The sequence below is a fragment of the Notothenia rossii genome, assembly GCF_949606895.1.
Source record: "Notothenia rossii genome assembly, chromosome: 3".
NCBI lineage: Eukaryota > Metazoa > Chordata > Actinopteri > Perciformes > Nototheniidae > Notothenia > Notothenia rossii.
The window spans coordinates 83456980-83529068 of NC_136901.1; the positions used below are offsets into that span (position 1 = coordinate 83456980).

The following is a 72089-nucleotide window of genomic DNA, read 5'->3' on the forward strand; positions in this document are numbered from 1 at the left end:
AGGAACACCCATCAAGATAATGCAGTCCAGTAAAACTCCCCACACATAATTTTTACAAAAAATAAAGATTTAGGATTTCTTGACAACTCAAAAGGAATATAGAATAAGAAATATAAATAGCTTTCTATCTATATGGCCAACATTTCCAGAACATTTGTCAGAGCTGCAGGTTGTGGTTTGTGGCTTTCTTCAGGGTCAACAGTTGTTGACATTGACAACAAGCCATAACATGCCTTGTACTTTCACACAAACAGTCAGATATAAATGCATTAACACTGACAATCAGATGACGCATGGAAACTTCAGCGCTGCTGTGGTTGGGCTTCACTCTGAGGTGTGAATACAAAGGGGCGTTTCTACCTTTATCATTCTATAAACTTCAGGAAGCTGGGCTTGCACTGCTGATGTACTTTTGTTTGTTTCAAATGGCAAGTGGAATACGACTAGTCACTCTATGTGCTGATCCTTTTTGACCTTACTGCAAGTTATTGCCTTTTATCCGTAGTTGCAGTTAGTCAGGGGAGGTGCCCATCATTTCCTGGTCCAACCCCCGTCTTTCAGTCAAAACAGGAACTATAACCGTGATCTCACATGCTGATAGAATGGCTGCCTGTCTATTTGAATGTTTAATTAATCAATACAGTTAGATTGTAAATTAGATAGACATGTTTTTACTTTAAACGAGCATGTGTAAAACTAAAACAATGATGAAGCCTGCTGAAGTTTCATGTAGCTCTCACTTTACTTCACATCCTTTTGAAGCCCATAGTTCTGAGTAACAGCCTTGATGCTTGGTCAAAGGGTGGAGAGATGGCCCACCACAACGCATTACTCTCAGTGTAGCTGCTGCATGTGGCTTTGCTTCTTGTTCTCAAGCAGAAAGTCTTTACAAAGGGATGTCAGATCTGAAAGGTTGAGTGCTCGATTTTAATAAGTAGTTGACTTCTGACTTTCTATTTTGTATTTTGAACAACAAACATTGTCTTTTGCAAATAAATATCAATTGTGTGTGAATCACAAAATGTTCCCCATGTGTTTTTTCAGCCATGCTTCGGTCTCTCCCTCTTAAAAGCACTTTGCAAAAATGAAACATAACATGTATGCTGTGTAAAATATTATACACCACTTCTTTCTCAGTGGAAATTGTTCACATATTTAACGATAACATGGTCATTTGCAATAAGAAAGGGCATGGCCTAGTCCCTTATGTCACTGATTTTACTTTATAATGCTATAATGGATTGAAATGTCTCTTGTTTAAAAGTAATTGTTAGGTTTAAATCCTGATACATTTGGTAATGTTAGATAATCACAAATGGTCAAGACTGGTTGTAGGATTATAACGTTTACAGAAATACAGGATGCACAAAATCATATACTGTAAAAAAAAAAAGGACAAATGTTGGGTACTCTAAAATACATGAAGGCATGCTTTGGAGTTAACTGCCAATAAAGCAAGGGAGTTTTTGGTGTTTCAAAACAAAGAAATCAGTGATACTCTACAATATTGTTCAACTTGAGAAAATGACAATGCTCTACCTTACAGAGAGCACTATCTCAACACATACTTTAACCTGTAAGTTCTTCACATCTCTTGGTTTTGGTGATATTTCCTCTCACCTCTCCCCTACAGCTTTCTACCACCTACACTGTGGCTATTGTAATGTTATGGAACAAAACAGCTAGCCTACATAGAGGGAAATATACATCATTGAGCAACTCCAACAATGTCTTTGGTGTGTGGAGCCATCCAACTCACTGCTGTTGCTCAGTAAGTATATCCAGTATGTAAACCAAACATCTTATTAAGCTACAGAATTAGTTTTATGTGACCATATGGAATCTGCAATTTACTTGATAAAAACAGATGTGTTTGCTAGCTAGCAGTCGTCATGTTCCCACATTGCTTTCCTGGTGTGTTGCACGATTAACCACAGCCATCGGTCTGTTGAATAGAGTGACACTGAAATAATGTCTCTGTGTGTGTCTTTTTTGTTCTCATGCTGGTATGATTAAAACCACATTCATAAAATGTGTCAATATGGTTTTGCTGTTTAAATAGGTCCTGTACTTCTTAGCTAAGCACCAAAAACTGAAAACATATTTTATTGTCTAATTAAAGGGGCTTCTTTGAAAAAATAAAATCTCAGTAGATAGAGATTTCAAAAGAAAATGGTCCACAGGTTTTAAATGTAGGGGGGAGGTCATGTTATACATTTCAGCCAATCACTACAATTGCTACTTTGTAGACGTTGATCTTCTTGTGAGCAAACCTTCATTTGGGTGGAAAGACATCAGTCGTGAGAGACGACAGAGCTGCACCACAATGATCGGTCAACTGGCTGCTTTGATTCTTCTTTGTACGATGTGTAAGTGCTATTCTTTACTCCTGTATGAAAGACAATACCATTTGATGATCTTAAAGATGATCTCCTCCATTAAACATTTTCTTTGTCTTTTTTCTTTAGCTCTGATTGAATCGGCAGAGGATCCTCACCTGATCTCTTTGGATGTGGTAGAAGTTGGTGGAAATGTTACTTATCAATGTCCAGTTTTGGAGATCGAAGGCAAAATACTTTCTCTGTTCAAACAGTCTCTTGGACAAATGGCCCAGCCAGTCTTTAATGTGATTTTTGGCAAACTAACAGTGACTGAACCTTTTTTAGACGAACGGTTCAAAGCAACAAAAGATGATACTCATTATCTTTTCACAATCAGAAATGTCAGTAAAGAAGATGAAGCAACATATTTCTGTCTCACTGGATCGACGTATTCACTGAGTTTTGGAACTGGCATCTTCTTGGCTGTGAAAGGTAAATATCTATTACTTTCAGTTATTGTGTCAAGCCTCATTTCATACAAATAATTTATATAAAATGTTATGTTTTCTTTGACTGAATCACGCAGATCAGCGGAGATCTTTCTTCGTGAGGCAAAGTCCGGAGACCAAGTCAGTCCAACCCGGCGACTCAGTGACTCTGGAGTGTTCACTTATCTCTAACAACAACGAAAGCGCAGATCAGTGTCCAGGTGAACACAATGTTTCCTGGTTCAGATCTGGATCAGGAGAATCCCATCCAAGCATCCTTTACACTCACAGTGAGGAACAAAAGGAACGCAGTTGTGTCTTCAGTCTGTCCAAAACTATACACAGCTCCTCTGATACCGGAACGTATTACTGTGCTGTGGCTACATGTGGACAGATCCTGTTTGGAGAAGGAACTACAGTGGAGACAAGTACGTTTTAAAGTCTATTTAAATTATATTTGGATTTTGTATTTATATGTATATAAATATTAAGTGGATAAGTTAGAGTGGATCAATTCATTAACTACAACTACACTTAGCAATTATTTTATTGAGACATTAATTATATCTGATGAACGAATCTCCTTTGAAACTCATCCCTTCCTAAGAATGACTTTTCTCAGATTTCAAATTACTGATATTTTGTTGCGGTGTACGTCTAAAAAGTAAGACTTCCTTTGTTTCCTTATTTAGGAGTTTCAGAAACAGAACTGAACCCAGTTGTCCTTGTGCTTGGAGTGCTGTTGGCCTGCTGTGTGACTGTGATTGCCTTTCTTATTTTCTATGGATACCGAAGGAAATGTTGTGAAAATTGCAAAGGTAGGCTCAGAATATTATACTTTAGTTTCAGTTATGTTTTTTTAGGTGGAAACATAACGATCTTATAATCTGGAAAAAAATCTTGGCTGTGAAAACAGACAATGATTGTAAGGATGGGAGTTTTCTCTAATAAATGATGAAACTATGGAAAATCCACCAATATAACATTGTTGGCTCAACATAGTGTACATTTGTGTTTCTATTCAATAAATGAGATGACGGTTCTAATAGTCAAATACCTTTACTTGTGTAAAACCACCATGGCCGCTACTACTGAGTCAATAATATAAACTCCAGAGATATTTGTTGGTTTTTTGTGTCATATTGTTACATAATTGTAAACCTGAGGTCACTTAATCTATTGTTTTGAATGCAAAAGGATACATTATTATATTTGATTGCGTGTAATACAGAATATCATATTGCAAAAGGAATTATATAACATCTGAGCCCAGAAGTACACAATATCAAGGTACCCTTGAGAAAATAACATTATCCCTTACTGCTTAAAGCTCTAAAGGAGTTCATCAGATTAATCACAACAACACTGACGGTGAATTTAGCAGATTACAAAAAGTCAATGTGTCTAACCAAATAGAAAACAACTGAAAATGTGAAGTTGTTGGATCCTCTGTTTCCTCCAATGTGAGGGTGACAATAATCATGTGTGTATACTCTGAAACCCTGTTTTACATTCAAACAGGAGCATTGAGTGCTTCCCATCATCGTGGACCCGACATGTCAACTGGGGGTCAATCAAATGACATGGTAAATACGTGGTGGTGTGCTTTTTATTTGTTCAAGACACAGATTATAATCAAATTATAAAACAACAGTATAATAAACCAACTGATAAGTAGCTAAACTTAATGTATGTTATGTATTCCTGATAAAGAGTGACAAGGTATAAATATAATTACTGATGGCTGAACATTTGACAAAAGAAAGTGAGTAAAGATCACTGCAAAGCAGTCTATACTATATGTAACAGGGACAGTTATGTCTCATTTGTATATAATATATTATGTAAATATGTCTATATAATTACACAAAATCTGTGTTTATTCTTGTTTCATCTTGTGTTAATACCTGACGCAGTAGGACTCACATCAGTATGTGGAACTATAATTTTAGCGTGTACCCCTACGTTCCTTATGTATGTGACACTGTTCCCCTTTTTTTCGCGGGGTTCATGCATCGTTCTCCCCTTTTGATACTGATCTCTGTGGGAGAGGTAGGCGGCTCTTCAGCCAGAAGCAATTTCCGTGTTTTAGTGTTGACTTTATGCACTTTAAGTTACTTTTTATTACTTATTTTTGCTGTAGTGTCTCACGGGTGTTCACAATGTATTTCTGTGTTGTTTAATTTGTATAGGGGCACGTTAAAGAGAGTACTGACTGGAGAAATGTTTTCTTTCTGTCGCTGTTTCGTCAGGTATGTTGTGTTACTTTTTACGTTATGCCCTTTTGATACTGATCTCTGTGGGAGAGGGGCACGTTAAAGAGAGTACTGACTGGAGAAATGTTTTCTTTCTGTCGCTGTTTCGTCAGTTTCGTCAGGAGTGAAAATAAATGTACATCCTGAATGAAGCTACACGTCTGGGTCGTCGTCTTTCTACACAACACAACGCAGAGTCAGACACAGCCGGTTACACTTGGTGCCGTGACGACCCGTTGTATCCGCGACCAGCGCCGTCTGGTCCCCGGGGTAAAGCTGCTGCCCACCGGCGGGAAGACGGAAAGACTGGAGTGTGTGTTTTTTTTCCTCTTTTTTTTTTTTTTCCCCCTCTCTTGCTGCGACGGCAGGTGCGTTAAAGGGACAGTGTACATATTCAAATTGAGAGATGCACTGAGTCTGAGAGGACACTTACCACTGAGTATATCTGTCTATCTGTGTTTTATCATTTTATTTTATTTTAGTGTTTTATCTCTTGTGGGTGGCTTTAAACTGTGTTTTGATTGCTTTGTGGGATTTTTTTGTTGTTGTCATTAACAATATGGATGTTAGTGGGCATGATGTCACATTTGGGTTGGGGAGGGGCCAGCGACTTAAAGGTAGTGAAAGATTTGGGTTCGCTAGTGATTTCAACCCGACATTAACACCTGCTGCAAGCTCCACACCTATTATGCAGCCAGACCGTAAACTTACACAAGTAGTATCTGTTGAAGCTTTTGGGGAAATGATAACAAGTTTGGCTAAACAGATAGGTGAGAACATATCAAGCACCATGCACCAGCCCAGTGCTGCCCAGCCTCAGTCTCCCACCAATCCACACCCGTCCCACCAGGCTGATTTGTCTCAATTGAAGGTTGTGGTGCAGTCAGACACCAAGGCTCCGCCTTACTTCAGGGGTGATCGTGCTGATGTATTTTCTATTCATGAATGGGAGGACATGATGAGATGTTACCTGAATAGAGTGAAATGTGACACTCACGTAGAAAGGTTTGATCTGATTATGTCAAGACTAACAGGTAAAGCCAGGGATGTGGTGAAAGTGTCAATCCGCAGCCGACCTGACTTGAGTGCGACCGACCTGCCCACAGCTGTGTTTGACATATTAAAGGGTAACTTTAGTGAGCTGTCATACTCTAACTTGCCCATGAAAGATTTTTACGGCACTGTTCCACGTGCTGGTGAAAGTGCTATGGACTATTGGATACGCCTTAACAAGTCAATAGATGCTGCGGACGAGTGCCTCCGGAGGCGAGGTAAATGTGTAGATGACCCCAGTGCAGAAGTGGTTTTGATGTTCATTAATCACTGTCCTGACCCCAGTCTCGCCATATCATTCCAACTGAAGGCACCTGAGCGGTGGACCACGGCTGAGGTTCAGGAGCGTCTGGACGCCCATATGAGAAATGTGAGAAAAACAGCAGCGCAGTCTCATAATGTGGTGGGTCTGTCAGTTTATAGTCAGAGCCCTGTGACTGATTCTTTTCGCCCTGTCAATCTGGGGATGTCTCAGGCCTCATTAGCGCACCAACCAGACCCCCCTCCCAACTCTCTACCGGCCACTGCCCTTGCTTACAGTCAGCCTCAGCCAGACCATGCTAGGGTGAGTCCCCAAGTGTCCCCCTTATCCCTGCCTCTCTCTGCTGTCTCTGACCCAGCCCCTACCACCGTCAACCCACCTACTACCGACGCTGGTGTTCAACAGGTAGTTGCAATGTTTGACAGAGTTCTGGCTATGTGCAACGCTTCCCTTACAACCAGTCAAAGGCCAGACTACCATCAGCCAGGTAACCACCAACAAGCCCACCGTCAGAATGGTCAGCCAGGCAACCACCAACAAGTCCACCGTCAGAATGGTCGACCCCGTTACCAGCAGGCATCTGAGTCCTTTCCATGCAAGGTTTGTGGCTCCAGGGACCATTCAACCCATGCACACTGCAGGCTTTACAGATTATGCCTTAACTGCTTCAGTCCTGGTCACATAAGAAATCAGTGCCCACAGGCCTCTCCTTCCTCAGCCATGCCACCTTCTCCCTCCAATGCTGGTTTAAACTAGCCCGCCCGTGCAGTGAGAGGGATAGCATGGGCGGCACTAGTGACACCCTCAGTGAGGAAAATGACTTAAGATCAACATATGTGAACTGCTGTAGTAATCTTCCTGATGACAAAACTGTGATTGCTGTGGGTTCACATAGAGTTGAAGGAGCCAATGACTTGTTTTATACCCCAGTGTTAGTAGGGGGTCAGTCAACTTTAAGGGGGATGCTTGATTCAGGGAGCATGTCATGCACACTCAGCGAAGAGGCAGAGTCCAATCTTAGAGCTGCTGGTGTCCTCCCTTGTCCTCAGCCTGTGCCAGAGAAGGTGGTCCTAGTTGGCTGTGGTGGCCTTATGACACAACCCAGATGTATCTATGACCTGGAGATTGAGGTTTACGGTTCTAAATTCATTGTGCCAACTTTCCTTGTCCCAGGGCAGAGAGACGAACTCATTATTGGTAGCAACGTCATCAGGCCCATATTACAGAGGATGAAGTCTGATGAGAAGTACTGGGAGCTCATCCAGTCCAACACCTCAGACCCCGACTGTGAGCAGTTTCTTCAGTTGCTCAGCTGCATCACTCGTTGGTCTGGTCCTGAACTGCCTGACAAGGTTGGCACGGTCAAGCTACGGCAAGCTATCACTCTAGCACCACAGAAGGAGTATCTGGTGTGGGGAAAGCTACCTGGCAGTGTTCCTGTGTCCCCTGGGAGCACTGTCATTGTGGAGCCCACCTCCTCCCGTTCAGCCCCCAAAGACATTATTGTGGGACGGGTTGTGGCACCCATGTGGGGAGATCGTTGGGTCCCTATGAAGGTCCTTAACCCAACCAAGAGTCCCGTGACACTACGCCGCAATGCTAAAGTGGCCGATGTGTTTACTTGTGTCGCGATGGAAGACCTTCCCCTCTCTCAGGGTGTGAATAGGCCACAGACCAGTCAGGCAGCTGACCCTCCTCCCAACTCAGATGCCAGCTCTACCCACACTCAGCAGCTTAAAGACTGTGGATTGGCAGACATCGACCTCGAAGGCTGTGCGGTGTCAGATGAATGGAAAAAGAGACTCTCTGAACTGTTGCTCACTTACCAGGATGTCTTCTCCAAAGACAAGCTGGACTGTGGGGAAGCGAAAGAGTTCGTCCACCGGATTCATCTCACTGATGATCACCCCTTCAGGCTACCCTATCGCCGTGTCCCTCCAGCACACTATCACAAACTGAGAGAGGTGCTGTCTGAGATGGAGTTGAAAGGCATCATCAGTAAATCAGTCAGTGAGTATGCATCGCCGCTGGTCCTTGTCTGGAAGAAGTCAGGAGAGTTAAGGATCTGCACTGACTTTCGCTGGCTTAATGCCAAGACCGTCAAGGACGCCCACCCGCTGCCTCACCAGGCCGACTGTCTTGCTGCTCTTGGTGGAAACGCCTTTTTCAGCACCATGGATCTCACATCGGGGTTCTACAACATCCCCCTCCATGAGTCTGACAGGAAGTACTCGGCATTCACAACACCCTTAGGCCTGTATGAGTACAACAGACTTCCCCAAGGTCTTTGCAACAGTCCCGCGTCCTTTATGCGGATGATGATGAGTGTGTTTGGTGATTTGAACTTCTCCAGCCTCCTCTGTTATTTGGACGACCTGCTTGTCTTTGCTCCATCCGAGGAGGAAGCCCTGAAACGGCTGGAGACTGTCTTCTCGCGGCTCAGAGCCAACAACCTGAAGCTGTCTCAGAAGAAGTGCTACTTCCTTCGCAGGACTGTGGGGTTTCTGGGTCACGTGATAGACAGCAGTGGCGTCTCAGTCGACCAAGAGAAGGTGAGGGTCATCTCAGCTTTCGGGAAGGAGGATCTCATGAACGACGACGGTTGCACCCCATCTCAGCGGAAGGTCAGGTCTTTCCTCGGGATGGTGCTGTATTATCAACACTTCATTCCTGGCTGTTCTTCCATCGCAAAGCCACTCTACGCCTTAACTGCAGGGCAGAAGAGGAAAGCCAAGGGCTCTTTCGGTCGGAGAAGAGCTGGCACCTTTCGAGAACTGACTCCTCAGGATTGGACCCCTGCCTGTGAGAAGGCATTTGATGATCTGAGACACGCACTCCTCAACAGCGTGGTGCTGGCACACCCAGACTTTGATAGGCCTTTCATCCTCTCCACCGATGCTTCCCTTGATGGTCTGGGTGCTGTACTGTCCCAAATTTCTGCTGGTGAGGAGAAGGCAAGACCCATCGCCTTTGCAAGCAAAACTCTCAGTCGCAGCCAGCTCAATTATCCTGCACACAGACTGGAGTTCTTGGCTCTAAAGTGGGCGGTTTGTGAGAAGTTTAGCCACTGGCTCAAGGGTCACAGATTCACCGTCTGGTCAGATAACAATCCTCTCACATATATCATGACCAAGCCGAAACTTGACGCCTGTGAGCAGCGGTGGGTTGCTAAGCTGGCTCCGTATTCCTTCGAAATCAAACATATTCCCGGCAGGTTGAACGTGGTGGCGGATGCCCTAAGCAGAGACCCTTTCGTGAAACCTTTGAGGGAACGGTTGCTGCGTGAACCCTACTTGGAGCTACTGGACCAGGTCTGTGACGTCAGTGATGGGTCTGTGCAAGATGCCTTCCGCCTCACCTGCCAACCACAGTCACTGGAGGGTCCATCTCACTCTGACGCCATTGAAGGTTCAATGTCTGAGGATGAGGTCTCTTCTCTTCTTTCCTCCTTGGACGAGTGGGACTCTGCTCCTAGGCAGCGTGCAGCCTCCCTGGTTGATCACCTCACCAACTTTGAACCACCTGGCCAGGACACGTTGCATTCCCTATCTCTTTCTGAGCTGCAGTCACACCAGCAACAGGACCCAGTAATTTCCAGGGTCGCTCTCTATGTCGACAGGAAGCGCAGGCCTTCCAGACGGGAACGCTACAATGAGAGTCAGCCGACTCTGAGAGTCTTGAAGCAGTGGGAAAAACTGACTCTTCTGAATGGCGTCCTCTACAGGGTCACGAAAGATCCCTTGACTAGACAGAAGAGGTCCCAGTTCGTGGTGCCGGAGTCGCTAAAGGCAGATGCATTATCTGGTGTTCACGACCATGCTGGCCATCAAGGTCAGCCCCGCACACTGTCTCTGGCCCGCCAGCGTTTCTTCTGGTACGACATGGAGAAGGATGTCCGCAATCATGTGAAGCACTGCCACAGATGTGTTCTCAGCAAGACTCCTGAACCTTCCGCAAGAGCCCCACTGGAGAGCATTAAGACCTCTGCCCCTCTGGAGCTTGTGTGCATCGACTTCTGGTCAGCTGAAGACCGTCACAACAAGTCTGTGGATGTTCTTGTGATCACCGATCACTATACAAAGTTGGCACATGCTTTCCCCTGCCAGGATCAGACAGCTAAGAGAGTAGCCAAGAAGCTGTGGGACAACTTTTTCTGTGTTTATGGCTTCCCTCAGCGCCTTCATTCTGACCAGGGAGCAAACTTTGAAAGTGAGCTGATTGCTGAGCTCTTGCAGTTGTCAGGGGTTGACAAGTCCCACACCACACCTTACCACCCTATGGGGAACGGCGGCACAGAGAGGTTCAACCGCACCCTGGGCAACATGTTGAGGTCTCTACCACTTCGCTCCAAACAGAAGTGGCCGCAGATAATACAGACAATGACTTTCGTGTACAATTGCACTGTCCATGAGACCACTGGGTTCGCGCCCTTCTATTTGATGTTCGGGAGAATCCCAAGGCTGCCAGTGGACCTTCTGTTCAGGAATGTACTTCATGATGTGACTGTGTGTGACTACAATGCCTACGTGAAATCCCTCTTGGAAGACCTGCACTGTGCCATGGCACTGGCCCAGAAAAACTGCACAGCGGAGCAGAGACATCAGAGTGACCAGTATAACAAACGGGTCAGGGGCCAACCTCTGTCTGTCGGTGACCAGGTGCTGCTGGCGAACAAAGGCGCCAAGGGAAAATGCAAGCTTTCTGACAAGTGGATGCCTGTTGTGCACACTGTGGTGGCCTCAAAACCAGCCCTCCATATCTACCGGATCAGGGATCCAGAGGGACATGAGCGTGTTGTTCACCGAAACCTGCTGCTGCAAGTCAACTTCCTTCCGCTGGAGGAGGCCTCGGATGGTGAAGATGATGCTCCTGTGCCCGCACCTACCCCTAGCATGACCGATACCGCTCCGGCATCTGATTGGCATGGGACAGAGGTGTCCGAGTTAGACACAGCAGCTGCAACAGCTGGGCCATCCCTAGCTGGTTCCCTCTCGGATGTTGACGGGGAGGATGGCCGCACCGCCTCATGGGTCCTTGAGCAGTCCCCTTTTGATGACTCTGTTCATCCAGACCACCCACCACCTCCTTCTGTGTTGGTCACCCCCGTTTCTAGTGACCCTGCAACTGCTGTAGAGACCCCAATGGCTTTCCCAGCTCCTCTGCCACAACGGCCCCCTGCCAATAAGCGTCAAGCATCACATGTAGATGGCCAGGTTACCTCACGATTCGGCAGAGTCATTAGACCTGTGCGCCGCTTCATTGAGTCCATGGCACAACTTGAGTCCCTTCTTGAGGGTTGAGATAAGGCCGCGTGCTGTTATTAATGTGTGAAATGTGGCGTGTTAGCCATTATTTGTGCTCTGGTGATATACTGCTGTATTGAGCCTTTTTTTATTTTATTTTTCGCTCATCCACATCGTTTGGCCAGGGTGTGGGGTGTAAACTGCACCTCACCTTGTCTGTAGAGTACTGTGGGTTCTTGCTGGGCCCAAGCGAGTCCCTCATTCTCTTATCCTTTAGGTAGGAAGCTCTTATTGCTGTTTCATATGGTTTTGTTGCTTGTTGTAATGGCCAGTGTGTTTATATGTGGATTGTTTTGCGACCCAGAATTTTGCATAATTCTAGCGGGGTGAGTGTAACAGGGACAGTTATGTCTCATTTGTATATAATATATTATGTAAATATGTCTATATAATTACACAAAATCTGTGTTTATTCTTGTTTCATCTTGTGTTAATACCTGACGCAGTAGGACTCACATCAGTATGTGGAACTATAATTTTAGCGTGTACCCCTACGTTCCTTATGTATGTGACACTGTTCCCCTTTTTTTCGCGGGGTTCATGCATCGTTCTCCCCTTTTGATACTGATCTCTGTGGGAGAGGTAGGCGGCTCTTCAGCCAGAAGCAATTTCCGTGTTTTAGTGTTGACTTTATGCACTTTAAGTTACTTTTTATTACTTATTTTTGCTGTAGTGTCTCACGGGTGTTCACAATGTATTTCTGTGTTGTTTAATTTGTATAGGGGCACGTTAAAGAGAGTACTGACTGGAGAAATGTTTTCTTTCTGTCGCTGTTTCGTCAGGTATGTTGTGTTACTTTTTACGTTATGCCCTTTTGATACTGATCTCTGTGGGAGAGGGGCACGTTAAAGAGAGTACTGACTGGAGAAATGTTTTCTTTCTGTCGCTGTTTCGTCAGTTTCGTCAGGAGTGAAAATAAATGTACATCCTGAATGAAGCTACACGTCTGGGTCGTCGTCTTTCTACACAACACAACGCAGAGTCAGACACAGCCGGTTACATATAGACATGGTCTATATGTTAAAGTCACCTAATCGCCAACAAGTTTGTGTTAAAGAGCAACTTCCAGGTTAAAGACACCTGTGAATAAATGTGTAGGAAACAGATGAATACACTAGATTTTCCAAAAAATATACAGAGATATACACTACAGTGACATCTGGCGTCGTTTTTGTAAGAAATGTTCACTTCCGCATAAAAAAGCCATGGCACGTGACCTCCCGCGTGTGACTCAAAGCGGGGGACAAAAGGGGGAGAGCGGCCGGTGTAACGTATTAATAAACATGGATCCCAATGCTAGTTTCGACACAGAAGACACAGAAGAAGTTGAACATGAATATTCCAGTTCATATGACGGACCACAACCTTATAATTATGAGCCTGCTAGATGTCCAAGAGACCAGGAGCAGCCAAGGATTAGAAGAAATAACGGCCATCGGAGAGAAATTGAGCTGTGGTGTGAGGAGAACCAGTGAAGAACTGGTCAGCTATCTTGGTGAGTGACCGGCGTTAGCTACAGAATGTTAGCTAACATCACATCACAACATTTTAAAGTTAGCTATCATATATCAGGCTATAACTAAAGTAGTATTGATAATATAGTAACGTTACTGGCAGGACTGTTGATACTGATCCATAACAGAAACTAATGCGCAAGTATCAGCCGTATCTCGCGTTACCTAATGCAACTCCACACTACGGTGCTGTGTACCGGAGGAGAGACACGAGATACGGCTGCTACTTGACGATCTGGCGGAGAAAGGTTGTGGAGCCTCCGTTGATATGCCGTTGTAAATGGCTTGATGGAAAGCAGGTGTGTAGTCGGGGAGGGTGCACAGCTGATTGCAGCAGGTGAGTGAAGGTTGAGCCGGGAGCCAGGAGTGACAGCCACCACGCACACACAAACAACACAGACAGGGGAAACACAAAGGAGACGGCTGGAGCAGTACAGCCACCACAGCGTTACGTAATGAAACTCCACACTTTGTCTTACGGTGCCGTGTACTGGAGGGGAGAGAGAGAGAGCAGCGAAGGGGGGGCTGGGGGAGAGAGAAGTAATACGGTTTCCTGATAAAGCTGTGGAGAGTATGTGCTGCAGGGAGGTGGATGCACAACGCACCCAGGAACGAACGCTAGCTCCGGTCCTTTTTACTGTGGACTCGATGTCCTGACAGGCTGGTATTTGTGCAACCTGCACAAACACAATACTGCACCATGATTACAAATGGTGAAATACAATGTAAAACTAATAACTAATCGCCCAAATGTTTGTAATTGACGCACGTTTTGTTTTACATTTTGCAGGATGAAGAAGCGAAGGCAGTGACTTATGCATCAGTGGATTTCTCAACAAGGAAAGTGAAAAGAGGACGGAGAAAGGAGAGAGAAATGCCAAAAGATTGTATGTACTCTGTTGTTAGATCAGATCACTACAACCAGCCACACCCCTCTCTTTAGTCAGAGATTCGTGTTGCTTTCTGAATGTGTTGACACAGGAAGTGTGCCAGCTTTACTGTAAGGTGTCATCTAGGTCGACATGTCTGTGGAACTGTTTGCTTCTGATTTTTTGTTGACATAATAAAACTTGATATTTATACTGTCCCCTAATATTGAGTAACTGTATCTTCATTAAACTACTACAACATACACAGTATGTCTGTGAGTTACGTGTTAGCGTCCTTAGATAAACAATGCATGGATTTAGTCCTTCATCCAAGTCTGCGGTGAGGGACTCAGGGCAACACATCTGTAGTCCAGTTGAAGGATAGTTATCTTTCAACTGATGATCGATATATATTTATGGTTAGAATAAAGATAAAGATTTATTTATTTGTATATAATTCAACTTCTAAATGGCCTTTGATACTGTTAATAACCAAGACAAAGTGATACAAGAAGAGGTTTTCTTCTCCTTTTCATTCACAGACATTTGTTTAAGTCATTAGACCAAAAACCTTTTGTCCGCTGCTTTCCCTACTGCTGCAGGGGAGTAGATTCTTACTCCGTGATAAGAGCAGGTCAAATACATTACAAGTTGCATGACACATGATCTGGTCCTATACATTCATTGAGTGCTGTTGTGGTTCAAATTATTTAGTTTTATGAAGTTGCTACCCTTAAGTTGCCTTTGTGTGTTTGTTTATAGTCTTTCACATTTACTTTGTGTCGATGCCTTTTAGCAATGGCCACCAAACATCTTTAACGTCTGCCTTTTGGGAAAAAACATTAACCTGATAAAAAGGCTTTCTGAATGGAGGAGAAAGTCAAAACTCCACAGATGATGAAACTTCAGACTTCATGTTGTAAAGCATGTTATTTAATATAAGAATATTGCAAAAGCTTTTAAATGTAGGGTTGGCAAAAAAAACTTGTCTGACATTGGATACATGATATGTATTCCAGAGTCGAATATGAGCGCTTCAAACTACTGTACTGCCTGAGGTGAACAAGGGGAAACACATTCCTGTTACATATAATTTAGAAAGATTCTTGCAAAACATACATCTGACTGCTGCCTTTTAGTTCCCTGTAAATGTGGGTGAACAGACACCCACTTGACAACAAATGTTGAGTGGAAAGGTGGGCTGCCAACATAGGGTGTGCTTTCAAAGTCACATTTCCTTCAATGTCGTTCGTTATACAAACTTACCCTTTCAGTAATACAGTATTTTAGTCATGCATTGACAGTGAAGGTGTCTTTAGTGCTGTTTTAAAGTGTGAGTGCTGTTTGACTTTGTACAGCTCAAATAACACATGAAGAGGTGAATAACGTTGGGCACATATGTTCTCAGAGTCAGACGTAAACAGTATCATCTCAGAATCACATGTGTTGGCTCTTTAGTTTTTCTTTGTAATGTGATTTACAGTACATAAAGCCGACAAATACTGTGTTAAAGTGAACACTATGAACGACAATGATTAAACTAAAATTAGATTTATGTTTCCTTGTGAAACACTTCCCTTCTTGCACCTCTAACCTCATTACATATCCTGTTGGGCAGGTCTCTTCAGAGGAAACAGATTCAGTGATCGGTCAAAGGAAGAGAAATTGCTTTTTCTCTCTCACTGTAGATGTGACATGTGCATTTATTTTTGCTTTGAAGTAAAATGCCTAAATGCTTTGATACTAGAAAGAAAAGTTATGCGTACAAAATGTTTACTCATTCATTATTTCGCAAACAATCTGTAACAAAAATGCATTTGGACAAAAATAGCTCTATTACTAAGTAATGCATTACTGCCCAACACAGCACCAGACCTACATCATGTCCTAAAGGTACTGACATGTCAGTGACAAAATGGATGACCATGCACACACATTTACAGTGAGCTTCAATAGCAAAATGCTTTCGACACAGACAAGAAAAAATGTAAATTCCCATTGCAGTGGATATTCTTTTCACTGTTGTGACAGGAAGTTTGTCCGTCAGTTTTTTACTTTTGTGTGTCTGCTGCGTATCAGTATGTCAAAAAATGTCACATGGTGTTTGGTCAGACAGTTTTTCCATTTCATTGAAAAGGGGACATGATCGAAGGTTTGGTTAATTGAGGGTTGTGGTCTGCCTTTCAGCCAATCACAATGACTTCTACTTTGTTAACCTTGATGACTTCTGGGTAAATGTTCCATTTGGGTGCGCAGACATCAGCAGTGCAAGGGAAGGGCTCTGTGGCATAATGATGGGAAGACTGGCTGCTCTGTTTCTTCTAAGGACATTGTGTGAGTGCAACTTTACTTATTACTGAAACACGAGTACTACTATTTTCTAAAGGTCGTATTAAAGTTTAGACAAGTTTAACAATTAGTATTACTGTATTATCTTATCAATTTGCATTGTCTTATCTTATCAATCATTGTTTTTGTCCTGTTGTCTCTCTTTTCAGCCCTGATTCAAACTGCAGAGGTTCCTCACCAGATCTCTTTGACTCTGGTGGAACTTGGTGGTAATTTGACTCTGACATGTTCAGTCTTTGAAAATAAAGTGGGGATGGTTTACTGGTGTAAGGGAATATTTCTGTCTTACTCCTAAGTGTCAAAGAATAATTCTTCCTTACTCCTAAGATATTTAACCTTATTCTGTGTGTTGACATTTACGACCATCCCTGCTTCTAATCTCCCGTAAGGAATGTGTTAATGCATTCGTATGTTGATACTAGGTTTTATGGCCTGACCTGATGGGCACAGGGGGGGGTTTTACGACTGTGAGAACGCTGGCTTTCTAAGCTCCACAGATGTGAGAGACATCTCCTGTGTCTGCAGATGTTTACGCCCATCCCCAATATGTGGATTTGACCCTCTGTAAACTAGTTAAAAGGTCTATTGAGAGATAGGCTGGGCAGAATTGACATGGCAACCCACCAGTGCAGTCAGAACCTTTTGCTGCTGTGATTTTGTGATATGAATTCTCCGGCCGTTGACTTGTAATAAACTACCAGTGTTTGACATCAAAGCTCCAACTCTCCTCGTGTCTCTCTGAGTCCTGACTCTCCATTGCTGCAGAAGTTTCCCTTACAACTTGTATAAGCTGAAGTTTGGATATATGTTTCAAACTGTTGCGGCAGGAACTTTTGACAAAATAAAACTTCAAGGACAATTTAACAACTCAAGATTCAACATCACAAAACGGCATGCTCAGAACATTTTAAAAATCAGAAATGTAACAAAAGAAGATGAAGCAATGTACTTCTGTCAAGCAGGATCGGCATACAAAATGGAAATGATTTACGGCACACTTTTAGTTGTGAATGGTAAAGTATATTCATTTGGATTACTTAATTTGCTACATTGTAAAATCCTTAAAATCAGTTACTTTATTCTTAATTGTTGTCCATCACTCAGATCATAAAAACCTGAAGAAATCTATCTACGTGAAACAAAGTCCGGAGACTGAGTTGGTCCAGCCCGGCGACTCAGTGACTCTCCAGTGTTCACTCCTCTCCAAAAACAAAGAAAACGCAGATCAGTGTCCAGACGAACACAATGTGTACTGGTTCAGGTCTGGATCAGGAGAATCCCATCCAAGCATCCTTTACACTCACAGTGAGGAACAAAAGGAACGCAGTTGTGTCTTCAGTCTGTCCAAAACTATACACAGCTCCTCTGATACCGGGACGTATTACTGTGCTGTGGCTACATGTGGACAGATCCTGTTTGGAGAAGGAACTACAGTGGAGACAAGTACGTATTCAATTTGAATTCTGAAATATTTAGTACATTTTGAACATTAATGGTAGTCAGATATTTTGGATCAATATTGAAAAAGTGTATATAGAATATCAATAAATGATAGATGCTAGTTTGCATTTATTTATGTTAGGATAAATATTTGTTTCTAAATATCTATCTGCATAAGTCAAGTTGCATATTTCAGTCAAACAGATTCACAGCTCTTTGATATTTTAAATCTTAGTCCAAGTAGATATACTGTTTTGTCATGCACTTGAAAAAGTTGGTGCAATAAAAAAAACGTGTCCTTAAACAGAAGGCTCTTTTTTAAAGTAATAATTGATCGACAAAGCCAAATACATTCTCCAAATATGACAGTATTTTTAACAGACAATATTGACAGACAGGAAAATCTCTTAAAATTGGAATGAGGAGTTAAGTGTCTATTTTTCTAATTCAGGATCAAAACTGGACGCAGTTGTCCTCGTACTTGGAGCACTGTTGGCCTGCTCTTTGACTTTAATCGTCATCCTTACTTTCTACGTAAATCGAGGAGTTTGTCGACACTGCAAAGGTAGGTTCCTAAATCATACAGCAATGTTTTAGGCATCGATATTTGCTCATGTTCTAAATTGTAGGAATGTAGTTTTATTGTAACTTCTGTTAATTTTACCCAGTAATAACAGACCCAACATCACATTGGGCTTAAACCCAAGCACATAACATTCATTCACTTTGTGTCTCCTACAGAGGCCTTTTTTATATTAATTGTTGAATCATTTTCTTCCCAAGCTTCGCTCTTTTTAATCCTCATTAAGCAAGTATAAGTATTCATTTATCAGTTTAACCCAAAGGATATACATTTTGAGCTTTGTGTAAAATGGTTGCGAGTTTGAGTCCTGATTTATCTCAACATCCTTTCAAATGTCTTCATCTGTCAAAAGCGGAAATTCAATTTAAATACTTAACTCTAAAATAATAATCTTTATGCCGACATGTCATGTATGATGTCACCATACATGTACTCAACATATTCTGTGAACTCATAATTACAGTTTCATGTAGTTATATTTCTAAATTAAATTAAAAAGTAAAAATCCCACAAAAGGGCAAAACTCCAGACTCTACTTTGAAATTCAGCAGACAATTGAACAATTCAACCCCCTCTAACATTATTTTACTTTTTCTGCAGTAGCAACGTGTACCATCCGTAATCCTAGAACCAACGAGGCGGCAGTGGACGAATCAACTGACCTGGTAAATATGTTTTGAACTTTGAAACTATGCACCAAATATGGAGGCAAAAAGCATCCTTGTACGACTTTAGACTCAAACTTTCAAACATTAGACTTGGTTTGGATTAACTGTTTTTCATTTTACAGGCTTACTATTTAAGGAATATATGTTTAATAGACTGTATGATTTGCAGGATGGAGATGAAGAGGAGGTAAACTATGCAGCACTGAATTACTCCACAAGAAAAGTGAAAAAAGTGAAGCAAAAGCAAGAGTTGCCACAGGAGTATGTGTACTCCGCTGTGAGAGCAAACCACACACAGCACCACGCGCCCGTGTGAGCTTTAGCTTAGCTCAGCTTTGCAAGTTTTTAACAAATGTTGTGCTGTTAATTACTTTGCTTTATATTTTGCTTTTAAAAAGCTAGTTGTTGATGTGACAAGCGCGAAAGAACACTGCTTGTTGCACAGGCATGAGGAGGCGACTGAGAATGCCTCAAGTTGAAATCAATAAATTGTTCAAACACCCGGAGAGAATATGTGGGTAATCAATGCTCATCAAAAAGCAATGCTGCATCTAAAATAAGCTATTCATTTTATTACTGTGCATTATTACTTTGGATGCAAATAATTGAAAATGTGTCCCCTTAATAATCACCCAGCAGCATATACAGTGACTCGGAAACAGAGCAGTTTGGAACCGTACTGTGTAGAATATATCAAAGTAAAAAGGTTTGCTAATATTGATTTAATGACAAAAATGGCTGGTTACTTTTAATTCTTTGACGGATAAAACGGGTTGAACTTTGTATGAACTATATATCATTTTCAAAAAATGATTGTTGTATGTACTTTTGGTTATATGGCACACATATGTTAAGAAAAATAAATATGTTTGCTGTAATTGTACTAGTCTTTCTAATAGCAGAAGAAGAAACATGAAAACAGATAAACAATCCAAATGACTGCTTTTCACCAAAAATACAGTAAAGAAAATTAAATTTGCTTTAATAGAAGAAAAAAAAACACCTTTTAATGCCCCCTGGTGTACGGAGATGAGCAGAAAATAGATTATATGTAGAGGAAATAGAGTCTTCCTTCTTTGCTCTACCAAGTTGATAAAGACAAAGGGTGTATGGCGGCATAAAATCAGTGTGACGACAGTATAGATGTTTGACAGGCATTCACTAATATCTGTGTTTGACAAAAAAAGTTCAACATACAGAAATGGAACAAAATGCATTTTTTATTTAAATTCATTCAATATCACTTAAGCATAAGAAAAACAAAACATCAAACAAACATTGTATGAATGATGCAAGCTAATGCCAACATCTTATAACAGCTTTAAACTGAAACACATTAACATTATATCACATTTGGTACAGTACAAAGACATCTGCAACAGTCAAGTCAAAAGGTGCCGTCTAAGATTTAAATCCAATATACTATGAGCAAATATCTACTTACACTCCGCTTGCTGATTGCATTATGTGCCTATGCTAAAAGAAGAGCTGGTTGTGATCCAGCCAATCAGCATCAGGGTGTTTATGCCTGTGCAGAGGACAGGGGAAAGGAGGGCCATGGATGTGTAAAGAGAAAGGCAGTGGGAGCAAGAGGCAGGGTAAATACGAAGGGGGACATTTATTTTAAGATCAAATATCAACAATCTTTCTTGAGAATCGCTGACTCCACATTTCACTCAGATCAAAAAGCCTTGGCAGCCGTGTAGACCCCGGGGCCAGTTTCCATCACGGTGAAGACGACAGTAGAATAAATCCACGGGTCTTCATTTCTCTGAGGAAATATATTACAAATGATTTGTGATGACAAAACTGATCGAGTTGCATCCTAAGCCTTTTGCAATGTTGATCTTACCTTCACATTCATTTTTGCAACATTTCCTTGCAGGTAAACAGCAGCTATGAACACAAGTTAAAAATAGATAAGGATGCCCTAGTTTGTTAAAGCAATGATATCAGCATCATCTAAATAATATGTTATTCAGTGAGGTAACTTATTTTACCTTTATTATGGCAATAATCACACTTGTTTCTCTTGATGGCGTGAATAAGGATGGCTATAACAATCACACAAATGGCCGAGACCACAGACGGCAGAAGGAGAAATACATCGTCACTCTGTAAATCACCAAAAGACAGTAAGCCGGTTCCTGAAACATGAAAGGAAAACACAATAACATTTAGTTTGAGTAAAACAAAATGTACTTTCACCCAAGAATATTTTACTTTACTTCAAATATTTCTTCACAATCAATATGGATTTGATTTGACTTTGATTTGAATGTAACCTCTTATCAATGCAAATGCAAATGTCCCTATCAAACCCTTCAACCACACTGACTTAAACCACTTGGGTCTCTTATTACAAACATGTGATGTACATCAATGTCTAAGGCCAGATAAAATAATCCCCAAGACATCTGCAATACTTAAATTACATTGGCTCGGTAACATACCAATTTTCTGTTTTGTTGTATTTCCAAATAATATCTCTCCACATGCGGCCACATCGCAGTCACATGTCTCGTAGAAGCTGTAGACACATTTCTTCTTTGAGGGTCCACCTGGTTCCTTTTCATGTACTTCAACACCGTTTCCTCGAGTATTATTCAAACTTTGATTAAAAGCCTTGAAACAGCACAGATTTTGTTCTTCTGGTCGTGTTTTGTTCTCGGAGTCGGAGAGTATTGAACACTGCAGAGTCAAAGAGTCTCCAGGATGGACTGGATCAGTTGGAGAAACTGCAGTGCTTTCAGGTTCTGGGAAATTCGAAAAGTTTCAACAGTCAAACAAAAGATAAAATGCGATCATGATTTTCAAATCAAAGCTGCAATCATTATTTGGTAAACAAAAACTGCATTGTATTATTACTTCATAATTATACCGTCTCAAATAAAAATGCCTTGAGTGAGATTAAAAGTATCTCATTAAAGATACTTCCTTAGATGCAATTGATTGTTTCACTGGCTATCTTATTTCTTGCTCTCTGTGAGACTGACCGTTGAGCGGCCCGACCAAGCAAGGAGGCAGAGGCAGAATTTCCCAAAATATAACCCGGCATGTGCATTTATTAAAATCATGTGCACATAGTTCACCCAGCCTCGATCCTGCTCCTGCTGCTGTTCAGGTGAGCCCAGCCTGCAGCCACTAGGATCTCACACACACTACCAGCCTCCACACAGACAGGGAAAACAGAGCCTAAATACCTATACACTAATTAGCACAACCAGACACAGGTGGGGGGGGGGAGCAATTAGACACAGGTGAGGGGGGAGGAGACAACACAGGGCACCAGATGCACACAATCAGCTACAACATACATGGGGAAGTTGTCGTCAATATACCCCACACAGTACAATTATTATATCCACATGTCCACGTGAGCTCTAGTAACGGCGTCACATCGTTACACTCTCAGACAATAAGTGTCGTAAATTTGAGCTCAAGTTCACATAAAGATGAATTATAGTTAACTAAGTAATAGTAGTTCAAAATGTGTGTCCCAATGTTGCAGTATAAAAGTGCATACATTTCTTTGCAAATCTACGTAAGAGTAAAAATGATACTGAAAATAAACAATTTTTACGTTCTATTTTCTCATGTGGAAAAATAAACTAAAGTACATGAAACAGGAATTGTAATGTGTTACTAACTGTAATGAAATAAGAAGCGTATTTACCTTTAACTCTTAGGTCAGTTTGTGTCAGGAATTTGATGTTCTGTTGGCTTATTTGAATACAGTAGTAGACCGCAGCATCACTTAGCTTTGCTTCTTTAACATGTAGAACAAATAGTTCACGCTCTTCTGTAGATGTGATGCGATCATTACTCTTAAGGCTAAATGTCTTCCTTAAGACTTCAGGAAAGTCTCCAGAATCAATCCTGATCCAAAACAAGCTTCCCAAAGACTTGCGGGGACATGTCAGCTCCACAGAAACTCCAACACCAACAGTCTTTGTCTCAAAGTTGTTGTTTTTTGTGCATCCTGAAAATACATTTTACATTAACCACAGAGAAAAAATGAGCTCTCAATTATTGTAAACATGGACACACACACATCTGAAAATCAATACGACATTTTTACATGTACTTACGTCCCACTGCCAACATCAGCAGTAAATTAAATACAATCCTCATTTTCTGTTTATTCCACTTGAGACTGGTGCAATTTTGATGCGCATTAAAAAAGATTCACTTTAATTTCATTATATCAAGTGGGAGGTAACAGTTTCAGAGCAATCTCATTGGCCTCCTAAGTCGCCTTTTATCACAGCGGAAATATAATGAACCATCAACTGCCTTGTGCAGCCTAAACACATGAAACAAAACCAACAGCCCACTTTTCATGTTGGGTTTCTATTGCTGACACAGAGTTAAAGCAGTAAATGATCTGATGTTATTGTGAAATACTATTATAAACAAACCAAAGAGATAATATCACACAATACATTTTCTGTTCCATATATTTAGTATTTATTTGTTGCGTGGCCTTATCACCAGAAATCCTCAACTAGCAAGCACTAATATGTTTGCGATTCATGGGCTATTGTATTTTCTTAACATTGTTTTATGCGATATATTAAGACTTTTCAAATGTTTCCACACACAAATAAAAAAATGTGCATAATAAACAGGTTGACTGAAAGGCACATAGTCCTCAGATACGCAGTTCATTTAAAAATATGAATCATAACAATAGGAATTCAATTGATCAGTTTGATTAATCTACATTTGGAAAGTATTTGTTATGATTGCACACTATGATGCCCACTCTGTCTGTCAGTCACCTGTAGCAAACATGGCAGACAGAGGAGAGCTCTTACCACATTGTATTACCTTTATACATAGTGGAGAGAAAGGCAAAAACAGCGCACCACTTTATTACAGATCCTTAAGTGTTATTTAATGAATACCAGGAACACCGATTTCAGTCAAACTCTGGCATTAAAAGTATTACTAAAACTGAGACCCCCATCATACCAGCAACAAACTGCCCTGCCTGCTGCTGTCTGACAGGCGGTGACGCAGCATCAGGTCTGAAACCACCAGACTCAGAGACAGTTTCATCCCACAGGCCATAAGACTGCATTAATGTTAAAATCCTCGATAACTAAAGCATGCATCTGTCTGCATCTTACACTTGATTTATCTTAAGGTTAATCACAATAAACAGTATTTTATTTTTTCACTATTTAATTGTACATGTTTATAGACACCCTGCATTTACTTGGTCACTTACAACATTCTCTGCATTATTTAGTTGATTGTTTTATTTATTTCTGACATGTATATAATAGTTAACGTCATAAGCATTACTTGCCCATTGGTCTTGCAACATAATCTGCACTATTCTAATGTTTCTTCTTGCACTTAATTCGTTTTTATCGTTGTCGAACCTCAGCTTCGCGTCGGGCCGAACCACGCCCCTTAGCTGTGATATAATGAGCATATACCACGGCCTGTCGTGAGTTATTGCTTTTATAAAACGGTTACCAAGTGTGGCAATATGAAAGAAAAATACACACTCTAATTTAAATAGTTTTTATTCGTAAATAATGATGTTGAAAATAAAATAGTCCCTCCGTTGCCTTCTGCACGAAACATAGTGCGAGGTGGTTGCTATGCAACAACACTAACAGCTAGCGAACATATTAGACAGAGAGCGTTGATCCATTATTTGGCTATTTATTTACATTCATTTGTATGTTGCCGTTTATTGTGCACCCACTGAAAAACTGTCCAGCATCAGTAGCATGGCTTACGAGGTCACTTGTGGCTGAGGTTATACAGGCTGTTGCTTGGCGTGGCGAGGATATTGCTCCACTTTCTCCGGTCCCGGAAATTCGGCTTCCAGTAGTTCTGGAGAGAGCAGTGTCCAGTTGGTCTACCTGCTCTTCAAGTAGCTCTGCATGTCGTCGTTTAGGTGCTTTTTCTCTGGACATAGGCACTCCTCAATCCACTCCTCCATAGTAAGACCCCCCCGGAGGTCGAAGTTAATCTTAAATGTTTCCATCTTATGATTTGTAAGGTTGTTTCGTAACGGAAGAAATAAAATATATTTATATAACGGACAAGTCAAATCAAGCAATCTGATTGGTCGATAGCGTTTTTGCGGACCTCTTTGATTACAGATTTGAAAACATCATTGCTTGCTTTAAAAGTAGCACAATTCATTATGTCAAACCTTGGAAAGTATCTAGATATCCCTGCCCTAATGCCAAAGGAACTGCACACTGAATATGTTTTTTCGTTTGATGTCTATGTCTGGACCGCTGCGTAAAAAGGAGGGTTTCTGCCCCGTTACTTCTCCGCTGCTTTCTTGTTCCAATTTGTTTGCTTTTCATCCCAACTGTATACTGTGTTTCTCAGGCGCGGAGGGATACTGACTTGTTGTGAAAAGTAACTTACAATTCTAGCCGTGGTATACGCTCAGTATATCACGGCTAAAAGCCAATCAGATTGCTTGATTTTACTTGTCCGTTTTAAAAATATATATATATTATGTTGCATTGTTGGAGGAGCTTGGGATTTAAGTTTGTCATTGCCATATCTACACTGGAGTATTGTAGGCTTAGAAGAAGCCTCAAAGCATACCTTACCTTGGGTTCCTCAGCCTTTTTTGAAGTATTCAAATGTTACAGAGCAATGCTGTTGCTTCTAACAAGTGAAATCATATGCTTTGGACCTTCTACTTTTTACTTTGTGTGCACAGCACTGCCTGCATTTGGCAAGCTGACAGAAACAGATTGACATGCATTCACAGTCACTACTGACAGACAAATGATGCATGGAAACTTAGGGACTGTTGTGGTTTGGCTTCAAACTAAGGTGTCAACAGAGAGGGGCTGCTGCCTTTCTCTCTCTCTGTTTTAGCCTCAGGAAACTCGGCATGCACTGCTGATTTTAAAAGTGGAATAATAAAACATTTCAGTAAAGGGTAAAGTCATGACATGATCGTCTTTTTGTGAAGTGCAGGACTTAAGTTTGCCAGATAATCAACAAAAATGCTGAAAGCTTTACAAAAATCTGCTCCACTGCGCTTATAGCAGAGTACTCTGGCAGATGCATAATAGGCTAGAAGGATGGAGGTTTTCAGTTGCCCCCCACCATTTTTCATGCTGTACATTTTTTGACATGTTTTATAAAGTTATGGTGACTAAAACACGGACATGCAATGGGTAAGTTGCAGTTCATGTTCAGTATATTAGCAGCTGAGCCACTGCCCTGCCATGTATTTCATTTGTCACCATTTCCCATGTGTAGTGATTTCACACAACACGAAAATCTTCGACGTACCGATGCACTAGATAAACATTGGGGTATAAAAAAACTGACTAGGATACATCCTATGGAAACATTTGTCCAGTTATTTCACTCTGGATCAATGTGTGGTCTGAACGGCAGACTCTTTTCCCAATTGTGGCTGAAATGCACGTTTCATATATACATAACTAACAGCATGGGTTAATGTTGATGGTCAAATGAGGGACATGTTGTATATTTTAAGAATGATTTGTGAATATCTTTACCTTATTTATACCTCAGACTTTGCACAAAATCTAATACAACAGTTATACACATAACAATTTGAGTCATGTAACCAATTTACTTTATTTAAAAAAAGGTTATACAATGATTTTAAGCAGATTGGACATCAGTTCAAAATGACACTGGGTGATCTGGAACTTAAACACTGATGGTTTAGTTACAGCCGGAGAACTGACAAGACATGTGCTGCCGCCACAAGGTGACACAGCGGTTGCCAAACCAGTTCTGAAGATCTCTACCCCAGACCCATGTATTTAGCTGGTTCTGAGAGAATAATCAATATTGAGCATAACAAGATAAAACAGGCAAAGCACTAAAACACCTCTATCAGCTGACGCCAACAGGCAGGAATAGGGAGACAAAACACTGAGAGCACAGCAGCCCAAGGTTGCAGGCCTGTGCTCAGTGAGGGCAGTACAAACTGACTGGGTCAAAGTTATGGGCCTCGGAACATATATCCCCAACAGTAAGCTTTAATCACAAAGTCCAGTATATTGTTAGTCCATCACTGTATACATGACATCGGTGTAGATCGCCTCTCCCTCTGCTGATTTTTTATTCTTCCTGTTTGCTCTGCCAGTTTTCCTCTTCATGAAGCTGGGTGCAGAATACATTATTGAGTCCTCCTCTCTCTGCAAAAATGTATGGAAACATTATTGAGGTGACAAAAGTTATGATTTACATGTAGAAAAAATGAGTCAACAACTATTTTCAGTCACATCTTTTCTTTTTGACCGTACCTGCTGCCTCTGCTGATCACCGCTGGCTGGTACGGGATTTGTTTGCAGAGAAACAGAAGCTGTATTTTGAAATAAAATACATTTGATGACACATGATGTTGGTACAATTATACACATTTGTAATGTAAATATAACGTAAAAAGGTGAGCTTTGCCAAATGTCTGATTGATTGAGGTATGAGACACTTCTCTTACCGTTGCAACAATCACAAGTTTTCATCTTGATTATATGAATCAGGAAGGCGATAACAATCAGACTTATAGCAAAAGGAGCAGCTAACAGAACCAGAACTACGATGGCCTGCTGCTGATCCCACAACTCAGGTGCTAAAATCATGGAGAAAAGGAGAAAATGTGAACCATTTAAAGTGTTTTTACAATTACATTACAATGCATGACATTTGGATTTTGGTTGATAAGGGTTTCTACCATATTCAAAACGAATGATTATTAAAGATGTGTAAACGCTCTGCAGTTACCTTCAATGTCCAGTTTTGTTCCATTTCCAAATAATATCTCCCCACATGTGGCCACAGCACAGTAATAAGTCCCAGCATCAGAGGAGCTGACGTTTTTAGAGAAGTTGTAGATACATTTCCGTGGAGAGTTAGCCTCAGGACTATTCCCACAATCATCTCTGCTGTTTTTATGGCTGTAAATGACACTGGGATGAGATTCATCTGATCCGGCTCTGAACCAGTGCACTCTGGTTTCTCCTGGACAAGTTCTGCTCTGAGATTCAGAGAGGACTGCACACTGCAGAGTCACAGAGTCTCCGGGAAGGACCGGATCAGACTGATGGCCTTGAATAATGGCAGTGATATCTGGTTCAGGGCCTGGAAATTATAAATATATAGATAAAGTATACGTTTTTAAAGAAAGGTGAAATCTACAATTGCTGTATTTCATTTCAGAAATCATTCATGCATTTCCCTCTGAGGTCATTTACAATGTTACCCCGCAAAGGGTCAGTAAAGATAAAAGACAAAAATAGTAAGCTGTCATATCAAACAAAAGGGGTTTAGTTCATAACACATTAAGAAAGTAGTAAAATACATTATGTTATGTAGCAGACAGTAATAACAAAGATAAACAGTTTAAATGATTTACCTTTAACTCTCAGAAATGTCGCATTCAAAAATGTCATGTCAAGTGTGTTTACTTTTAGGCAGTAGTAAACTCCAGTATCGCTTGGCTCTGTTTTACTTATTTGCAGGAGAAAGGTTCCAGGCTCTTGTTTTGCTGTAATGCGAGGAGTCTTGTTAACACCCTTATAATCAAAAGAATATGTTCCTCCCAAGACTTCAGGGACGTTTCCAGGACCATGCCTGATCCAGAACCAGCGTGTATTCCAGGATTGCTGGCGTGAACAAGTCAAAGTCACATCATCCCCAACACCAACAGTCTTTGTCTCAAAGATCTGATCGTGTGTGCATCCTGAAAAATATAATAAGCACACAGATGATTGATTTCTGATACATTAAGAATAATTAGCACCCAGCTGAATGATTATCAGAACATGACAATTAATATACTATATCTCAAGTCTAGATACTTACGCCCCAATCCAAGCATCAGCAGTGAATACACTATGATCAGCATTTTCTGGTCAATCCACTCGTGGCTGCCGGTAAATGAAATCGTATTCGAGTAGATTCACCTTAATGTAATCATATGAAGTGGGAGGTTACAATTTTAGAGCAACCTGATTGGCCTCTCCTTATTTCATCTTACCACCACAGTGGAAATGATATCAACCTTTGTTTCAACCTAAACACATGAAACAAGACCAAAAGCAAGCTTCTGTTTTTATGTTTCATGTTTTCCTTTAACTGCACAGAGCGTAAACACACAAAACAACAATCGAAAAACAATCTTGATTTTCTTTTCATTTCCAGATGGACTTTTTTGATGTGGTGCAGTAATGCCACTGTCCAGTATGATGTACACACGAGTGGCAAACTTAGGCTGTCTGAGGAGCTAAGCAAACAAATACCTTTTGAAGCCACTTAAATGTGTTTGACCCAGACCATAGTGTTTACTTTTGACCATTGAGCGATTGTGTTACCAGGATTAACTTAAGAAGAGAACAACATTAACATAATTATAATAATATGTGCATACTTCCGTCTATTGTAACAAAGAAAGCTTTTTTAAATATGATCAGCATTTCTGGTTCATTACATTACATTATTACATGTCACGCTTTACCCAAAGCGACTTACATACACTCAATACAGTGGACAATCCCCATTATACATTACAGCACCAGCAGTTAGGTTTTGACATGATTCATTGCTAAAAATGAACACGCTTAAAGCCAATTTCCTGGTCACAGAAATGTGAAAGCAATGTTTTGTATGCTGGCTAATAACGGAAGATACATTTGCAGGTAAAGGTTGCTCCATTCTTTTGTATTATAGTACCAAACAGTTTGGGGAGTTACGAATTTAAAAAAAGAATGTTCAAAGTTTAAGCAACTTTAAAAACACTCCTACGTCTCCTATAACGCAACGTTTTTTAAATAAGTTTCCTGATATAATATGCCTAGGTCTTTTAAACTTGATCCCTCCAGTTTGTAATGGTTGCTCCTGTAACAAGTGTGTTTGATGGATGGAGTGAAACAATGCAGAAAAGTCCATTATGAATGTATCCAAAGTAGACCAGTTTAAGAACCGCCTCTTATTTGATGAATGTGTAAGCATACACACTAAAGGAATTGAAACTGAAACTTCCTGTGATCCTGCGCTCTGTAGCAAATGATTAACTCTGACGCTTTCAGAATTGGGATTAGATTAGATTCCAAGGACGTTGCAACATGTTTAAAGTTTGTCTGGATTCCTGAAAGGGATTCTTGGAAGTGATCAAAAGCTTTCTCATTTGCTAACTGCCATATTTTAGTGATAGTAAAATGATTAATACCAAATATATATATTTGTTAGAATAGCTGAATATTCATTATAAAACATTTGAATATAAATGCATCCTTTGTAATGCATCCAAAAATGTATAGGCCTATGTCTCTAGGACTTATCCTTCCACATTGTTGTTGACATTTATTTAAACTTGCGTTCATATAATTTTTTGATTTGTGTAGGCATAGAAAATATAAGCTGCCATTTGCCACATTGATAAGGACAGAGGAACCATCTTAAATACTGTGCAAACCAGCCAATTGGATGCTCCACGTCACAAATGATGAACACTCCCTCTGCCTGTCAGTCACTTCAGCAGGAAGAGCACAGCACAGAGCTGGGCTGTTAAAACATCCGTCCTCTACAATACACTTCATTTCAGAGAGCTTTAGAGGAAGAAGCAGAGCGACACTCTCAGAGAATCAAAGGAACACATTTGTCCTGAGACGATTTACAGTTTCTCTCCTGTATATGTTTTCCCCGCGAAGAGAAAACCAATGTACACCAAGTAAACAAAACAGATACATTAAACTAACTATTTACAAGGTGCTTAACATAAAACAATCCTGTACCACTATAGGGTCTGTGCACTCTTACTGACACTTATTAAAGGAACACCCATCAAGATAATGCAGTCCAGTAAAACTCCCCACACATCATTTTTACAAAAAATAATGATTTAGGGTTTCTTGACAACTCAAAAGGTGTATAGAGAATATCATTATAAATATAAATAGCTTTCTATCTGTATGGCCAACATTTCCAGAACATTAGTCAGAGCTGCAGGTTGTGGTTTGTGGCTTTCTTCAGGGTCAACAGTTGTTGACATTGACAACAAGCCATAACATGCCTTGTACTTTCACACAAACAGTCAGATATAAATGCTTCACACTGACAACCAGATGGATCATGGAAACTTCAGCGTTGCTGTGGTTGGGCTTCACACTGAGGTGTGAATACAAAGGGGCGTTTGTACCTTCATCAGTCCATAAACTTCAGGAAGCTGGGCTTGCACTGCTGATATACTTTTGTTTGTTTCAAATGGCAAGTGGAATACCACTAGTCACACTATGTGATGATCCTTTTTGATTTAACCTTAATGCAAGTTATTGCCTTTTATCTGTAGTTGCAGTTAGTCAGGGGAGGTGCCCATCATTTCCTGGTCCAACCCCCGTCTTTCAGTCAAAGCAGGAATTTGAACCGTGATCGAGCATGGTGATAGAATTGCTGCCTGTCTATTTGAATGTTTAATTAATTAATACAGTTAGATTGTAAATTAGATTGATGCTTTTGCATCTTTAGAAATAATCTTGAGATATAAATGTTTTTACTTTAAATGAGCATGTGTAAAACTAAAACAATGATGAAGCCTGCTGAAGTTTCATGTAGCTCTCACTTCACTTCACATCCTGTTGAAGCCCATAGTTCTGAGTAACAGCCTTGATGCTTGGTCAAAGGGTGGAGAGATGGCCCACCACAACGCATGACTCTCAGTGTAGCTGTTGCATGTGGCTTTGCTTCTTGTTCTGAAGCAGAAGGTCTCTACAAAGGGATGTGAGATCTGTAAGGTGGAGTGCTCGATTCTATGAAGTAGTTGACTTCTGACTTTCTATTTTGCATTTTGAACAACAAACATTGTCTTTTGCAAATAAATATCAATTGTGTGTGAATCTCAACATATTCCCCATGTGTTTTGTCAGCCATGCTTCGGTCTCTCCCTCTTAAAAGCACTTTGCAAAAATGAAACATAACATGTATGATGTGTAAAATATTATACACCACTTCTTTCTCAGTGGAAATTATGTTGCTGGTTTTACTTTATAATGCTATAATGCATTGACAAGTCTCTTGTTAAAAAGTAATTGTTAGGTTTAAATCCTGATACATTTGGTAACGTTAGATAATCACAAATGGTCAAGACTGGTTGTAGGATTATAAGGTTTACAGAAATACAGGATGCACAAAATCATATACTGTGAAAAAAAAAAAGGAAAAATGTTGAGTACTCAGTAAAATCTAAAATACATGAAGGCATGCTTTGGAGTTCACTGCCAAAAAAGCAAGGGAGTTTTTGGTGTTTAAAAACAAAAAATCAGTGATACTCTACAATATTGTTCAACTTGAGAAAATGACAAGGCTCTACCTTACAGAGAGCACTATCTCAACACATACTTTAACCTGTAAGTTCTTCACATCTCTTGGTTTTGGTGATATTTCCTCTCACCTCTCCCCTACAGCTTTCTACCACCTACACTGTGGCTATTGTAATGTTATGGAACAAAACAGCTAGCCTACATAGAGTGAAATATACAGCATTGAGCAACTCCAACAATGTCTTTGGTGTGTGGAGCCATCCAACTCACTGCTGTTGCTCAGTGAGTATATCCAGTATGTAAACCAAACATCTTATTAAGCTACAGAATTAGTTTTCTGTGACCATATGGAATCTGCAATGTACTTGATAAAAACAGATGTGTTTGCTAGCTAGCAGTCGTCATGTTCCCACATTGCTTTCCTGGTGTGTTACACGATTAACCACAGCCATCGGTCTGTTGAATAGAGTGACACTGAAATAATGTCTCAGTGTGTATTTTTTGTTCTCATGCTGGTATGATTAAAACCACATTCATAAAGTGTGTCAATAGGGTTTTGCTGTTTAAATAGGTCCTGTACTTCTTAGCTAAGCACCAAAAACTGAAAACATATTTTATTATCTAATTAAAGAGGCTTCTTTGAAAAAATAAAATCTCAGAACATAGAGATTTCTGATCGAAAGAAAATGGTCCACAGGTTTTAAATGTAGGGGGGAGGTCATTGTATACATTTCAGCCAATCACTACAATTGCTACTTTGTAGACGTTGATCTTCTTGTGAGCAAACCTTCATTTGGGTGGAAAGACATCAGTCGTGAGAGACGACAGAGCTGCACCACAATGATCGGTCAACTGACTGCTTTGATTCTTCTTTGTACGATGTGTAAGTGCTATTCTTTACTCCTGTATGAAAGACAATACCATTTGATGATCTTAAAGAAGATCTCCTCCAATAAACTTTGTCTTTTTCTTTTTTCTTTAGCTCTGATTGAATCGGCAGAGGATCCTCACCTGATCTCTTTGGCTGTGGTAGAAGTTGGTGGAAGTTTTACTTTTCAATGTCCAGTTTTGGATAACAAAGGCAAAATACTTTCTCTGTTCAAGCAGTCTCTTGGACAAATGGCCCAGCCAGTCTTTAACGTGATTCTTGGCAAACTAATAGTTATTGAACCTTTTTTAGACGAACGGTTCAAAGCAACACAAGGGAATACTCATTATCTTTTCACAATCAGAAATGTCAGAAAAGAGGACGAAGCAACATATTTCTGTCTCACTGGATGGACGTATTCACTGAGTTTTGGAACTGGCATCTTCTTGGCTGTGAAAGGTAAATATCTATTACTTTCAGTTATTGTGTCAAGTCTCATGTCATACAAATCATTTATATAAAATGTTATGTTTTCTTTTACTAAATCACTCAGACCAGCGGAGATCTTTCTTCCTGAGGCAAAGTCCGAAGACCAAGTCAGTCCAGCCCGGCGACTCAGTGACTCTGGAGTGTTCACTTATCTCTAAAAACAACGAAAGCGCAGATCAGTGTCCAGGTGAACACAATGTTTCCTGGTTCAGATCTGGATCAGGAGAATCCCATCCAAGCATCCTTTACACTCACAGTGAGGAACAAAAGGAACGCAGTTGTGTCTTCAGTCTGTCCAAAACTATACACAGCTCCTCTGATACCGGGACGTATTACTGTGCTGTGGCTACATGTGGACAGAACCTGTTTGGAGAAGGAACTACAGTGGAGACAAGTACGTTTTTAAATTCTTATTTAAATTACATTTGAATGTTTATTAATATTAAGTCTCTAAGTGTGTTTATAAAGGGGGATGAAGTATGAGCTACAACTACACTGATCAGCCATAACATTATTACCACCTGCCTAATATTGTGTAAGACCCTCTTTTGTGGCCAAAACCGTCCTGACCCGTCGAAGCATGGCCTCCACTATAGACCTCTGATGGTGTGCTGTAAGGTATCTGGCACCAAGACGTTGCAGCAGATCCTCTAAGTCCTGTAAATTGTGAGGTTTGGGCCTCCATGGATCAGACTTGTTTATCCAGCACATCCCACAGATGCTCAATCGGATTGAGATCTGTGAAATGTGGAGGCCAAGTTAACACCTTGAACTAGTTGTCGTGTTCCTCAAACCATTCCTGAACCATTTTATTTGTTGTGTGGCAGTACGCATTATCCTGCTGAAAGAGGCCACTGCCAACAGGGTATATTCCTTATAGGCTATATTAGTTGAAAAACGTTTTTTGCCAATGTACCATCCCATCTTATAAAATGATTATAGACGTCCACGTCAATATCTGTTGTTATTTGATTATAGGAAGGAAATGAAGGTGTGCGGTTTCAAACATCGATTGCTGTATATATCATAGGTTAGCTTATGATCAATCCAAGTGGTTTAAGTCACTGTTGTTTAAGTGTTTGATAGGGACGTTTGCATATTAAGTGTTGATTAGATGTCAAATTTAAATCAAACTCAAATAAAATCGATTGTGATTGTTAGGAAAACAATTACAGTAAATTAAAATCTTCTTTGGTGGAGGTACATTTTCTCTTATTCCAACTAATTGTTATTGCATTTTCCTTTCATCTTTCAGGAACCGTCTTACGGACAGACGATGTATTTCTGCTTCTGCCGTCTGCGGTCTCGGCTATTAGTGTGATTGTTATAGCCATCCTTATTCACGCCATCAAGAGAAACAAGTGTGATTATTGCCATAATAAAGGTAAAATAAGTGACCTATCTAAACACATTATTTAGATGATGCTGATATCATTGCTTTAACAAACTAGGGCATCCTTATCTATTTTTAACTTGTGTTCATATTTTAGCTGCTGTTTACCTGCAAGGAAATGTTGCAAAAATGAATGTGAAGGTAAGATCAACATTGCAAAAGGCTTATGATGCAACTGGATCAGGTTTGTCATCACAAATAATTTGTAATATATTTCCTTAGAGAAATGAAGACCCGTGGATTTATTCTACTGTCGTCTTCACCGTGATGGAAACTGGCCCCGGGGTCTACACGGCTGCCAAGGCTTTTTGATCTGAGTGAAATGTGGAGTCAGCGATTCTCAAGAAAGATTGTTGATATTTGATCTTAAAACAAATGTCCCCCTTCGTATTTACCCTGCCTCTTGCTCCCACTGCCTTTCTCTTTACACATCCATGGCCCTCCTTTCCCCTGTCCTCTGCACAGGCCTAAACACCCTGATGCTGATTGGCTGGATCACAACCAGCTCTTCTTTTAGCATAGGCACATAATGCAGTCAGCTAGCGGAGTAGATATTTGTTAGTAGTGTATTGGATTTGAATATTAGACTGCACCTTTTGACTGTGTCAGATGTCTTTGTACCAAATGTGATATTTGGTGTTAATGTGTTTCAGTTTAAAGCTGTTATAACATGTTGGGATTAGCTTGCATTATTCATAGAATGTTGGTTTGATGTTTTGTTTTTCTTATGCTTAAGTGATATTGAATGAATTTAAATATAAAATGCATTTTGTTCCATTTCTGTATGTTGAACTTTTTTGTCAAACCCACAGATATTAGTCTGTGAAACATCTATGCTGTCGTCACACTGATTCTATGCCGCCATACACCCTTTGTCTTATCAACTTGGAAGAGCAAAGCAGGAAGACTATTTCCTCTACATATAATCTATTTTCTGCTCATCTCCGTACCATACACCAGGGGTTCCCAAAGTGGGGGTCGCGAGTTGATTACAAAAAAAAAATGGATTAATTTTTTAAATAATTTTTTTCTTCCAATTATTATAATTTTTTCTTTGACAACCCACTAGCGCAGTGTTTCTCAAACTTTTTTTTTTTTTTTTTCGACAGGGGGTCGCCAGTCTCTGGCACTGTTATTTTGGGGGTCGCGGGATGAAAAGTTTGGGAACCCCTAACATACACCAGGGGCACTAAAAGGTGTTGTTTTTTTCTATTAAAGCAAATTCAGCTTCATTACTGTATTTTTGGTGAAAAGGAGTAATTTGGATTGTTTTTTGTGTTTTCATGTTTCTTCTTCTGCTGCTAAGAAAACTAGTACAATTAAAGCAAACATATTTATTTTTCTTAAAATATGTGTGCCATATAACCAAAAGTACATACAACAATCATTTTTTGAAAATGATATAGTTCATACAAAGTTCAACCCGTTTTATCCGTCAAAGAACTAAAAGTAACCAGCCATTTTTGTCATTAAATCAATATTAGCAAACCTTTTTACTTTGATATATTGTACACAGTACTGTTCCAAACTGCTCTGTTTCCGAGTCACTGTATATGCTGCTGGGTGATGATTATTAAGAGGACACATTTTCAATTATTTGCCTCCAAAAGAATAATGCTCAGTACAAAATGAATAGCTTATTTTAGATGCAGCATCGTTTTTTGATGAACATTATTTACCCACTTATTCTCTCCGGGTGTTTGAAAAGTGTATTATTTTCAACTTGAGCCATTCTCAGTTGCCTCCTCATGCCTGTGCAACAAGCAGTGTTCTTTAGTGCTTGTCACATCAACAACTAGCTCTTTAAAAGCAAAATATAAAGCAAAGTAACTAACAGCACAACATTTGTTAAAAACATGCAAAGCTGAGCTAAGCCAAAGCTCACACGAGCGCATGGTGCTGTGTGTGGTTTGCTCTCACAGCGGAGTACACACACTCCTGTGGTAACTCTTGCTTTTGCTTCACTTTTTTCACTTTTCTTGTGGAGTAATTCAGTGCTGCATAGTTTACCGCCTCTTCGTCTCCATCCTGCAAATCATATAGTCTATTAAATATACATTCCTTAAATATTAGGCCTGTAAAATAAAAAACACTTCATCCAAACCAAGTCTAGTGTTTGAATGTTTTAGTCTAAAGTCGTACATAGATGCTTTGTGCCTCCATATTTGGTGCATAGTTTCAAAGTTCAAAACATATTTACCAGGTCAGTTGATTCGTCCACTGCCGCCTCGTTGGCTCTAGGATTACGGGTGGTACACGTTGCTACTGCAGAAAAAGTTAAATAATGTTAGAGGGGGTTCAATTGTTCAATTGTCTGCTGAATTTCAAAGTAGAGTCTGGAGTTTTGCCCTTTTGTGGGAATTTTACTTTTGAATTTATTTTAGAAATATAACTACATGAAACTGTAATTATGAGTTCACAGAATATGTTGAGTACATGTATGGTGACATCATACATGACATGTCTGCATAGACATTATTATTTTAGAGTTAATCATTTAAGTTGCATTTCCCCTTTTGACAGATGAAGACATTTGAAAGGATGTTGAGATAACTCAGGACTCAAACTCGCAACCATTTTACACAAAGCTCAAAATGTATATCCTTTGAGTTAAACTGATAAATGAATACTTATACTTGCTTGATGAGGATTAAAAAGAGGGAAGCTTGGGAAGAAAATGATTCAACAATTAATATAAAAAAGGCCTCTGTAGGAGACACAAAGTGTATGAATGTTATGTGCTTGGGTTTAAGCCCAATGTGATGTTGGGTCTGTTATTACTGGGTACAATTAACCAAAGTTACAATAAAACTACATTCCTACATTTTAAAACATGGGCAAATAGTGATGCCTTAAAACCAGTTAAGCCCCATGCCCCTGGTATACCAGTTAATGCCCCATTAAGCTATCATCCTCTGATAGGTGGTTGTATTTAAAACTTTATTCAAACTACGGGATTTATATGTATTGAATCTCTCATCCCTAGTTCTTTGTCTTATATGGTTAATTAACAACAGCAAAACCACCTATTGAGACACTGTGTTAGTATATTTAATGGATGTGATGTGAACAATATAAAGAGTAGGACTCATTTCTTTGTATATTGTGTTATTTAAGCATATGCACAATAAAACACATACACAGATAAACATATTTCCTGTTTGTATGATGCTATTCCACAGGTCAATGGTTGGTAACGGTAGTGTTATGCTGTAATTGTGCCTGGTTGTCATCGCTGACATTTATGATGTTAAAAAGATACTGAGTTTTTATTTGTGTTGCTGTGAACCATGAGTCTTTCAATTGTTCAGTAACTGTTCATTTTCCAAGAATGACAGTGAAGACAAGAGACTTCTAGTAAAATATGTAGCCTTCTGTCTCCAAAACTGGACATTAAAAAGGAGAACGTTGACCATCTTCAACCACAGCCAAAGAGATCAGGTGAAAATCCTGTGCATTGAGAGGATATGGGGAAAAAACTACACAGAAAAACCCCCATGATTCTTTCAACCCTGCATTATTGTGCATTGCATCAGGTCTAAAGATTTTTTTCTACAACATACATGTTGACTCTTCTAGGACAAGGCCATGCCAGATAGTATTTAAAAATCCAATGAATAGTTACACCTTTGTTAACCAAGTTGAATTGTCCACTGACAAAGAGGTAGTATCATGCATTTTATACATCACATATCATATCTTATATGTTTTACATGTGCACTTTGAGACACTTATGACAATATGTTCTGGACACAATCTTTCTTTCAATCTTTCAGATCTCACATCCCTTTTTAAAGACCTTCTGCGTCAGAACAAGAAGCAAAGCCACATGCAACAGCTACACTGAGAGTCATGCGTTGTGGTGGGCCATCTCTCCACCCTTTGACCAAGCATCAAGGCAGTTACTCAGAATAGACCCGACTATGGGCCTCAACAGGATGTGAAGCAAGGAGAGAGGCTTCAGAAGCTTCATTGTTTAAGTTTGACTTCTTCATTTGCTCATTCAAAAGAAAAAAGTATATGTTTCAGATGCAACAAAAAGCATCTACAACCATTTGCAATCAAGATATTAACATATCATATATGGATATTTCATTAATTCACCACATTCAACAGGCCGTCTGTTCGTCAACAACTGACTTTAGCGGGGCTGTCAAACATTTTGGGGATAATCAGAAAAAGTGAACTTAGATAACGGTTCAAACTCCTGCTTTGATTAGACCTGGGTGGGTTCAGTGAATGATTGGCACCTCCCCTCTCTGACTGGGACTACAGATAAAAGGCATCAACTCGCAGTAAGGTGAAATGAAAAGGGTCATCACACAGTGAGATGAGTGTATTTCACTTGCCAACGAAGAAATACAAAAACAGGTAAATCAGCAGTGTAAGCCAAGCTCAGCTTCCTGAGGTTTATAGAATGATAAAGAAACAATTCCCCCTTTGTATTCACACCTCAGTGTGAAGCCCAGCCACAGCCGCGCTGAAGTTTCCATACATCACCTGGTTGTCAGTATGAAGCATTTATATCTGACTGTTTGTGTGAAAGTACAAAGCATGTTATGGCTTGTTGTCAACCATTGTTGACCCTGAAGAAAGCCACAAACCACAACATGCTGCTCGGACAGATGTTCTGGACATAGATAAGTCGCTATTTTTCTAATTATATTCTCTATACACCTTGTTGTCAAGAAACCCTAACTCTTTCTTCTTGGTAAATGATGATGCCAGAGTGAGGGGAGTTTTACTAGACTGCATTACATTGTTAGGTGTTCCTACTAAGTGTCAATAGTGTACGAGTGCACAGTATCATGACCCTGGATTGTTTGATGTTAATCACTTTGTAAATAGCCATCAGTTTCTTTTTTCATTCCTTGGTTTCTTCCGTCAGATAAAAATATGCAGGTCAGAAATGGTGTCAGGATGAATGTGTTCCTGTGATAATCTGAGGCTGTTGATCTGCTGCTTCCTCTAACAAGCTCTCTGCAAAGTGTGCATGTGTTGAGGATGGGTGGTTTGACAGCCCTCCTCTGCACGCTGTGCTCTTCCTGCTGAAGTGACAGGCAGAGGGGGCGGGTCATCAGAAATTACGTGAGGTTAGATTGGCTGGCTTGCACACTAACATGGCTGCTCTGTTTTTTCACTATGGCAAATGGCAGGTTATCTGTTCTGTGTACAAAAATCTGAAAAGATAAATAAATGCATTTCTAATTCAGTTGCAACAACAATGTGGTAGGATTAGAACTAAGAGACCTATATAGGTGTCAGATCCTTTTCAAGCTAATATTCATTCAATGTAAATTATTTTTAAATCTTCAGTTTGTTGAACCATTTGCCTTTTACAAAAGATGGCAGAAAGCACACTTTTTAATCATATCCCATAGGAATACATTTAATGCAGAAAAGGGGGGCAAATATTGTTGATGGCGTGAAGAACAAATAAATAAACTTTGATCGATAAAAATTGTCAGCTAAATGAAATGTAATGTTATGACGTTTACAAATTGGATCGTGTTTCATAAAATACACAACATTTCTCTGATTTGACCATCAACATTTACTACTGGTATGTTGAAATGTTTGGTGTTTTGTAAAATGTCAACTAATGGTACATGGAAATGATAAATGATGTAACAAATATGCAGTGCAGTCGCAGCCTAGTGGCTTAGCCTTCAATATGCCGACAAGGAGCGCCAACATGCCTTGATCATGTGAGTAAACTGCACTGTTTTTATCGGAAGTTGTGTTTTTGTCAAACACAACTTCCGACAAAATCATTCCTTATATACTATGGCCAAAGACATGATTTGTGACGCAACAGTTACCTTGATCTTTGACCGCAATATTCAAATCAGATAATCCTTGAGTCTGGTGGACAGTTGGGTCAAATTTGAGGAAATGACCTTGAGGCAAGCATGGGATATCATATTTTGACCACAACATTTTCATCAGTTAATACTTGAGTGCAACTGGACGGTGTGCAAGAGTTAAATAAAAAAACTCTTCATTAGCTTTAGATGCCAAAACCATGTTTGGCACCAGGCTATTTCTGCTCTAAAGTTTAGCTTCTTTACATGGAGGTCTATGCAGATCGCTCTGTTTTGGAGCCCGCCTCAAGTGGCCATTGGGTGAACTGCAGTTATTGTCACTGCTGCATGGCGAAAGTTTCATATTGAAAGAGAAGATGATTTAGATGATGAGATGATTACCCCAATTATAGCTTTCCATTTTACCTGAGTATTATCACAAAATAAAAGATTACAAATATTTATAAAAAATATTAATCAATACTGAAATATACTATTATTCATAATGTTAAAGTTAAAATATTGTTGATTCAGTTCATGCTCAGCCTAAAGATTTAGAAGCTATATGTGCTGTGCTGGCCCCCCAAGGCTCTGGGTGAAGTGCTCCCCAGCGTACAGGCCGTAGTGCAGGATCTCTGTCTGCGCTGCAGCCCAGGACATCTGCTTGGTGGAGAAGCGAGCAGCCCAGCGGCCCTGAGGGTCCACCGACACAACCCCCCCCAGACCACTGACTCTGGACTTCATGTAGGCCAGGCCTAAGTCACTGGCATCCTCCACGGACTGACCTGAGAGCAGAGGAGAGAGGAAAAAAGGTTCTGAATCAGGTAGAAGAGCTCATTAACAGGTCAGGGGTCAACCAGTGTACATCAGCGTAACAACAATAGAAAGAGTGGAGTGGAGATCAAAACACCTCAGAGAGATATGATGGTGTTGTATCGTACTTTTGTAATAAAACTGCCCTACAACAAATATGTTTGCAACATGTTTCCTGTTGATGTGACAACAATAATATTTGATAAAACATTTCCTAGAGCCTAACCATAATTAATTTTAAAAAAGTAATAGATTTTAATCAAAAGGACATAAATAAAGATGTTTCCACCACGAATTGGTGCATAAACCAATCAGAAAACAGCAAATGAAGAGTTAAACCTTACATATTTCCCAGTGAAGGAGCCCCACACTCCCCACTTTATATTTGTCCTTCCTAATGTTAAAATGAAACCATAGTCCTCATGTTTTGTTTTTTAAGCAATTTACAGTCCCTGACCAGAGCAGTAATTTAAGCCATACACTAATTTAATTATTTGCAGAAATTGCCTGGTTATAGGCACTCTTTCGTCACTGCAGAAATCCAGAGTGTGTTACCTTGCTCCATGTGGAAGAGGATGAGTCTGGCCAGAGTCACCTTCATGATGGGTTCTCCGTGGCCTGTGGTCGACACTGCCCCTACCTGGTCGTCAGCGTAACCTCCAGACCCTGCAGGGACAATTTGAGGGAAAAAAATCACTTTTACGTTTTCTTTAGATACATTTTGTAATTTTCATCTCATTGCAACGAATGATTGTCAAGCGGTTGTGACAGTATAGTAAGCTAGACATGTCTGAAGAGGCCAAAATCCACCTGAAGCTGTTTATTAATCACCTCTGAAACTCTGCGACACTGATGTAAAATTATTTAGCAACGGGTCAAATTTGACCCGCGGACAACTGGACGTTTTGTCTACAGAATAATCCCAATGCAACATGTGTCAGCAGTATTGAACAATAGGTTATCAGACAAAAAGCTCATAGTCAATAATGGATTAAGCAGACATTTTTCACTAACTAACAAACAACTTCTGCAGGTCAAAGGTCAGCTGCTGGAGAACGATTAGTCTAAAAAAAACACCTTCCAATCTGTTTGGTGCGATATTGATGTCAATAGATCTCGTGCTCGCTCTTAAAGGTTAACTCCAGACGGTTAGTGTGAGGACTAACCTATGCAGGGTGTGTCGCCGACCCGGCCCTCCATCTTGTTCAGAGTCCCCCCGGTGGAGGTGGCGCAGGCGATGTTGCCCTGCGAATCCACCGCCACTGCTCCAACTGTGCCCATCTTCCCCCTGCACGAGAAAACATAAAGGAACAGCAAAAAGTTTCCTTTAAAACATAATTTTTTTATTAAACGTTTATAATCACTGCAGACGTGAACTCAATAAAAAGGACACAGAGAAAGAAAACATAAAATCATTTTTTTTGTATTGGCATAAATAAACCACAATCATATTGTTAATATATATCATATTAAAAAGAATGTTGAGTTCATCAGTTTGCTGATATAAATTATTTTTAATTCACATGAAGACATCCAGTGAAAAAAGGGGAACATTTTGTTTTTACCCCTTTTTTTCACATTTCAGTTTTGAATTTTCCATACATAATCAATACTAACACATGCTAATAAGCCTGAAGACGTGGTGACTCACCATTGGCTCTCCACAAGGTTGGCATCAGGCATCAGGTTCTTTGCCCAGCGCACGCGGGAGTACTCAGTAATGAGGGACTCAGGGGACACCTCGGGGACCCCCATGGACCGGGCGAACTGACTGGCCCCCTCTGCTGTCAGAAATGAGTGACTTGTCTGAAATCAATAATCAAAGATCACATCCTTAAAGAGGCCTTACAGTATTATGCTTGTTGGGGTTTTCCCTTCCCTGTAGTATGTTATATAAGTTTTTGTACATGTAAATGGTCTGCAAAGGCTAACATCCCAAAGTTCCTCCAGAGGGATTTTCTCTCCCCCCCCCCCCCCCCCCCCAGCTCCATTGGACTCCTTTGTTTACTTCTGTGACACAGTGATATCACTATGTAACACTTGTGCTTCTATTGGCTAGTGCTCTAACACATTATGCATGATAGGCTCAGCGTTGGGAAATCTCTAATTGCTCGACCATTCATAACAGAGCTGGACAGCTAACCAATCAGAGCAGACTGGGCTCTGGTTTCAGACAGGCAGTATGAGAAAAATAAAGAGCTTTTTGAACATTAAAGCATGGTGACATGTCACAGTAGAGACAAAACATACAAATATGAACCTGAACATAAGCATAATAGGGCCCCTTTAAGTTTACATTTTGTATATTTGTATTCTCATTAATTTTTTTGCATTGAGGAAATCCAATAGTAAAGGAAATTAATTACGTTACATTACTAACATACTGTGATACTTAGATTAGGTTACTAATTATACTTTTTCACAGGTAATTAGTCATTATAATGCAATACATTTTTAACGTAACCCTCCCAAACCCTTACTTCTTCCTACTTTCGATTTACAACTCCCAAGTCTATGCTTTAACCATTCCATATTTAAAGGTACACACCTTGTCCATGACCAGTCTTGCCAGCTGGATGGGGTTGGTGATGTTGCGTACAGCGGACACAGCACCACTACCCAGAGTTAACCCATCCATCACAATAGCATCCATCTCCACCTCTCCTTTAATGTTCAGCACTGACCCACACCCTGAAACACAATTTGAGAAATGTTTGTATAGAGGTATGCCTTTGTGGAATAATAATCCTTATCTTTTATGTAAATAATCCTGGCAGTATGTACAGCATGTGATCCAAATATTAAACGGCAATTTATCCGTAGGAGTTCCACATATTTTTACAAGTGTAAAGTGGTCGTGGTGCTAGTTAGGGGCAGTTATTACCATATTACCACTTTAAACGTTCATTGTTACACCCCATTTTGAACCCAAATAATCCCCCAGATTCCTAAATTGATCACATTTTCATCAACAGCAGTTGTTAAAGTAATAAAATAAGTAAAGTTATCTTAAATGTAACAAACTGATAAAGAATAAGAATTGCATTTAGGGTCATTTTTTGTGTAAATATGTTCAGATGTGTAAGTATTTGCATGTGTTCATACAGTGTATTTCTACTTTGCTATTACGGTTATTAAATACATATAAGACATTTAATGGAACAGTACTACATGTTAATGTACAAAAACAAATATGAGTAAATAGATTTCACATTTAAGGTATAGAAAATCTACCAAACCAACTTAACAAAATTAATAAATGCAGTGATAGTGATTTTTTTTACAGATTTGTATTTATATGGTATATACAGATGAGGATATGTATAAATGCAGTATGTGTAAGAAGGATGCCATTATGCTGCATGTATTTAATAACAGAGTAGATCTGTATCATTACCTGCATTGAAACAGGGGTTATTCTCCATGTTGCTGACAGCCTCCACCACAGCGTCCATGCTGCTGCCCCCTCCCCGGAGGATGGTGTACCCCGCTCGGGCGGCAGAGCAAACCCCCGCACTGGCCATTTCTGACCGTTCCTTCAGGATAAGACCCGCCCCCCCATGTACCACTACAACTGGCAACATGTCATTCACCTGGGCAGGAAAGAGATAACACAGGATGTTAAATATTAAAGGAGCTACATGTAACATAAATGGACAATTTTAATATGATGTGATTAGTGTCCTGCAAAACTGACTCAGTTTCCCTCTGTCCACATTTCTGGTTCATCTTTAGGGCAGAATAAAGTCTGACTATCGAGATGTTATTTAGTTGTCATTGTTTAGAGATTAAAATTGGATAAGGTATCTTGCTGGTAAACAACAGGCCATTAAAAGAAGGATACATCGGTCAAAAATGTTACATTATGGCATTTTTCTTTAAATGCATTGTATAAAGCCATTTCAATGTATAACTTGCTTTGATTTAGCCTTTGGCATTTGTCTTACTTTTTTTTGTTTTCGTTTTGTGATGAATAACTGGAAATTCAGAGAAATAATACAGCCTTAATTTATTACAATATTTAATGATTAGATTACATAACTTGTTTTGCTTCACTAAATTGCAGTCTGCAGATACATGTTACCAGACTTTCTACAACTATCAATTGACATATTGCTTGTTTGTCATGTTTTTGAAGTCTATTATTTGGATTGGATTGGCATGTGTTGAAGCAAGCATCCCAAAATTAAAATAATTTAGACTTTTGAAAAAAGCTTGTAATTAAAATCGCATTATCGCATAATAGTTCCTAAGACATGTTTCAATAATGCTGCATGTTAGTTGTATTTTATTTTGAAAGTGTGATTCCCATATCCCGGAAATGATATTCCTGAGCTTTACCACTCCTCAGCGATATTTTGGTAAGAAAGGAGCACCTTCCTTGCTTGTTCGCTGTCTTGTATTCAGGTTGTCATTTGTATATTCTGTGCATGTAGGCCAGGGATGTCAAACTCAAATACACAGTGGGCCAAAATAAAAAAAACGGTACTAGTCGAGGGCCGGACTGGTTCAATGTTTATTGCAAAAGTTATTGAAATGAACTTATTGCACATATTAAACCTGCAACTAAAAAAGCTTAAGTGATTGCCTGTACTCTCAGTTGAACATCTTTGACAACCTTATACAGTCTATGTTGACAACACACATTTCACACTAAACTCGATTTTGAAACTTTTTCCGGTTGTGTTCAGCTAAGTGCAAGTATCATGCCAAATACAATAATCTAGTCAAGTGTAACCACAAGGCAACTTCTACCAAACAGCCCTTTACTAAAGGCCTTGTCATCTGAACATATCTGCACATAAAACTCGTCATGGCATGCACAAAAAAGCTCATTTCCAACCATCATTGCTTTTTTTCTTTATCATGTATTTTACTGCATTGAATAGGAACCCTCATTTGGGTGAAAGCTGTTGAGCAGCCCATTCAAGCCTTGCAATTGTAATTGACAGGGAATGTCGTTGGTTTGCATGGTGTTATATGATGACGATTAAATGTCTGGTTGTCTTTTTAAAGTCTTTACTGTCATGCTGCATGCACCTACCGCCAGACATGCAGCTGCTGCCCCTCCCTACATGTGGGCTCTCTCATTGCATTTAAACTGATGCTCAGAGAGCTGACCATGGTGCTGAAATACAAATCCAGCTAGTTGTACTATCCACACAGTGTGTATGACCCTTCAGATTTCAGAAAAATAATGCATAATCAAATGTCTTTCTTCAGTAAATCTTAGATATTTCAAATATCAGTTTTTCCCCAATTCGGTTTCTAACAATACTCCAATAAAGCAAATGTGTTAAAATGTGTGTGTGTGTGTGTGTGTGTGTGTGTGTGTGTGTGTGTGTGTGTGTGTGTGTGTGTGTGTGTGTGTGTGTGTGTGTGTGTGTGTGTGTGTTTGTGTGTGTGTGATAAAAAGGAAGGACAGATGGAAGAGGTGGGAGAGAGAGAGAGAGAGAGAGAGAGAGAGAGAGAGAGAGAGAGAGAGAGGGGAAGAAAAAAAAGGGTGTCATTCTCCCACGCAATGAGTGGTGGGAGGGGGGAGGAGGAGGAAGAGGAGGGGGCAAACACTCTTACTGTGAATGGTTTCAGATACAATACTGGAAAATGGCTCTTTAGACATTTTGTTGATTGCTCATTGACTTGCTGAAATAATGGTTAAACTAAACACTATACAATTGATTGCATTCTTTTTTAAAGGTTACAATTCCATACATTTCCCTATAATTTCATTGTCGCTCCTAAATATGAATGTAAAAATGTATAAAGAAAGTTGAAGGGGTGGTTAGCAAATGTATGCCATAGATTTAAGGAGATTTAAAGGAGTCATCTTATAAACTGAACCTCATTTTATTTTTTTACTGCTTGAATGCCAATTAAGGCATAAACCCACATTATTATCTGTTATTCTGTTATTACATTTCCATGTGAACTTATGTAGTTCCAACTTAATTCCAACTTAGTGATACATTATTACGTTTTAGGGGGTTTAGCCCTTAAACATGGCAGATCCATCCCCATATATCAAGAGGTAGGATTTTCAATTACAGTAATGTCATTTAAGTAAATGTCTGCTAAGTCATTTCATTTTCAAGATGTTAAGTCAGCAGATTTTAAAGTGTTATACCACTTTAAGAGCGCAAACAATACTGTAGGCATTATGTTATCGTAACCTTTAATTATAATCCATTTGTTTTATTTTCATACTGAATATATATCCCGGCTCCCGTGGCTCTGAGTCCCCACGAGTCTGCAGGAAGTTTCACTGATCCGCGTCCCCTCCCCTGAGCCAAACGATAACTTCTGGAAGCTATCCTACTTGCTAAAGTGTAGGCAGATGGACTGGGGTACGTTGTAATGTTATTTTACATGTTATAAAGAGAGTAGCGAGTGACGCAATTGATAGTTTTAATTTGTACGTCACACCAGGTGTAGGACTCAAAGGACTCGGGTTAATGGAGAGGGGAGACTCGTCACGACCAGCTCATCTCTAGGATCCGGGTTAATGATCCGGATGAATCAGGACTCGCCCATCTCTAGTGTCAACGGGAGTGACAGTCCGCACACACACAAGACCGCGATTACAGTATTGCAGGAGCAAACAAGCCCAAAATATATAATTTTTACTCCGAGTGGGTGGATGATTATTTTGTTATCTATTCCAATTCAAAGTCCATCTGTCTCATCTGCAGTGTGAGCGTGGCTTTATCGAAGAAGGGTAATTTAGGAGCGGCATTTCAAAACAGTGCACAAACGCTACGAGACGGAATTCCCTCCTAATTCTGCCCTACGCTCCCAAAAGGGGAGGGACCTGATAGGACAGCTAAATGCACAGCAGTTCATTTTCACCAGGCCCAACAACAAGAGCAAGGCTGCTACCATAGCATCTTATTGTCAGTCACGTTCTTGCTAAACACATGAAGTCTTTCAAAGACGGCGAAGTTGTGAAAGAAGCATTCCTGGAGGCTGTCAACGGGCTTTTGGGGGACAGTAAAAATAACAGTAGCATTTCAACAGGTTTTTGATCTAATAAAAACTCAAGTTAGATACCGTTATTAATCAGCTGTAAGTTTTAGTTTGTTTGAACTTATTCATTATAATTATTGTACAAAATAGTATAAGAATTCAAACATTAAGATCTGTTCTGTTTAAATTGATTATAGTCTATTATCAATTCTGGTTAAGAAACTAGTGTTGCTTGCATCCTATTTTAAAGGCATTTCTTTGTATACTCTACTAAAATGCAACAAAAAAAGGGTTTGATTCTATTCATTTTGTCATATGTGGCAGCACTGTTCAATGTTTCTTGAAAACATTACCCACTGTAGTATGTGACGTGTGAATAAACTCCAACTCTGTATCAACAACACTGTTGTGTAGCTTCAGTTAAATACTTGTATGTGTGTAGATTAGAAAGAGGTAAGATAAAGGATCTGCAGTATTTTATGAAGTATTCATCGTACAAAAGTCAGTTTTATACAAGTAGAAGTGTGTATTTACCTGGTAGTAGGCTGTCAGTAATGGTTACGCCTCTCTATTTGGACTGGTAGATCTTGGCAGACTGGCAACTTTAAAAGTAGCTCTCGGTTCAAAAAAGGTTGGGCACCCCTGCTCTAACCTGTCAAGCCCCAAGCCTGTTTTTCAGGTCTCAGGCTCTAAAATGACATTTCCAGAAAACAAATGATCATACAGTAACTACACTTCTAAAAGGGGAACATTTATAATCTTTTTTTCTCAAAGTAATGATAAACCTGTGAGTTGGATGTAGAAAAGTCAGAATCAATATAAATGTTTTTTATTTTAAAGAAAATTCAGATTGAACATAGTAAAAAAATGTAAATTATTGTGTCCGTCAAAAAAAAAAAAATAGTTATAGTAAAAACCACCCTTGAATGATGGGATCAGAGACTAAAAGCTTTAGGAATCCAAAGGACAACATATAATAAGTACCCTGTATCAAGATTGATGCAAAACAAGTGACATTTGACCTTTTTAGAGAGGTTAAGCAACAAAAAAATTCCACCTCTGGGGTCATCCTTTTACTGTTGATGTTGTTTGTGAAGTCTTAACCAAGCTAGATCCTAAAAAGCCGGCTGGTCCGGACAACGTAGAGCCTTTCTTTTTAAAGATAGCTGCAAATTTTATTGCTCCACCTCTTACTACTCTTTTTAACCTCTCTCTCAGCATGAACAAAATCCCAAAAGTATGGACGTCAGTTTATATCCTGCCACTACTAAAAGGAGGGAAGGCCACCTTATTAAACAATTATAGACCCACTGGCGGTTCTACGGGGTGGCACGGGGTGGCAGCTGCCACCTCAGAAAAATGCCTTGCCACCCCAGTTGGCAGTTTTGTTTTGAAAGAAAAGTTGTGGCTCATCGGACATTTATGAGAGAAAATCTCTAATGTCCGAGTGCGAGTGAATGCAGCACAAGACGTGAGCCTTGTAACCCCTCCCTGGCGCGAGCCTGGAAATATGATTGGCGGCGATTTTATTTGAACGGGGGGACAGCACAAAACGAGAAGCATTTCGGATCCAAGTAGACGGAAGGAATGAGGTGTTTGCGGTCTACAATGACAGAGAAGAGTCTGTCAAGTTTGGCTGTAAGGTAAGGCAAGGCAAGGCAAGTTTATTTATATAGCACTTTTCTGTATGCGACAATTCAAAGTGCTTTACAAAACAAATTAAAATACTTTTTAGGATAAATACAGTAAAAACACATATATAATGGCATTTTTCAACAGGCATTACAAAGCAAAGATAATAAAATAATTAAAATAAACACCACACGTATACAATACGTTTAAAAGGCATAGGCCTACTGTAGTGTGAATATGAGCATCTCAATTAAAAGCAGCCAAAGAGATATGTTTTTAGTCTCGATTTAAAAATGGTAAGCGTTTCTGCGGACGTGCATGATTTGGGTAGTTTGTTCCAGAGTGTCGGGGCATAATAGCTAAATGCTGTCTCTCCATTTTTTGTTTTCACTCTCGGAACCGATAGCAGACCCGTCCCAGAAGACCTGAGGCACCTTGATGGCTTGTAATTATGTAGGAGTTCAACAATATACTTTGGTCCTAAACCATGTAATGATTTAAAAACTAGCAATAGTAGCTACTTTAAAATCAATTGTTTGGCCGACTGGAAGCAAATTTAAAGACTTCAGAACCGGACTGATGTGATCCACTCCTCTTTTAGTGTTAGTGAGGACATGTGCAGCAGCGTTCTGAATCAGCTGCAGCTTTCTGATGGATTTTTTTGTCAGCCCTGTGAATACACTATTGCAGTAGTCGAGTCTACTAAAGATAAAAGCATGGACAAGCTTTTCTAAGTCCTGTTGTGACATTAGTTTTTTTAATCCTCGATATGTTCTTCAGGCTGTACTCAGCATTGAATCAAAATGCACCTTTAAATCTTAATAAGTTTGTGAGGCGTTTTGCTGAACACGATGGTAATCGCCTCATTCAGCTGTAATAGGCATGCCAACTTGATGCTCTGCTCACTGATGACTCGATGAGCATAATAAACTGTTAAGATGATGACCTTACGTGTGTATATATATATTTTTCTTTGTGGGGGTCTGCTCCCAAAAAACTGTTTTAAGTCCAGAGAAAGTCAAATAAGATGGTGTGTAAAACTTCACTGCCCAGCCAAACAAAAGTAACCACTTTGATTTAACTAGGCCAGTAGGTAAGGGCTTTCCACTGGATAATAAATGCAGCAATGTATATGTTTTAGCTGACAAATACGATAGTGACTGGTGGATTTCAGACACAAAGAAAGTAGTGGCAGGTGAATTTAAACATATACTGTATCTGTCAGTGGCTGGCAGATCGTTTCATAACATTTAAAAAAAACATTTTTAACCCTGGAAATAACTACTCAAACACAGATGGTCTTCCTCAAGTCGAAGTTGAACACACCATTATTTAAAAGGGAACATTGTGCCATAGTGCATTTGATCAATATGCCCTTGGATGAAAGTAAAAACGACAAACTGTGAAAGAGGTAGAATGGCAAATTGCTATGAACCTCTTATGTAAATGCATAGTGGTGTTTAAAAATAATAATAAAGTATGTCAAATGTATTTAACAAGGCTTTGGAGAATCAGTTTATAAGCTAGCTGACTTCCTTTATTCCTTCTAATGTTATATGGAATTCATAAATGTTTCTACTTTGTTTTTCAGATTTGTCTGTTGTGTGCTGTGGCCTGTTAGTCTTTGCTTTCACACCTGTCAAAATGTTTGCATATTTCAGAGACCCCCCACAGTCCAGTCAGTTTACATTTTAAGTTGGACACATTATCATATTTACTTTTTAAAGCACAAATCAACACGATATCCCCTCCTAGTGCAATATGCCAGTAGGATATAATGCTGCTGTGAGAGTAGCTTTGTGTTGTAGATTATAATACAGATTCTGTTTTGAATGTCATGTCGATTAAAACAAGAATCGATAACGAACATAAATATGTCAAGACCAGTGAACCAATCATGGATGAGTTCTTGAATTATGGTAAGCCATAAGTACAGGCCTTCTTAAAAGTGGATGTGCTTTCATCAAGTTCTCCATCCCTCCCGTCAGTGAAGGCATCAGAGTTTATGACAAGAGAGGACATGAGGTGGATGCAGACGTATTTGAAGAAGTAGCAAAGCTTCCCAATGCTGGTGTATTTACTATTTGACAATGGTAAATCTGTTCTCTCTTCATTCTCATTTTTTTCAACATAGTCAAATGAGTGTCTACTAAGACTCCGATATAATTCTAGAATGTGAAAAACCGACAAATGGAAGGTGTTTATGCTTATTATTTCTCCTCTCCCTTATTCTCCTGAAATGCACTTAGCTTCCAAGGGGACAACTTCCTCAGCCAGTCTACTGCTTGATGAGCAGAGATGGGGTCGTTCCTAAAAAAAAGTAATATATTACATATTACTTTTAAAAAAAGTAATATATTACAATACTTCGTTACTCTCTACATAAAGTAACTCGTTATTTAACTCGTTACTTTACTCGTTACTTTACTTGCAGGCCGGCCCGCCCCTCCCTGCAGGCAGATCACGGACTGCTAAAGTTTGAAATGTTCTCTTTAGTTCAGTTTCCATATAAGACTGATCCAGATAGCTCCTGAATGTTTTCCTATCTGACCATGGCTGTCCTCTGTCTCCTGCTATCTGTATATTTTGCGCAGTATATCTCTGCTCACGCTGTTGCGTCGGCGTGTTCTCCTGCGTGTTGGCCATGTGTTGCACTGGAACCCTGGAAGCAGACTGAAACACACCGCTAAGACTTCAGCCGAGCACGTACGAACTGTGCATGCGTGAGTGGCAATAACTCTCCTTACCAGCAGGCAGCGGTAGTGTGTATTCGTCATTCAAAACATGCAACAACCGGAAAACCGAGAAGAAGAACAGACTACGTGATATAAACAAACAACAAATAGCTGTGCGTTAGCTTCACCTTAGCATGTGTTCTTTGCAGGTGTTTGTTGAGGTTTGATTATGATCGATTTTAGTAAGTAACGAAGTAACGCGTGTCGGGGCAATGTTAGTAACTGTAGTGTGACTGAATTAATAAAGTAGCGCATTACACTACTCCGTTACCGACAAAAGTAATATTATTACAGTAACACCCAACTCTGTTGATGAGCTAACCAATTCAGCGCTGGAACCTTTTTGCCTGCAGCTCTCATGACACGTTCATGGAGGATGAAAGCCCTTCCAGAAAACGCCAGAAGACTGATGACGATGCCAAAAGGCTCAAATGTGTTTGTTTTGACGGCTTCCTTTGGGGATTGCATAATTTTTTTTAATGTGTATTTGTTGGTGTATTGGTGTCAATTGTTCAACATTGTTTATTTTTGGGTGAAAATTGTATATCAGTCTCTGTCAGCAGTTAAACGGACCAGCGGATATTCCAATCAGGGTCCTGAACACTAACTGAGCTGGTGACCCGTGAAACCACAACTTTGATTAATAACACTGTTGACTGCTAAAGGACAAAAAACCTTGCGGGTTAATGTCCCTCAACACCCTCAGGTGCAGAGTACCAGGGGCCGGCAGGAAACTATGTTTAGCAATGATGTTGGAGAAGTTGATAATAAACCCAGGGTCTGCCCACTAACATGTACATTTAGATTTTCTTTTACACACTGTACACATGCAACAGGGGCTCAACATTTGTAAAAAATAAGTAATACCACTCGGATGTCTGTAAGTAAAGTACAGAATGAGCTGAGAGTTGATTAGCTTTGCTATCTTAGCTAGGAACTGGAGGTAGGGGAAAAGGCTAGCCTTGCTAGCTCAGCAGGTAACAACCCTGAAAACTACAACACAACATATATGTTTATATACAAATTAAACAATTGGTACGTTGAATTAGTGAGCTTAACCACAACATCTGCAAGCAACAGTGTCTGAGGGCTTCTTAAGATTTAATAAACGATGAATGTTTCATATCCATGTAACGGGAAGAAACTCAGCTAACTGCTGATTTTCTTTTTTTTAGCAAACAAAAACACAAGGCTAACGTTGAGCCTCTGAATTAGCCCTGAGCGGAAAGATGCTAATGCCGTTAGCACAGAAAACACGGTATAACACCCTTATTACTTATCGTAACTGCACATCCAACATATCGATTAGCATCGTGAGAATACACAGAATCGATAGGTATCTATATCATCACTCCATTATCAGAACTCGCGACACTAAAAACAAAAACAGACATCTCAACACATGGCATTAGGTAGCAAACACGGCAATATGTCTTACCTCTGTTGTTGTCTGATCAAAAGTTGTCTTCAATGGCATTAAAATGATAATAACTCTGCTGAAGGTTAATCCATAGGTTAATCCAATGTGTCTGTGTCACTTTGAAATGATTTCTGATAATCCATCAGCAATAAACCTAGTTTTAAGTTTTCAGATTTCAGAGCGTAAGATTTGATTGTACTGTTTTCTCCAATCTTTGAGTTGTTTTAATGCACTGATACTGTGGGGGACTCTGAACTGTGTATGACCTTGCAGCTGCCTCTTCTTGTGATATGAGGAGGCAGGGCTTTTCACGACACCCACGGATGATATTTGCGCCAGCTCGATTTACGACTTTGTTGTTATCTCCGTGTTTTGGACTATATAAGCCTGATGTTTTTTGCTGCTCCGTTGAGCAACATACCTCATGTGTATGAGTTAACCCATATCCTTTGTATTTGATTTAAAGAGCAACTTGCAGGTTAGAGACACCTGTGAATAAATGTGTAGGAAAATGATGAATACACTACATTTTCAAAAAAGTATACAGAAATATACACGACAGTGACATCTGGCGTCGTTTTAGTAAGACATTTTCACTTCCGCATTAAAAAGCCTCCACACGTGACCTCCCGCGTGTGACGTAACATGGGGGAAACAAGGGGGAGAGCGGCCGGTCTAACGTATGAATAAACATGGATCACAATGCTAGTTTTGACACAGAAGAGGTTGAAAATATATATTCGAATGCATATGATTATGATTATGAGCCTGCTAGGCGTCCAAGAGACCAGGAGCAGCCAAGGATTAGAAAAAATAACGGCCATCGTAGAGAAATGGAGCTTTGGTGTGTGGAGAACCAGTGGAGAACAGAGCAGCTGTCTCGGTAATCGACTGGCGTTAGCATGTTAGCTAACATCAGTCACATCACAACATTGTAAAGTTAGCAATCATATATCAGGCTATAACTAAAGTAGCATTGATAATATAGTAACGTTACTGGCAGGACTGTTGATACTGATCCATAACAGAAACTAATGCGCAAGTATCAGCCGTATCTCGCGTTAACTAATGCAACTCCACACTACAGTGCTGACCGGAGGGGAGACGTGAGATACGGCTGATACTTGACGATCTGGCGGAGAAAGGTTGTGGAGCCTCCGTTGATATGCCGTTGTAAATGGCTTGATGGAAAGCAGGTGTATAGTCGGTGAGGGTGCACAGCTGATTGCAGCAGGTGAGTGGAGGTTGAGCCGGGAGCCGGGAGTGACAGCCACCACTTACACACAAACAACACAGACAGGGGGAAACAAACACAAAGGAGACGGCTGGAGCAGTACAGCCACCACAGCGTTACCTAATGCAACTCCACACTATGTCTTACGGTGCAGTGTACCGGAGGGGAGAGAGAGCAGCGAAGGGGGGGAGAGAGATGTAATACGGTTTCTTGGTAAAGCTGTGGAGAGTATGTGCTGCAGGGAGGTGGATGCACAACGCACCCAGGAACGAAAGCTAGCTTCAGTCCTTTTCCCGTGAGGGAAACTGTGGACTCGATGCCCTGACAGGCTTGAGTTTGTGCAACCTGCACAAACACAAGCTCACTATGATTACAAATGGTGAAATGCAATGTATAATTACCGAAAAAATACCAGCTCACTAATTCACAACCGCTCAAACCAACTACAAACTACTACCGCGGATTGGGAAGAGAACGAGTCCGAGAAAGTTAACTCCCCCATGTGACGTAATATGACGCGTTTGACGTATGACTTTAAAAAAAAGCAGTTTTTAGTAGAAGAGCTCAAAACGGCTCCTTTTCCTCCGAATTCCTGCCCTTATGTCTTGTAAAACATATCAAATCCTGCATTAACATTTTTCATTATAATTTTCAGGCAAGGTTAAGCATAAATGTAGTAAAAACCTGCAAGTTGCTCTTTAACTCTGCTCCTTCTTGCAAGAATAAATTAGAACCTGATCATTGATTCTCAACCTGGTGTCGAGTGATATTTTTCTAACAGTTTCGCTTTAGGCAAACTGTGCGCATAGCCCCCACTTCTCAATGGTAACGTTGGTGTGTATGTAGAAATTCCCCTTCGATTTGCTCTAACGGTTAAAAAGAGATGTCAATCATCAAAATCGATCAATGGGTTCCAGAGAAACGGCAAAAATGCCCATTTCCAACCAATTGACCCCAGAGGTGGAGTTTTTTTTTGCTAAACCTCTCTGAAAAGGTCAAATGTCACTTGTTTTGCATCAATCTTGATACAGGGTACTTATTATATGCTGTACTTTGGATTCCTAAAGCTTTTAGTCTACCTTACCATCATCCAAGGGTAGTTTTCACTGTAAGTAAAAAATAATTTTTGGACAGATGCTATAATTTACAGTTTTTTTACTATGTTTAATCTGAATTTTCTTTAAAAATAAAAAAACATCTATATTGATTCTGACTTTTCTACATCCAACTGACAGGTTTATCATTACTTTGAGAAACATTTTCCCCTTTCAGAAGTGTAGTTATGGTCATTTGTTCTGGAAATGTCCTTTTCGAGTCTGAGACCTTTAAGGAAAATCAAGACAATACAAGTAGTGGCTATTTTTCTGAAGAAAGATACAGAAATCATGCACTAATCTCGACAAATGACACAGGAAGTGATCGTGAAGCGCAACGGAAACATTTAACAGCAAAAATGCACAGAGTTTAAGAGATTTGCTGGATGATTTTTGCAACCATATACTCCCCACTTAACAGGTACAACACAAGGGTGTGATTATGAAGGGTTCTGCCTTGTACTGCTAGAGATGTACTTACTATTTTCCGACTGTCAAAGAGTTTCCCTCAGTCTTCCACACTCTCATTCTGCCTGGGAAGTTGTGGGAACCAAACCGACCATCATCCCAAGGGAGGAAGGAGACGGATGAATGAACTGGGCTGAGAGAGTCACTGTGACATGCAACCCACCACTGATTACTGATTAGCTACTTTAAATGAACGTCTAGATGTTGACTATTCAGTGACCTGGTGGCAAGTAAAGACACGGTTAAAAAAGGACTCCCAAGTTAAGAAAAAAAAGAATCACCGGTATAAAGTGAAACCATTAACTATCCCCTTGTTCAAATCTACTGATTCTTTTAATCTAAGAATTAACCGATTCCTCAAATGTAATAGAAACAATTGATCAGTATATTACCTGATTTATTTACATTGGACTGACTTTGTGTAATTGCTATTGTGCTAGATATACAAATGTACAAATTAATGTTTTGTCTCCATAATCAATACGTCAAATAATTAGAAAAAAACCACTAAAAGTAATTTTATTTATATAAAAACAGAATGTTAAATTATTGTTCCATAAAGTAACATTAAGTTTAGACACTGGGCTGATGATATGCCTTTATTCAAATGTAATTGTGCCATTAAATACAGACCTGAATAATGTTATCTGATAGCACTTGTTTCCCATAATGGGAAGTTTCTTCTTACACAGTTATCAGTACCACTTTACAATAAGACTACCCTTATAAAGGGTTTACAAATAGTTTGTAAGTGATTTATTAATTAGGTTGTGAACAATTTATAAATCATTAATAAGGGTAGTCTTATTGTAAAGTGGTACCCAGTTATCTATACTCTGTTCTATGTTCCTCCGTCCTAGTTAACACACTGTCCGTTTTAAACTCCGGAGGTTTTTGTATGAAGAAAGCTCGGACGGAGTCCGGCCCCCTTCTTTACACAGTGACCGGTGTAAAGAATCTGATCTGAACACAACAAGAGTCCATGACCGGCCGGTCATTCTTTACACATTAAAAGCAGAATTAATAAAATAACATAAAAAATTATAGAAAGTTGATCATTATAACATGTTATAATAATGATACAAAGTTTACTCTCCACTTGGCTTCACTCTTTTAATATGACATGGTGTCACTTTTACAGAAGAAATTATGCTTTTCTTACATAACACTTCCGCTACTTTGTCATCTTCTTATGCCTAACTTGAAGCGGGAAGCTGTTGGACTGCGGGGCAAAATCTCACCTTGCAGAATCTCAGGTTAACAGCCCCACATACACAGATGTTCCTTAGCTGACTTTGTAACAGATCTCACTCACCTTGAAAACGGCATCAGCCTCCTCACTGCTGAGTGTTGGGAGGTCAACTGCGTGCTGATGTCCTTTTCATTCCGCACGGATCAGCTGGGAATGTTTCAACAGCACGTCTCCTTTTATGTGCAGACATTCTCTGGCTTGTAGTGTTGGTTATGTAAATAGGCACACCTCTCGCTCACAAGAGCCTCACTTGACCCCAAAACAAAACTCTGACCTCCAAGTAAAATATTTGGAACCAGTAGGCTACAACCACAATTAACCATGAGCCTGAAATGTACCTAAATATTGAATATGAGAACAGCACCATAAGGCTTTTTTCATAAAAAATGGAACCCCCAAAATGCCAACCCAGTCTCCCGTTTTATATTCATGTTATAGTCACGACATTTAATTTATTGATTCGTGTTCACCAACATGGTTTCCCCCTTTTTTTTTCGTGTCACAGAACGATTTTAAAAGCAATGTATTTCTATTCTAGTCGGGTCTTGGAAGACCGGAAGCTGTGGGGTTCATAAAAACATGTTCTTACTCAATATCAAGCCACGATTATTGTTTTTATTTTAAATCGAATAATGTCGGACTTTTTTTGCCACCTGTGAGGAAAATAAATGTTGCTCAGAGCCTCAGAATACTGAAATCTGTATTTTTTAGATCTTTTTTTCCTTCTAATTTGTTATTGTTTTCTAAATAACACACTCTTATTTACTCAACAATAGCACACAATTATCCTTGTTTTTATTTATTTGTTTAATTCCATAATCTCTGGCTTTTTTGGCGTCCGTTAGGAACTAAATTTCAAAATAAAAATAACCGGAAACAGACACAGCCACTGAACTGATTACTCAAGATCCTCAGCTATGGTTTAAGCTCGGTGGTTGGATGTTTTAGCCGCAATACACGTTGGGATATGGTGTTAATGCGATATGTGTGGGATTTGACGAGCAAAGCACATGGTGTAGTCCCAAACAATAGCTGAGGATTCTGGGTAGTGTAGTGTCTTCTGCCATCCTAAACTCAGAAAAAATATTTGTTTCTCCGAATCGAAGGGGAAAAATACAAAAGCATTGTACACAATTTAAACCAATCAATGTTGTGTAATTATGACTCATCTCTTTAGACTCCACTTCGAGCGATAGAATTACTAACAAAGCACTTATATACTAATAAAGGGCTGGCTTTCTAAATGCCAGTTGAGTAGCACTTGAAATGTTTAGCTCTATGAAACCTGATGTACTTATATGATTCTGTTTTCTTAAAGGTTGTATCTTCCTGGTCGAATGCACTTATTGTAAGTCGGTTTGGATAAAAGCGTCAGCTAAATGCAATGTAATGTAATGTAATGTAATGTAATGTAATGTAATTAACAAGGATAATCTGGTGTTTTTGAGTTGATGAGTAGTGCAGATATCACTGTAAAATCAATCGACAGTAAAGAGAATACTTACTTCCGGGTGTAAAATCCTCCGTTATCCAATGGGAATGGACGCTCACATTGCCTTTAAATGCCGCCGACATGGACCGATGCGGTGCTTCCCTGAGCGTCAAATACCGCCACCGATGGGAATACATTGCAATCAGTTGAAAGCTCTTTTGCGTCCGTTTATGAAGCTGTAGGAGACTCGGCCCGTCACAACTGCACGCCATAGGACCCTGACCAAGCGTCGCTACTGGACGTTCAGGGAGTGAGATTGTGTTGGCAATTCACAAAACTTGTGTCAAAACTAGACTGTAATTTAGCTTTCTTGGAGAGTTGTCCAAATGGCCTCTGCCTTGGCATCCCAGTCAAAGTATGAGGACCAGAGATGAGAGTGGTATAATAATTTCCTTCACAGCAGTTGACCGTCACAGTTAAAGGTGATGTTTATGATGATTCTAAGACTAGAATGTAAACACAAAATGGCAATCAGGAAGAGCTACAACACTCGGTTGCAAACAAATCAAAATATTGCTTTAGCAGGGTAAGCCTTGAAAAAGCTATCAATAACTAAAGCATAGTTACAACATACTCAAAGAATGCATCAATAGTCAACTGGTGAAGAGAGCACATGTGAATCAGATTTCTGCTACAGACACGGGAGAGAGACCGATTTCAGGCCTTAAATGGGATCAGGTGTGGCCTGGAAGGTGGAGGCTAAGCCCCGCCTCAGACAAGACCAAAATAGGCGGGGGGATTTCCAAATGTTTGCCTACCCTGTATCTGACTGTTTACTACTGCTTTGCTGCATATAGGTATATATATATGAAGCAAAACATTATATGTCAATATTGATACTGCAGTTCTTTTGTCACTTAAAAGTAAACAGCCTGCGAATGTCACTCTTACCTTTAAACTCTGAAAATGACAGACTTACTGATGACAAATGCCCAGGGCCATTACTGTACCTTTAATAAAGTTTAAATAATGCTCCAACTATACGGAGAGTACAAGAAAGTTCCTTGTCAATAGAGAGTTGTTTAGATGATGTGTTTTTGTAGTCTGACCCTAGAAGTTAGCCAGCTCAGTAGTTGCCTTCCAAATTCCAATAGTATTGTAGCGACCCTGCAGTGCTGAACTGGGAGAGACTCACAAGGGGATTGTTGGGGGGAAGACGTTGCCCTAGTTAGCCGGATAGGGCGGGGAGAAAAAGGGGGTGGGGTTTACAAGTGACCGGAAGAGGGTCAAGCTACGGCGGGAGAGCTAGTGAGGGATCCTGAGAGAGCTAAGAGACAATACCGCTACTTATCTTTGTTGTTTTGGGCAGTCTTCCAACCCCGGCGTTTAGTCTGTTTGTAGGGTAATAAAACCCGGATAAATTACAGCCATCGTGTCCTCCTCATTTAAGTAGTTAGCCACCCGTGCGGCGGAGCCGCGAACGCTACATTGGTGTCAGAAGTGGGATCTCCCCAGCCCCCAGTCCCCGCACTACAGTTGGCTAACTACGCTAGCATCGCTAGCCACCGCCGGAGGACCGAAATGGCTGAACACGGTGAGAACACGGACTTATATGCCCCATACACCCCCCCAGAAACACCACGGAGGAAGCCAACCAGCGATGCACAGGTGGTAAGGAGAAAGGAAAAACAACCTACTCACCCCTTGCTACACTGCTGACGGACCTTCCGGAGGAAATAAAAGGAAGTCCGGTTAAGTTTGCTGCAGCCACCGGATTGCTGACTGAAAGAGCAGATGTAAACAAAGACACGTGTGGACCGGCTCCGGTGGATGCCCAACCAAAATCTATCCCGGAGTTGGAGAGAGACATAACGGCAAGTAAATGGGGTGGCCAACAAAAATCTATCCCGGAGTTGGAGAGAGACATAACGGCAGGGAAATGGGGTGGCCAACCAAAGTCTATCCCTGAGTTGGAGAAAGACATTACAGAAAGTCTAGAGGAACGTTTTATGCAGAAAATGAGCATTGCAATGGAGCGTGCTTTGGGAAATGTTCTCAATAACTCAAAAAGTGACATTAAATCCATGAGGGGAGGGGAAGCACAAGATGTTGGGGCTAAACCTCATGAGCCCTATTGCAATGTAAATTCTAACCATGCTACTGACAATGCCAGTGTGAGCTCCGAACCTGCTAACGTTAAGGATGCTCATATCACTGTTGATGTCCCATGCCCAACAACAACCCCCCACCCAAGTACATGCCCCAAAGCAAATACCTACACCGCCAATGGACTCGGCCAAGGTAGCTCCCCGACTGCGGGCTCGGCTAGTCCCTCTACTACCAATAGCCAAACCAGCGATGTGGTAGCTGCTCTGACCACCGCCCTCACCACGGCATTGATGAATGTGCAGGGACCGACACCTTTCCCCAGGGAAGGCCAGCTAAAGGTCGGACGCTATGATGGGCTCACTTCATGGGAAACGTACTGGGCCCAGTTCAACCTCCTAGCGACTGCGAATGGCTGGTCCCCTGCAAAGAGAGCAGTCCATTTAATATCCGCCCTGGAGGGTGAAGCTAGAAAAGTACTACTTGATGTGACTGCTGCTGATCTTGAGAACCCACTAGCTATTTCCAGAGCACTGGAGAGACGTTTTGGAAACACTGCCCCTGCAGTTGTGATGCGGCAGAGGTTTAATGAGCGGATGCGGGGTCCTGGAGAGAAGCTAGGAGTTTTTGCAGCGGAACTGCGCTACCTGGCTCAAAGAGGATTCCCCGATTTCGATGATGCAACCCGCTTGGTGCTAACGAAGGAGGCATTCATCCGTGGCCTGCAGCCCATCCCATTACGGCAGCAAGTCCGGCTCGCAGACCCACAGACCTTGGGAGCAGCTCTAGAGAAAGCACTGGTGGTGGAGGACATCTTCCTGGAGGGTTTTGAAAATGGCTCCACGCAGACATTGACACGACCTAAGGCTCAAACGTATAAGCCTCCTAGACCCAACCCTCCTCCGCTCGGCACAGAGAGCCCACCGTTGCCCCCAGAGGGTCGACAGAGTCAAGCCTGCTATAATTGCCACCAAAAAGGCCATACATGGCGCTTTTGTCCAGCTCCTGTCACCGCTCCGGAGGGTTCAGCGCCGGGAAACGGGCGGGGCTCGGTGTAGAGGGGAGTCGACCGAGCCAACCCTTGCCCCCCAGAGACTGTGACACTCAACCGGTGATTAGAATACTCCACCTCCCCTCTGCTCACGCCCTTTGCTCCCTTGACACCTTCCCCACAGACTGCTGCAGAATACCTGTACTGCTCAATGGTCAAGGGACCCATGCCCTGCTGGACTCAGGCTCCACTGCAACTGTTCTACACCCGGATCTCCTGCCAGCCGGAACTCAACCCCAAGCCACCGAGGTCCCTCTCATTACCATCACCGGGGGAGAGGCTCCCATGCTGGGGAGGTGTGAAGCACACATCCAAGTAGGAGCATATTCAGTGCGGCAACCGGTCTGGGTTGCAAAACTCAGAGAGAACTGTGTGATTGGACAAGACTTTCTGTTTAGGGCAAGAGCAACATTGGATTTTAACGCACAAGCTATTACCTTTCCAGGCGGGGAGTCTATCCCCTTCCTCAAGGAGGGCGCCGGGGACGTTGTAGTGCAGGGAGACCCACCAGGTTGGCTGGATCCTCCACAGTGGGGGCCCCCTTTCGCAGAGAGCCCTATTCCCCCACTGGATGAAAACCACCCACCATCAGACTCGGTGGTACACGGCCAGCCACCGGTACCGGCCATTGTACAGACCGCAACTGTAACCCCCGAGGCTGAAATGGAAGCCGCAGCGAATTCAACGGTCGCAGACCTTTGGGAGGAGAATCGGGAGGGCCTGACCTCAGATCAACAGGATAAGCTCTGGGACCTTTTGTATAAGTATCGACACAGTTTTTCCACCCACCCCAACGATGTAGGCTGCACACACTTGGTCCAGCACTCTATCGATACAGGGGACGCACAGCCAATCCGGCAACGGCCTAGGCGAGTCCCCTACGCCCGCAAAGCAGCTGCTAACCAAATGATACAAGAGATGAAAGAGGCTGGCATTATCGAACCTTCAGAAAGCCCCTGGGCTTCCTCGGTCGTAATGGCCCCAAGAAAGGCCGGAGGCTGGAGGTTTTGTGTCGACTATCGGCCGTTGAACGACAAGACTGTAAAAGACTCCTATCCACTGCCTCGGATAGATGAGTCTCTTGACTATGTGGCCGGCTCTGCATGGTTTTCCTCTTTGGACCTCCGGAGCGGTTATTGGCAGGTGGCCATGGCCCCAGAGGACAAAGCCAAGACTGCCTTCACCACAGGACGTGGCCTGTGGCAGTTTACAACCATGCCATTCGGGTTGTGTAATGCCCCAGCAACATTCGAAAGGCTAATGGAGAAGGTCCTCGCTGGTGTGCCCCCGGAGCGTTGTCTCATCTACTTGGATGATCTCCTCGCACATGGACCCAGCTTTGACTCCGCGCTCGAGAACCTGAGGGAGGTTTTAGAGCGGATCAAGGGTGCAGGCCTAAAGCTTCATCCTGGGAAGTGCATGTTGCTGCGACGTGAGGTCTCCTTCCTGGGGCACCGAGTCAGTGGAGCCGGCATCAGGACGGAACCGGACAAGGTTGGAGCCGTCCGGGACTGGCCCACCCCCACAGATATCCACCAGCTGAGGTCCTTTTTAGGATTAGCGTCCTACTACCGGCGTTTTGTGGCGGGATTCTCGACGGTCGCTGCGCCTATGTTCAGCTTGATGCGCAAGGACACACCCTTTAAGTGGGGACCTGACCAGGATGCAGCGTTCCAACAGCTGAAGCGCGTATTATGCGAAGACCCGGTGCTGGTTGCCCCTAACCCAGAGCTGCCATTCCTCCTTGACACGGATGCCAGCAACACGGGCATTGGCGCTGTACTCTCGCAGTTAACCCCAGAAGGAGAGCGGGTTGTTGCGTATCACAGTCGCACCCTTGATAAACCGGAGAAGAACTACTGTGTAACTCGCAAAGAACTGCTGGCGGTGATTGATGCTGTGGGGCATTTCAAGCATGTCTCTGTGGCCTCCCATTCATCATCAGAACCGACCATGCTGCGTTGAAGTGGCTTATGTCCTTTAAGGAACCGGAAGGACAAGTAGCAAGGTGGATCGAACAGCTCCAGGCTTTTCAGTTCACCATACAACATAGGGCTGGAGAAATTCACACGAACGCAGACAGTCTCTCTCGCCGGCCGTGCGCCTCAGGTTGTTCCCACTGTGACCGTGCTGATGAGCGGGAAGCGGTGAACCTGAACCCGGGGATGGTGATCTGTCGGGCCCTCTTACCCAACAATGCGAATAGGTGGAGAGAGATGCAGCTTGAAGACCCTGACCTTAAAATGGTCATGGGATGGCTGGAGTCCGACGTGCGGCCGCCTTGGGATGAGGTGGTTGCCCTCTCTGCCACCGTCCGAGGACTCTGGTCTCAATGGCCGGGAGTGGAACTCCAGGAAGGAGTCCTGAAGAGGTGCTGGCGGGAACCCGCCACCGGAGAGGAACGCTGGCAAGTCGTTGTACCTAAAGACCTCCGCAAAGAAGTGCTCCAGGTGCATCATGGATCCCCTGGAGTTGGACACTTCGGAGTAACAAAGACGTTGCGGCGACTAAGACAGACATTCTATTGGGGCCTGAGCCGGAGGGATGTTGAGGACTACTGCCGCCGCTGTGATGCCTGTACGGCTCGTAAAGGACCCCAGGGCCAGTCCCGTGCACCCTTGCAGCAACATTGTGTGGGGGCACCGATGGACCGAGTAGCCGTCGATATACTGGGGCCACTCCCCCGTACTACTGGAGGGAATCGGTATGTGCTAGTCGCCATTGACTACTTCACAAAATGGCCGGAAGCGTATCCCCTGCCTGACCAGGAGGCAACCACCGTAGCAGAGGCCTTGGTGCAAGGGATGTTCAGCCGCTTTGGCACCCCCTCTGAGCTTCATTCCGACCAAGGACGGAACTTTGAGTCACAGGTTTTCGCAGCAATGTGTAGCCAGCTTGGCATTAAGAAAACTAGGACCACCCCACTTCACCCACAAAGCGACGGTTTAGTGGAACGGTTCATGAGGACCTTGGGTGCTCAGCTGGCCCTCACCACTGCCCCGGATCAAAGTGACTGGGACCTGCAGATACCCCTCATCCTCATGGCTTACCGCAGTGCAGTCCAAGACTCAACCGGCTGTACTCCGGCGTTGTTGATGTTGGGCCGGGAGCTCAGAACGCCACCGGAGTTGATGTATGGACGGCCTCCGGATGCACCTGATGCCTTGGCTGGTCCGGAGTATGCCAGGCGGCTGCAGGATCGTCTAGAAAAGGCCCACAGCTTCGCCAGAAACCAGTCTCAACAGGCAGGTGTCCGCCAAAAACGGGTCTATGACGTGCACGTCAAAGGTCAGGATTTCCAGGCTGGGGACCTTGCCTGGGTGTATGGACCAAAGAGAGTGAAGGGCCGTTGCCCCAAGCTGGATAGCACATGGGTTGGCCCTTGCTACGTGGTCGAGAGAGTGGGGGAGGTGGTTTATAGGGTCAAACTGGTTCCCAGAGGGCGCACAGTGGTACTGCACCGGGATAGGATGGCACCTTACAAAGGGGACCAACAGCCAGCCTTTCCTGTGACCCCTACTAGAGCACGGCGCGGGCCCCCCCGCCGAAGGAGAGACCCACCGATGCAGCCACTGGATGTCCTTCAAGGGGAGGTGGTGACCCCGCTGGGAGCAATAGTGCCACGGAATACTACTCCACAAGTGAATCATGGAGTAAGGAGGTCGCAGAGGGAGCGACGGATGCCGGTTCGTTTTCAAAGTGTTGCTCTACCTCGGGGACGAGGAATTACCGGGGGGGGCAATGTAGCGACCCTGCAGTGCTGAACTGGGAGAGACTCACAAGGGGATTGTTGGGGGGAAGACGTTGCCCTAGTTAGCCGGATAGGGCGGGGAGAAAAAGGGGGTGGGGTTTACAAGTGACCGGAAGAGGGTCAAGCTACGGCGGGAGAGCTAGTGAGGGATCCTGAGAGAGCTAAGAGACAATACCGCTACCTATCTTTGTTGTTTTGGGCAGTCTTCCAACCCCGGGGTTTAGTCTGTTTGTAGGGTAATAAAACCCGGATCAATTACAGCCATCGTGTCCTCCTCATTTAAGTAGTTAGCCACCCGTGCGGCGGAGCCGCGAACGCTACAGTATTATAGGAAATGATTATTTCTGGAGAAAAAAAAGTTCATGATACTTACACATTTCCCCCAGCAAGATAATACTCACAAGCTCACACCTCTTTTATTATTTTCAAACCGTAAGTTCAATCGACATGAGGTAGAGCGGTCATCCACAAATCAGAAGGTTACCAACCCCGGTGGTCAACATGTTGAAATCTTTGGGCAAGATACCAAACCCCAAATTGTGAGAGTTGGCGGAGCCACGTCTACATTTGTGTGAATGTTAATCTCCTGATGAGCAGGTGGCACCTTATATGGTAGCCTGTGCCACACTGTGTAAATTCTGACTTTTGTTGTAAATGTGTTTCAATGGTCGCTTAAACTAGAAAAAGTTATATAAATGCAGTCTAGTTTAAAAATTACACCATTCTCATATCATTCATGTCAGTATGGCTAAGCATAAGACTCTCATTGCAAGTAATTGCCTTTTTTAAAACATGTTAAAAGGTTGAACATTTCACAAGTAAGGTGTTTATTGACATATTTCATGTTGCAGAATCAAATGTAAATAAAAGAAAGAAATTAAGCTGCAGATAGAGCAATAAGAAATGAATGCAACTGATTATTTAATGTTTAATGTTGTTTTTTATAGGCAATCATTTAAGCTTTGTTAGTTCCAGGTTTAATATGTGCAATAAGTTCATTTCAATAAGTTTTTCAATAAACATTGAACCAGTCCGGCCCTCGACTAGTACCGATTTTTTTATTTTGGCCCACTGTGTATTTGAGTTTGACACCCCTGCTCTATGGCCATGGAGCATCAGTACAGATGACTTTGTTTACTTTTTTGACTTTGGTCAACAACCCAAACTTGTGTTAAAAACTAAAAAACTAAAAACCAATAAAACTCTAATTGATTTTGAGTTTAATTTTTAAGGGCAATATATGTCGGGCACATCTATACAGAATGTCAACTCAAATAAAATGGCAGGAAAAAAATGCACTAGTTAGTATGGACTGATTGCGGAGGTACACCATGCTTGCTTTAGCCAACTTTGATAACCATGTTTTTTCTAGGCTGGATATATAATTACTAAATAAACTTGGCAATCCATCTACAAAAATCCAGTCTGGACCAAATTGGTGGACTGAACAACTACGACTCCAGCTGACAAGAGAAGTAGAGCAGCTAGCAAAGCAAAAAAATCAGGAAATAATTAATCAACATATACAGGACTGTCTCAGAAAATTAGAATATTGTGATAAAGTTCTTTATTTTCTGTAATGCAATTAAAAAAACAAAAATGTCATACATTCTGGATTCATTACAAATCAACTGAAATATTGCAAGCCTTTTATTATTTTAATATTGCTGATTATGGCATACAGCTTAAGAAAACTCAAATATCCTATCTCTAAATATTAGAATATCATGAAAAAGTATACTAGTAGGGTGTTCAACGAATCACTTGAATCGTCTAATTAACTCGAAACACCTGCAAGGGTTTCCTGAGCCTTGAAAAACACTCAGCTTGGTTCAGTAAACTAAATCACAAGTATGGGGAAGACTGCTGATCTGACTGCTGTCCAGAGGACCGTCATTGACACCCTCCATCAGGAGGGTAAGACACAAAAAGAAATTTCTCAAAGAGCAAGCTGTTCACAGAGTGCAGTTTCAAAGCACATCCACAAAAAGTCTGTTGGAAGGGGGAAATGTGGCAGGAAACGCTGCACAACCAAGAGAGATGACCACAGCCTTAACAGCATTGTGAAGAAGAGTCGCTTCCAGAATTTGGGGGAGCTTCAAAGACAGTGGACTGAAGCTGGAGTCCAGGTATCAAAAGTCACTGTTCACAGACGTGTCCGGGAAATGGGCTACAATAGCCGTATTCCCATGGTCAAGCCACTTCTGAACTCAAGACAACGGAAGAGGCGTCTGACTTGGGCTAAGGAAAAGAAGCACTGGACAGTTGCACAGTGGTCCAAAGTCCTCTTTTCAGACGAAAGCAAGTTTTGTATTTCATTTGGAAGTCAAGGCGCCAGAGTCTGGAGAAAGGCTGGAGAGGAGCAAAATCCAAGTTGCTTGAAATCCAGTGTGAAGTTCCCACAGTCAGCGATGGTTTGGGGAGCCATGTCAGCTGCTGGTGTTGGTCCACTGTGTTTCATCAAGCCCAGAGTAAATGCAGCTGTGTACCAAGAGATTTTAGAGCACTACATGCTTCCGTCTGCTGAAAAGCTCTATGGAGATGAGGAATTCATTTTCCTGCATGATCTGGCACCTGCCCACAGTGCCAAAACCACCAGTAACTGGTGTACTGACCATGGCATTACTGTCCTCGATTGGCCTGCAAATTCCCCTGACCTGAACCCCATAGAGAATATGTGGGGTATTGTGAAGAAGAAGCTGAAAGACACCAGACCCAACAATGCTAATGAGCTAAAGGCCGCTATTGAAGCATCCTGGGCATCCATAACACCTCAGCAATGCCACAGGCTGATTGCCTCCATGCCACGCCGCATTGATGCAGTAATCCGTGCAAAAGGATTCCCAACCAAGTACTGAGTGCGTTAATGGACATTTTCAAATGTTTGATTGTGTTTTGCTGTTATAAATCTTTTTTTTTTACTTGGTCTGAGGAACTATTCTAATATTTAGAGATAGGATTTTTGAGTTTTCTTAAGCTGTATGCCATAATCAGCAATATTAAAATAATAAAAGGCTTGCAATATTTCAGTTGATTTGTAATGAATCCAGAATGTATGACATTTTTGTTTTTTTAATTGCATTACAGAAAATAAAGAACTTTATCACAATATTCTAATTTTCTGAGACAGTCCTGTACATGAAATGAGAACAAGCCTGATCTTAACGCAACAGCTGGCCTATGGAGTGTCGTGAAGTTTAGCTCAAATTTATTTTTCAGTCTTAATCCATATTGACATCACCATGGAAACACTGCTTTTATCCATGCCTCCAGGATTATTGGGTATTTTGTGTAATACACTGATGTAGGCTAGATGATGTTAAAGAAATATGTACAAATGTAATGAACTTTGACCTGAGATTGGCTGACCTATGTGAGCAAAAGTATAATGCAGAGCTTGTTGAGGTGATAGGCAATAACTAAAGTGTGTGTGGGGGGGGGGGGGGGGGGTTAAATATGTGCAGTATGTTCATAAATCTGAGCTGTATCTGTCTGTGTGAACAGAGCATCATGTTCAATTCCTTATCAGTTTGGTATCTCTTGTGAAAATTAAATTATTTATTAGGAAAAAAGCAACACATGAACAAATTATCTTTGCATAGCATTGACACAGACAGTACACAGATGTGGAAAATGTACATTTAAAGACTTGAAACTTTATGATGCAAGTTGTAGTTCACAACTTCAATGACTCACAATGAAACAAATATGTATCCCTAAAGTGTACAGTGTGTCTATCTACACAAGCTTACACTAGCTTTTATATTACTTTTTGTGTCATGAAGATTACTTCGGTTTGCAAAACATATACATACAGTACAATCCAATATATTAATTGGATTAATGAAACTAGGGGCTAGTACCTTTCTTGAACAGAATGAAAATAAATATTACATCTGCAAAGATTAGCAAATCCAGTATTACACCATCAAGCCAACCCAAGAGCCCGGGCATCAGTGTAGATACACTCTTCTTTCATTGCTTTTGCACCCCCAGTCCCTTTGCTAGATGTCCTTCTGATGAAGGTTGGTGCAGAATAAATCAATGAGTCATCATCTGTCTGTGAAAGAATACAGAGAAATGTTATGAGACAACATTTTTACAAGCAGAGAAAAAAACATGCCGACAACTTTACAGGCTTGTATTTTACTTTACCTGCTGACTTGGAGGATGTTTACCCGCTGTTGTTTCATTTGTATGCAGAGCAACATCAGCTGTATTATAATGAAACATTACAAAACCCATTAATGTAAGGCAGCTTTTGCCAAATAGGTTTGATATATATTTGTATCAGTGAATGTACTTACTGTTGCAAACACCACAGGATTTCCCCTTCAGTTTCTTGATTGCATAAATGAGAGAGCATTAACAATCACACATATAGCCAAAGCAGCACCTAACAGAGAGATGATTGTATTGTTCTGCTGCTGATTCAACAGGAAGTCTGATGACACAATGTGGGGAAAAAAGCAGATAATGAACATTAACATTTGGCATGTGTGAAATTAAGAGCAATTTCCAAGTGATTATGTTATGGACCATTACTTGACCTTAATCAATCTCATATGCTACATTACTAATTACAGTTAAACATGATGCAGTTACCTGTAGTGTTGAGTTCTGATCTATTTCCAGAAATGATGTCCTCACATGCGGCCACATCGCAGTCACATGTGTTGTAGAAGCTGTAAACACATTTCTTCTTTGAGGGTCCACCTGGTTCCTTTTCATGTACTTCAACACCGTTTCCTCGAGTATTATTCAAACTTTGATTAAAAGCCTTGAAACAGCACAGATTGTGTTCTTCTGGTCGTGTTTTGTTCTCGGAGTCGGAGAGTATTGAACACTGCAGAGTCACAGAGTCTTCAGGATGGACTGGATCAGTTGGAGAAACTGCAGTGCTTTCAGGTTCTGGGAAATGTAGTTTCAGTTAGATAGAAATACGATCATGATTTTTAAAATAAAGCTGCAATCAGTATTAGGTAAATAAATTGGCATTCAAGTAAATGTATTATTACTTCATAATTATACTGTCTCAAGTAAAAATTCCTTGAGTGAGATTACAAGTATCTCATTAAAGATACTTCCTTAGATGCAATTTATTGTTTCACTGGCTCTCTTATTTCTTGCTGTCAGACAATCAGTGTTCTCAATTTGAAGTTCACATAAAGATGAATTATAGTTAAC

At 41.0% G+C, this 72089-nt stretch overlaps 2 protein-coding genes and 2 long non-coding RNA genes across 4 annotated transcripts; 2 read left to right on the forward strand and 2 right to left on the reverse strand.

The window, feature by feature from the left end:
- Positions 1 to 12845: 12845 nt before the first annotated feature.
- LOC307031929 lies at positions 12846 to 14330 on the forward strand. Its single transcript, XR_013806113.1, has 2 exons — positions 12846 to 13177; positions 13987 to 14330. It is a non-coding gene; the product is annotated as an uncharacterized lncRNA (long non-coding RNA).
- Positions 14331 to 20367: 6037 nt separating this feature from the next.
- On the reverse strand, positions 20368 to 22258 carry LOC307031927. The gene is made up of 5 exons (XR_013806112.1): positions 22102 to 22258; positions 21559 to 21861; positions 21106 to 21252; positions 20958 to 21001; positions 20368 to 20876 (listed from the first exon to the last, which is right to left on the reverse strand). It is a non-coding gene; the product is annotated as an uncharacterized lncRNA (long non-coding RNA).
- A 10377-nt stretch (positions 22259 to 32635) lies between these two features.
- Positions 32636 to 35739, forward strand: LOC307033067 (uncharacterized protein; the record flags this gene model as incomplete). Its single annotated transcript, XM_079671337.1, has 5 exons — positions 32636 to 32679; positions 33967 to 34148; positions 35010 to 35138; positions 35245 to 35288; positions 35370 to 35739. The coding sequence occupies 5 exons, from the start codon at positions 32636 to 32638 to the stop codon at positions 35457 to 35459; spliced, it is 489 nt and encodes a 162-aa protein (XP_079527463.1). The 3' UTR covers positions 35460 to 35739.
- Positions 35740 to 40985: 5246 nt separating this feature from the next.
- On the reverse strand, positions 40986 to 49272 carry LOC307034480 (isoaspartyl peptidase/L-asparaginase-like). Its single transcript, XM_079673314.1, has 7 exons — positions 49262 to 49272; positions 45162 to 45357; positions 44313 to 44455; positions 43416 to 43570; positions 42931 to 43052; positions 42320 to 42430; positions 40986 to 41736 (listed from the first exon to the last, which is right to left on the reverse strand). Exons 2-7 carry the CDS (start codon positions 45346 to 45348, stop codon positions 41513 to 41515), a joined length of 942 nt encoding a protein of 313 aa, XP_079529440.1. The 5' UTR covers positions 45349 to 45357; positions 49262 to 49272; the 3' UTR covers positions 40986 to 41512.
- Between the last annotated feature and the right edge of the window lie 22817 nt (positions 49273 to 72089).

Coding starts and splice junctions, on each gene's coding strand:
- LOC307034480 (XM_079673314.1), bottom strand. CDS start 45,348: ATGTTGCCAGTTGTAGTGGTACATGGGGGGGCGGGTCTTATCCTGAAG. Junction 44,456..45,161: donor TAACCCCTGTTTCAATGCAG/GTAATGATACAG, acceptor ATTGTGTTTCAG/GGTGTGGGTCAGTGCTGAAC. Junction 43,053..43,415: donor AACCTTGTGGAGAGCCAATG/GTGAGTCACCAC, acceptor TTTCTCGTGCAG/GGGGAAGATGGGCACAGTTG.